The 72,089-nt window shown below is 35.1% G+C and overlaps 1 protein-coding gene across 5 annotated transcripts; it reads right to left on the minus strand.

Moving 5' to 3' along the window:
• Positions 1 to 7,354: 7,354 nt before the first annotated feature.
• Positions 7,355 to 59,307, minus strand: LOC110667111 (aspartic proteinase 36). 5 transcript variants are annotated; one of them, XR_009143383.1, is made up of 12 exons: positions 58,777 to 59,136; positions 58,286 to 58,415; positions 57,871 to 58,118; positions 49,147 to 49,374; positions 46,780 to 46,942; positions 46,628 to 46,701; positions 45,898 to 45,985; positions 26,517 to 26,626; positions 26,304 to 26,429; positions 25,797 to 26,120; positions 25,480 to 25,649; positions 24,702 to 25,343 (listed from the first exon to the last, which is right to left on the minus strand). XR_009143383.1 is itself a non-coding variant. In XM_021827839.2 (11 exons), the coding sequence occupies exons 2-11, from the start codon at positions 58,986 to 58,988 to the stop codon at positions 8,013 to 8,015; spliced, it is 1,440 nt and encodes a 479-aa protein (XP_021683531.1). In that variant the 5' UTR covers positions 58,989 to 59,032; positions 59,159 to 59,307; the 3' UTR covers positions 7,355 to 8,012. The 5 variants fall into 5 exon arrangements, 3 of the variants coding, with proteins under 3 accessions (XP_021683531.1, XP_021683532.1, XP_021683533.1); XM_021827839.2 differs by lacking the exons at positions 24,702 to 25,343; positions 25,480 to 25,649; positions 25,797 to 26,120; positions 26,304 to 26,429; positions 26,517 to 26,626 and adding exons at positions 7,355 to 8,161; positions 14,235 to 14,306; positions 24,073 to 24,148; positions 59,159 to 59,307 and having other exon boundaries at positions 58,777 to 59,032; XR_009143382.1 differs by having other exon boundaries at positions 25,797 to 26,429.
• Positions 59,308 to 72,089: the final 12,782 nt, after the last annotated feature.

Here is a 72,089-nt window from a genome sequence, read left to right on the forward strand (position 1 = left end):
AGTCAGAATTAATGAGCAGAACAGAAGGGATAGACAACAGAAGAGAGGTCCAGGTCAGACCAGTTCTTCCCCTACACCTGGTAAGAAGTTCAAAGGTTCTCAATCTCAGGGCCAGAGTCAAACACAAGTTCAAGGCCAGTCCCAGAGGCCCATATCTCAATTCACACCGAGGATAGGCCAATCCACACTATCAGTGGGTAGCTCGCTAGGAACAGTGTATAGAGGACCAGCCCCAGCAGTCTTTCGGCCTGTCCACACTGCCATAAGTGACACAAGGGTGAATGTTGGCGAGTGACTAGGGATTGTTTCCAGTGTGGGTCTACTGAGCACCAGATCAGATATTGCCCAAGAAAGACTGCTACAGCTACTCCAGTACAAGCAATGGGTAATGTTTGACCACAAAATGAAGTGAATTGTGGCATTTGATTGGGAATTGGTAGGCTGCCTTGTGGTTGTGAATCTGGACCCTTGGAGTCCAGTGTGTTTGGGCAGTCCTAATTGGAATTGTGTGACTTTAATTGGTGCAAGGCCAATTGGAGGTGAAACTAGACACATAATGACACATTTTTTATGGAGAGACCCTGCTCAGAAAATAAACTTAGAATGACTTAAAAATTGACCAAATTTGGGTAACCAATTATGGACTTGGTAAAAGTGACCAAATGAATTCATTTGGCCATAACATTGCGTAAAAATGTCCAATTGACTTGAATTTTATGTCAATTGAAAGCTTAGACAATTTAGAGCAACTTTCATGAAGAACATAAACCAAATTCTGACCATAACCTAATGATATTGTCCACCAAAGTCAGGACACCAAAACTGCCAAAACCAATTTCTGCCTAGAAATTCTGGGTAATGGCCAATCCGGCCAGCCATGGGAAAAATGGCATAACTTGAGCTACAAAACTCCAAATGGAGTTATTCAAAAAAGAAATTAAAGAAGACACAATAAGGAATAACTTTGATGAAGAGAGTATAGCCAAAGTTTTTACTGTAGACAGGCCTAATGGAACAGTGAACTTAGGTAAGCCAAAACTAAAAATTTAAGATAACGTCCATTAGGCTTGGAATTGAATTTGGCAACCAATGCCAACACATATAATATTCAAAATGTGGTATGTTGGTGTCATTAGAACTAACATACCCATTGATTATGAGAAATTCAATATTTTGGTTGACTAGCAAGATGGATAGTAACTCCTAAATATTAAGTGCAATGAATTACACAATTAACTTTGTAATATGCCCTAGTATGTCTAGTATGATTGGTTTGGATAGGTTGGCAAGCCAATAGGGTTCTGATATCAATGTTACATATGGTTTTATACCATTCTGTGATTTATGACATTTTATGTCATTCTGTGATATTATGGCCATTTTGCTATACTTGAAACGCTTTGCCTTGTGCCCAATGCTTATTACGGCTTATTAGTTGTTCTATTGCACACCTGGAGACAGCTTGAGGTACTTGGTACCCGATATCAGTTTACCCATTTATCCAGTCCAGTCGACTGATATAAGTTACTTAGGCAACCAAATTAAGTCTTTAACAAATTATTACCAAATAATGAACATAAAAGTACTAAATACATAAAAATGTTAATAATTACCAAAAATTTTAGTTTGCATGAAATAACAATATAATATCTGCATATTTATTTATTTAGTTTATTTTAATTTTATTTAGCACCACTAAGCTGTATTGCTTAGCGCGTCACTGTTTGCCACGCGTAGGTACTAGAGACTGTGACAGGGAGCCCAAAAGACCAAAGTTACCTCCATTACAGTGCATCCTTGGTAGGACCCTTAGGCATCTTTTGGATTTTGTATTTTGCATTTTGTAATAAATATTAGTTTTTATTCTGTATATTATAAACTCATATAATTATATGATGATGTAATTATCTGTAAATTTTATTACTTAATAAAACTTAAGTATTTCTCCATGAAATTGAGTTTAATTATGATATGAATGAACTTGTAAAATTGTGTTGAAATATTGAGATTTTTGAGAAATATTGAGATTTTGTTGATGGATATTGAAGTTGATGATATGAACAATATACTTGGAGTGTTTTTAACAGGTTCAGAAGAACTGTTTTTCTAATTTATAGCCGGCATTCTACCGGATTTTCTGTAAAATTTATGAAAATCCTTATTTAATCAAAATTTCAACGAATGACATAAATGTTAGAAATTCAACCTAAAAGCCTTTTAATCTATGATATAAGAATTGCAAATTATAATAAAATAAGATAAAATGCTACGGCACTCTATGTGACATGTCTTGCTCGGCTATACTGTAGACGGGTAAAGGGTGTCACAGGTTCGGTCACCTATCGCTGTGGCCTCGGCTAATTTAACTAATTATGCTTTGTTTTCTTTATTTCCATTTACCTTCATATAATTGCTATTAATTTTTATTCAGGGCTTTTCTGGTTGACACAGATATAGTTCTAGACATCCTGACTGTCTGGACAGACACTAGTCACTTGAACAGTAGAATGTATAGACTGCTTAGTATAGGGGTGTTACAAAGGTAGAACATCAAGTTCCATCACGTTTGTTATAGCCTATAAGCATACCTGAATGGAAATGGGATCGGGTCACCATGGACTTTGTAAGTGTTCTACTTCTCACACAGAAGAAGCATGATGCAGTATGGGTGATAGTAGATAGATTGATGAAATCAGCACATTTTCTGCCAGTCAGAACTGACTACTCACTGGAGAAACTAGCAGAATTGTATATCAGTGAGATAGTTAGACTGCATGGAATCCCACTTTCCATCATGTCTGACAGAGACACGAGGTTCACATCAAGGTTTTGGAAGAAGTTGCAAAGCATTGGGCACACAACTCTATTTTAGCACGGCTTTTCATCCTCAAATGAATGGACAGTCAGAATGAATAATTCAGTTAAAACTTAAAACTCATTAAATTATTGTAAAAATTAAATTGAAATGATAGTAACACCATGAAATATGTGATAGGTCCTTGAGGATATGCTGAGGAGTTATGTTATTGAGTTTGAGAAAAGTTGGGACAGATACCTCCTACTGGCAGAATTTGCCTATAACAATAGCTACCAAGCTAGCATTCAAATGGCTCCGTATGAAGCATTGTATGGGAGGAAATGCAGAACGCCATTGTGTTGGACTAAATTGGGTGAAGATAAGCTTGTGGGACCGGACCTGGTAAAACAGACTAAGGAGAAGGTTAAATTGATAAAAACCAATTTGAAGGTTGCCTCAGATAAACAAAAGTCTTATGTTGACTTGAGGAGAAAGGATATAGAATATGAAGTTGGCGACAAGGTGTTTCTCAAAGTCTCACAATGGAAGAAGGTATTGAGATTTGGAAGAAAGGGTAAGTTAAGCCCTAGGTTCATTGACCCATATGAAGTCATTGAACGTGCGGGTCCAGTGGCCTACAGGCTAGCTTTACCACCAGAGCTTAACAAGATCCATAATGTGTTTCATGTGTCTATGCTGAGAAGGTACAAATCAGACCCTTCACATGTCATCTCCATAGAAGATATAGAAATCCAACCAGATTTGACATATGAAGAGGAACTAATAAGAATTTTGGCTCGAGAAGTGAAAGAATTGAGAAACAAGCAGATTCCAGTGGTGAAAGTGCTTTGGAGGCACCACAACACCGAAGAGGCAACCTAGGAAAGCGAAGAGACGATGAGGCAACAGTTCCCTCAACTGTTTGCATCAGGTAAATTTCGAGGACAAAATTTTTGTTAAAGGAGAAGAGCTGTAACGCATTCACTTTAGCTAGTCCGTACATTCTACTATTCCGATGACTAATATCGATTCAAACAGCCAGAATGTCTGGAATTATATTTAAACTAGAGTGAAGAGTCATAAATAACCCAAATAATGATAAGAAAAATCAAGAAAAAATTTTAGAAATGAAATGCAATAAAGTTAAATGAGCCGGAACTACGGCGATGGGTGACCTAATGGAAAGTGACTGTAAAGAAAGTTAGCAACCCTAGACCTGTGGAAAACCCTATGAAATAATTTTTGGGACTCCAGTGAAGAATTATTGAGGCTTAGATGACAATAGATTACTAAGAAAATACAAAAAAAATTAAATCAATCGGTACAGACAATTTTAGCTCAATGAGCCAAATGAAGGGCATTTTGGTTATTTCACCTTCAAAGATGATTTTTGACCAACTTGTCCATTTAAGTAAGTGAGTTATATGATATAAAATGTGAACAAATATTGATAAAAATTTAATTAAAAATGAGCAAAAAATAGAGAAAAAGAAAATGAAATTTAATCCTAATTATTACATAAGCCTTATGTATGGGTGATGCACTAAAAATCTCTTAGCCAATCAAAATTCAACAAGCACACTTAAAACACATTAAAAAGAATAAAAGAAGTCAAAATTGGAAAAAGAAAATCTACTCTTCTTCTCCTTCCTTGGCCGAACCCATTCTCTCTCCTCCCTCCATTGTTTCTTCTTCATTTAACCTTGCTAATCCTTGATTTCTCACCCCAAAATCCATAAATTTCTTCACTAGAACTTGTCATAAAACCTTGCTAAGGTGTTTGGCTGCCAAGAAATTAAGAGAAAGTGAAGATTTGGACTTCTTAAGATTGAGCTACAAGAGGTTAGTGCCAATTCACTTCCTTCTCTCTCTATATTCTTTGTTAGGACACTAAATTGAATGAGAAATTTTGGAATTTAAACAAAGTATACATGTTTGAACCCCTTTGAATTTTCAGCAACCATGGTAGGGAGAAGAATTAGAGTGTGTAATTCCATTTAAACTTAAATTCTAGTTTGGTTATGAGCATATATATGAAGTATAATGTAAATTGCATTTATTATGTGTAATAGGGAAATTGTGGTTAGGGTTTTGAACCCAAAAATTAAGGTTTTGCTCAATTGATGGTGAATTGGTGTTCTAATAGTCAATTAGTGACCATTTGAGGTGAATTGACCTTAATTTGGGACCAATTGTGGCATAGAATAATGAATTGGTGTGCTGTAATTTTGTGCCAGAAATCCAAGACTTGAGTCCAGTGTATTTGGGCAGCAACAACTTGACTTATGTAGCTTCAATTGGTGCAAGGCTAATTATAGGTGAAACTAGGGACATAATGCCATATTTTTAATGAAGAGACCCTGCCCAGAAAACCAACTTAAGGTAACCTAAAATTAGCCTAAATCCGAGTAACTAAAATTTTAGACCTGAAAAATGACAAAATAAACAGTGTTTGTTCAATTGGCCATAACTTTGTGTAAAGAGGTCTAAATGACCTGATTTTTAAACCCATGGGAAGCTTAGACAATGTAGAACAACTTTCATGAAGAATAGAAACCCAAATTCTGACCATAATCAATTAAAATTGCTAGCCAAATTTAGGACACCAAAACTATCAGAACCAATTTTGCCCAGAAAATCTTGGAATGGACCAATCCGGCCAGTTATGGTAAAAATGTCATAACTTAAGCTACGAAACTCCAAATAGAGTGATTCAAAAAGGGAATTAAAGTAGACACATTAAGGAACAATTTTCATGAAGAAAGTTTAGTCAAATTCTCACCGTAGATTAATCTAATGGAACAGTAAACCTAAGTGACCAAATCTAAAAATTTGAAATAACTTCCAATGAGCTTTGAATTAAAATTGGCAACTAATGCCAACATATATAAAACCCAAAATGTGGTATTTTAGTGTAATTTGAATTTGCCTACATATTAATTATGAATAAGTAAATATTTTTACATGAATAGTAAAGTAAATAGTAACCACCAAACATCAAATGCAAATAACTAAACAATTAACTTTGTTAATATGCCCTAGTATGCCTAGTAAGATTAGTTTGGATAGGTTGGCATGCCAATAGGGTTTTCGATAGCAGTACTGCATATGGCTTCATGCCATGCCATTTTGTAATTTATGGCATATAGTGCCATTTTGATACTCTTGATATATTTGGCTTTGTGCCCAATGATTTTTATAGCTTATTAGCCGTTCTATTGCACACCTGGCAAACACTTTGTTACCGATGGTGTAACGACCCGAGGTACTTAATACCCAATGCCAGTTTACCCGTTTATCCAGTCCAGTCAACTGATATAGGTTACTTGGACAACCAAAATAAGTCTTAATAATTTATAACCAAATAATGACATAAAATGTATTAAATGAATAATATTAAGAATAATTACTAAAAATTTAGTCTGTATAAAATAATACCATGATTTCTGCATATTTAATTATTTTAGTTTATTTCTATTTTATATTGACACCACTAAGCTGTATTGCTTAGCGCGTTGCTTTTTACCACGCGTAAGTATTGGAGACACAGATAGAGAGTCCAGCAGACCTCAAACTGGATGAGAGTTCAGATTCTGCATTGAGTTCGGTGTCACCTCCACTACAGTGTATTTTGGATATGACCACTAGGCTTCATCAAAGATTTAATATTTTGTATTTTGTGTTAAATATTTATCTTATTATGTAAATTATTTGAAATATTGAAATAAGAATTGAGATTGAGAAAAGTTATTCATATTTGAAATTCTTGTTGAGACTTTTAACAAGTGAAAATCGTCAAAATTATGAATAAATTAGCAGAAACTCTGTCAATTTCTTCGGTCAATAAATTGATCCTAAATAAATTAAATAAAATGTAATTACTAAGAAATGAAATAAGATAAGTTAAAACACTACGACACACTGTGTAACATGCCTTGCTCGACTACACTGTAATCGGGCGAAGAGTGTCACATCATGAGTCTATATTCTCCTGAATTTTCTTCAATTTTTGACAGCTTTAACCAGCTTCCTACTTGATGCCCAAATTTTATTCTCAATTAGTTTTCCTGATTATTTCTAGTTTATTCCTCTCTAGTTTTCCCAAATTATTCCTAATTAGCATTATTTATTTCTTGCTAATTATTATTAATGTGAACTCTATTAGAGGACTTTCATTGTAATAGATATGAGAGTTGAGTTTAATAATATCACGAAGTATCTAACATATTCATGTTAATGGCGAATTGACTATCCAAAGAACTTATCACTCTTCAATCTCCCTTTTCTAAGAGTGGCATTCAAATCCGTGTTTGTTTTCTAGCGACTCTTCTTATAAAAAACAGGTGCAAGTTCCACCTTTACTATTTGTTTTGTGGCAATCTCATCTTATCCAAAAAAAAAGTGCAAAGTTCTTTTTTTTTCATTTTGTTTTTTATTAATTTTGAAATTATTGGTGTGAGTGCTTTTCAACGATCATAATTATTCAAAGTACCTTGCCCTTTCCATGTCCAATGGATTTAAAAATAATAATAATAAAATAAAATAAAAAACCTCAAATTTCCACAAGTGAAGAGGCCCAATCTTTTTTTTTTATCATACATAAACGAAACTTTTCAACATAAGGTATCACCTCAAATGTACAACACATAATTACAAGTTAAAGATAAAAAGGAGGCAGGGAATGGTGGGGGCACTTTCCAACTTTCTTCGCCAAGACTTTTAGATGAATGTCAGCACAGTTGTATGTATTTCTTATGAAAGCTTCGTATATGCTTCCTTGTGCCAGTCATGTTACCAAGATCTAAATGTTCTCAAAGTCGCATGTTAAACAGAAGAAGCATCATAAAGTTCTAAGATTCAGGCTACTGTGTAGGCTAAAGAGGACAGAAGACCAATGGGCATATGGTTCTGCCAGAGAACTCCTGTGCACTTATGCACTATACATGTCACAAAAAATTCCCATTAAATACACTGTTTTTATAGCACTTGCTAGAAAACTAAGCCATGTAATCAATTAAAGTCTATGTACAATCAAACCTGCTGTAGGCTCCTATAGGTTTCCAAAATTCACTGTGGGAAGAAATATTGACCCAAAGTGAATGTCAGGTAAAAAAATATATATAATCCACCATCAAATTTAGTGAATTTTCATTTTAATATCTGATTTTCTTTATCTGTGTTATGACCATTGCTATTTTCTGCTGGTTCTCGCGTTTCAGTAAACTAAAGTGTGCAGCAGCGTACTGAGCAACAATAAGATTATACACCACTGAGCATTTAAACTGCAAGCGGAGTAAATGGAGTGGGAACCTATTAAATGCAGTGTTCCAGTCTGTTCGTCCTGCACCTTGATGGTTGAAGAGCCTGAAATCAAACACAAAAAGGTCAACATAGATGAAACGAGACAAAAAAAAAAAAAAAAAACTATATGTAGACCATTGATGATCATTTCACAAGCCACATTCAGTCAAAATCAAGCCAGAAATAACAGCAATTCCCAAAATTTTTAGGATTTAAAACCAAGATGGGTAATGGGAGAAATATAATCTTTTTGAACTATTGACAGATGTTTAGCCAATACAGACAGCAGTTAATTAGTAAAAATTTCAAACCTAATACCAATTTAATGAAAGAACACTAATTGATTTCTACAGTCATACCATGTACCAAAAATAAAAATAAAAGACGTGCAATTTAAGAACCATTAATTAAAACAAGCGTTGTTGTGGACATATAGGTACTTTATGTTGCTCTGGACATCATCACACAACAGATTTTGAGGATCACCTATAATTTTTCTAAAATGATAAATAAATATATTAACTATAGCTACAACTAAGCCTTAATCCCAAATTAGCTAGGGACCACCATATAAATCTTTTTTCGTCATTCTATTCTATTTGAAACCAATTCCACATCAATATCCAAAAATTATAAATATTTTTATATTAATTTCCTCCACGTCATTTCAGGTCTATCCCTTTCCCTTCTCACTCCTTCCATCACTAACTTATCACACTTTTGTACTAGGACATTCGATGCTCTATATTAGACACAGTCAAACCATCTTAATCGACTCTTTCATTTTATCCCCAATGCATACTACAAACACTCTCTAATGAATGCGATCATTCCTAATCTTATTATTATCGTAATACATCCATCTTAACATCCATATTTTTGCCATATTCATTTTGTGAGTATGTTTTATCTTAAAGACTCAACATTCACTATCATACAATATAACAGGACTTACCTTTCACTTTATCATGGATCCTATGATCACATAATACACCCATTGCACTCCTCCATTTCATCTATCTTGTTTTGATCTTGTGAGTTACTCTTCTGGATGATAAAATATAAATACTTGAATTGCCTGCATTTTAGTACTAAAACTCCATCGAATCAAACCTCCCATTCATTTCTTATACGAGAGCTAAACTCGCAAAGTATATATTCCGTCTTACTTCTACTTAGCTTAAGACTCTTACTCTCAAGATTCATTCTTCACAACTCTAACGTCTGGTTAACTCCTACGATGCAATCAGTTGGTTCGATTTCAAACGGAACCAAAAAAATTAAAAATCAAATTTCATGAATTTCCAAAACGAAACTATACCACTTTTATTAAAGAAACTGAACCATACCAAATCGAAATATTTAATTTAGTTGTCAATTCAGTTATACAACTTAAAACTTGAACAAAGCAAAATTTCATCGCAAATTAGAAATTACAACCGAGATGCAAAAAAAGCAACAAAAAAATTTATTGTTTTTTCAATCAAAAACTAATATTTCTAATAGTGAAGGGAATTCAATTACACAAACAATAATCTTCTAAAACTTACATCAATTGAAAAATTACAGATTAATAAAATATACAAAACGACATTCAAACATTCCTAGCAAAAGATGGTGAACAACAAAACGAGGAACAAAAACCCACATATACAGTCTCACATTCAAACATTCCTAGCAGAATCACCATCATAACCATCCATTTCATCACCGTCATTATCATCACAATTCCCTCTGAGTCCGAGGTGTTGACATTAGGTGTGCTACTAGTTAGTTGAGGAGCATAGTAAAGATTCCTATCACTGGCACGATGGCTGGATGAGTATAATGGGGAGTGCGTAGGGATTTCTGTCACATTGTCATCAGCATCATGGGTAATGATGCTGGCGGGCTTAGTAGTTGAGGGGTGCTAAGATTTAAGAATTAGAAGAAGAAAAAGAAAAAGAAAGGAAGGAAAGAAGAGAAGAAAAGGGAAATAACCCAAAGGGCTATATCTTTTTCTCATTAATTCTATAAATAGAAGGTTATAAGGTTATACACACACACACACACACACACACAAATCTCAAATAATTACTCTACTTAATTAGGAATAAAACTCCTACCTATTAAGGAATCTAAATGAATACATCAAATCTACTAATTAAGAATCAAGCAATTAGGAATATAACTAAACATAAATATTGACTTTTCATAACACTCCCCCTTAAAATGGAGTATGGAATCTCATCAATTCCAACACTCTCCATTGATAAAATTCTTCTTAGAAGAATACAACAGGTCTATCGATCCTTCAGGTTCAAAAACAAAGTAACAGTATTGTACCAAATTCAAAAAAACCTATACAAATTTCCAAACTTCAACAAACCTTTAAGGAAGTTTCTAAATAGGGCAGCAGCTTACAAAGCTTGAATCTCCTCTTCAAGATGACCTAGAAGTTATCTAAGAGATACCAGCTAGTCTCGATAGCCAACAACCAAAAGAGCCCTTAAGAGAGCACTAATAAAATTCTAAAGCAAAACACAACCAGACGTGGGAATAAACCCTCAAAATTGCTCCACATACACATTAGAACCTTCAAAGGAGTACCAACAGTAGCTCACCCACACAAACAAGGACCAATAGTTTCCTCAGAAGCTGCAGCAACAGGAAACAGAATACCGACCTCAATCAATAAAGAAGCATCACCAAGATGGAGGCATTGAAACTAAAAACACATTTAAAACAGAGCTTCAAGCCAAGTTGTGCAAGAAATAGGACCCAATTGGACCCAAAAAGGTGAACCAGAGCACCTTATCAAGGTGAACCAACACTCATCACACAGCCAAAGTTGTCACCAAAGCCATCATATTTCAAAAATAATCACCCAAAGTTTAAAGATACTAAAAATACACAGAAGAATACATTTAATGACTGAATGTAACTAAAGGTACCCCTGAAGCAAAACACCCGAAAGTTCCAATATCCCAAAAACTCCCTCAAATCCTCACCAAACACAATAATCACAATACCAGAAGCAACAGACCCAGACTTGAATATGCCATGGCAGCAAAAGTAACAATATGCCTTTTAATGGACAAACTTGAATACCAAAGAATGGCACAAGCAGCATGTCATAGAAGTCAACTCTCAACCAAAGAACAGCTTCAAAAAATACCTCAAGCAAAGTTACGCAAACAACAAAGCAGTAAAATAGATTACCAAAGGGATACCTCAGTAATATCCCTAAATCTGTTTTCAATCACTCTTTCCATAAATTCATTGCGTGACTCATCATCTTAATACCCTAATGGATTGTACAACTTTGGATGTCTCCTTTATTAATGAAGATATGAATCAAAGTATTCTTCCTCCAGTCAGTTGGCATTTTTTCCATATTTTAATATGTCATCGAACAGCTTGGTTAGCTAAGCCATTCCAACCTCCCCAAGGCATTTCCATCATTCTATCAAGATACCATCTAGGCCTCAAGCTCTCCTATCTTCATATTATCCATGGCCTATTAACTTCAAGAAACATGATTCTACGTGTATTTAAGGTTCTTATCTGTCAAAGGAACAATAAGGCTTGTAAAGTCAACCACGTGACTCTTATTGAACAGATGATCAAAGTACATCTTCATCTCTCTTTGATAGAGTTCTCTCTCGATAAAACTTGTTTATCATCATTAATACACTTGACCTGATTTAGATCTCTACCCTCCTCCTTCAACCATGCTAACTTATACATCACTATTTCCCCCTCCCATATTCCCAACTTTTAGTACAAATTGGCTAGAGATTCGCCACAAGCCTCATTAACTGCTTCTTTTAGCTTCTCTCATTGCCAACTTGTATTTCTCAAAAGCCTCCCCATCTTTTGCCATTGATAACTTTTTATATAATTCTATTTCATCTTGAACCTCCTCAATCCACCACTATGACTCCTGGGCGTAGTCCTCTACCTTTGGATACGCTTAATAGATACATTCCTTTCTTAATGCAACTCGCCGTTATCCTCGAAGCGGTATCAACATTATCAACTAAATTCCATACACCTATCAATAACTTCTCCTTAATAGCTATTTGGTTCGTCCCTTCTAGGTTCCACCATCAAGTTTTACGTTGCATAAATCTTTTTTGGGGAAAGTACAATTTAGTACCCTATACTTTCGTCAAGGATTAAACTAAATTTCATTGCAAATCAAGGATTATACTATAGCACCTTTAGCAATTTGGGGATTCAATGGGTAACGCCATTAATCGTGGTAACATAGCGCAGCACCACATCAGACACAACATGCTAACGTCATCCCAATGTATGACATGGCATGCTGACATTAACGCCACGTCAGCACCACATAAGAAAATTCCTTACTTGCAAAAGGCTGAAAGTACCGAGTTCCTAAATTGCAAACAAAACAAAACCCTGAATGCTAAAAGCGCAAAAATTTCGAAAGTATATAAAAAAAAAATTAGGAAAGAGGGAGAGGAAAGAAATAGAAACAGTTAGGAAAGAGAGGGAGGCATGAAGGGAAGGGGGGGGACTCTCTCTCTCTATACATATCTCTCCCATGCCTCTCTTTATCTCTCTCTCTCTCTCTAATTTTTTCTCTCTTAATTAGTCAAAGTGAGAGAGAGGAAAGTTGGATAAAAATTAAGAGACAAAGGGAGAGAGTTAGAGAGACAGGCAAATAGGAAAAGAAAGAGAGAGAAAGATAGAGATAGAGATAGAGATAGAGGGAGCGAAATGTAGAGAGAGTGAGACAGAGAGACTCCTTTGCCTCTCCCTATATCTCTTTCTCCCTCTCTATCTCACTGTGTCTCCCTCACTCCATATCTTTCCCATTCTCTCTCCCCCACCAATGCCACTCTCTCTTTTCAAAATTTTCTCTCTCTCCCTCCCTCCCTCTCTTTCCTAATTCTTCATGTACTTCTGAAATTTTTACGTGTTCAACATTTAGAGCTAGAACTTTATTTTATTTACAATTTAAGGAATTATACTTTCAACCTTTTTGCAATTCAGGGATTTGATAAGATGGGCAATGACATGGCACGTGCCTCGATGACATAGCACTGACATCAGCATGCCACGTCAGACGCGGCTCTAATGTCAGCATGCCTCATCAACATCACACAGCGCAGTTAACGGTATTAGCTAACTTTTCCTCAATTTGCTAACAGCGCAATAGTATAATTCTCGATTTGCAACAAAATTTAGTTCAATCCTTGAATTGAAAATGTGCAAAAGTACAGAGTACTAAATTGTACTTTCTCCATATTTTTTCATTCTTCATCACTCTTAGCTTCACATCTAAAATGACTAGCCTATGTTGAGTAGTAAGAGCCTTACCAGGAACACAGTTCAATTCAATTTATTTTTTTTTATTTCTAAAACCAAATTGAATAGACCGAAAATTAAGAAAATGAAAGCCGAACTAATAAACTATAAAGTCAAATTATAAATAAAAAAAATAAAAAATAAAAAAAAAATTGACTGGTTTGATCAATTATCTCAGTTTGAAACTAACTCTACTCACCCCTAGTTATTTAAAACATGTATACTCAAAGTTAACATGTTAAGCCTATATTTGTTGGGACATTCTTTAAAACTTTAACTAATTCAAATCTCAATATTCAATTGGAACTTGATTGAAGTAGACCGAGCTATGGTCTGATTCAGAAAATCGGAACAATTCAATCCGATATCGAAACCAGCCAAAATCAGATTGACCAAAACCAATATTGTAATTGAACTAGACCTGAACCGGCCAGTTCGATGTAGTCCGATTCCAGGCCAAAACTGATTTTTTTTTATTTTTTTAAATTTTGGAAAAAAAAATCAACCGTTGAATTTGATCAAAACCAGAACCAGAAATGAGGGGGCCTAGTGGTCTGATTCCATTCCCCTTAAACCTTGAACTGGAACTGCCAATTTTGACTAGAAACCAACACAGTAACCACCCTCTTGGGAAGAAGGGTTCACTTCTTTGTTTCAATGTAACATGAAGATATGGCCCAAAATACCAAAAAAAAAAAAAAAAGCACTATAGTTCATCCAATTATTCATATGCTAGTACCAGTACACATTGCATCAAAAAGAGGTACAATTAAACAAGCAATGGCATTTAAAAGCCGAGGAAAATAACTTTACTCACAATTGTACTCGGTCCATCCAATGGCTTGATGTTCAAGATCATACAAAACTAGCTTATTTGAAAGTACTAAATCTGCACAGGAAAATATACTTCGAGTAGGGATTAAAAGAATTTCACACACCACATACAGGAAAAGATACTTGGAGCATGGATTAACAGAATTACACACAATGTAAATTTTTGGCCAACCAAACGTATAATCATTCATTAATTCGACAAAACCCAAGAAAAAAAAACTCCAGCAATTGTCCGCTAGCATTGATTTAACTCATTTGTCACATATCATGGTCATTAGCAACATATTTAGAAAGTGACATGGTAAATCCAATTTTCAAAATCTATATGCTCAGTTTTTCCTCTAGGATTTAACCCAAAATCGTTTAGAATGGAGAAAGAGAATCCATATAGCCAACCCCAAATTCTTAGGATAAAGGCTTAGTTGAGTTTAGTTGAGTTGAGTTGAGTTTTATATACTCAGTTTTTCCCCCCTCTTTCATTTAGATTTTACTTTGGGCTAGACCCTAACAATCACGTATCATAGAGATTAGATTAGTTGAAGAAAAACTATAAGCTTGGGTAAGAGATAGATTTCTTAAAATGGACGAGATTTTAGGCTGGACAAGTGCAATAACAGTCTAAAACCTAAATGAAAAACATGGAGACAATTTTATAGTTCTAAAGAAAAAACACATTACATGAGAAAAACATCAACACATCTTGCATGAGCATACATTGATATGTATAATGTAAATGGGTGCGGCATTTGAAATTTGAATAACAAAAGCTACAAGGTTTAAATTATAATATTTACAAAAATGTACTAAATGATATAATATGAAACCTAGACCAGAATATATATATATAGAATGGCTCATTTACCAATTCAAGCATACACCATGTTGCTATGAATCAAACCAAGGTATGATTTTCTTTGGTTTTTGAACTATTCGTTTGTAGTTTTTAACAAAAATAACCAATTTGTTTAGGACTCATATTTCTTTTATTCATTAGGGAAAAAGTTACTAATTAGCCCCTGAACTTTTGGCCAAGGCTCAATTGAGCACTTAAGTTGTTTTGGGGTATAAAATTGGGTCTGTTAAGATTATTGCAGGATTCTGTACAAGGCTGGGATAGTGTAAGAATTGTGTACCTGTAAATTAGGCTAACATTAAGAATTAATTTAGGGAAGTAATCTTAGGATTGATTTAGGTAATCTTTCCCTTTTCATTGTAAACTAACACTATATATTCCTCATTTGATTTAGAGAAGAATACACATCCTATTTTTCCAAACATCAATTCTCTTCTTCTTTTTTCACTCTCTTTTCTTCCTTTTACATGGTGTTAGAGCCTAAGATCTGATCATTCCTTTCTCTCTACTATACTTTTCCCATATTCCACTGTTTCTGAGAAACGAGGCTGCAATCTCTAGTTCATAGGTGCTTGGGGGTTGTTATGGAAAGTCAATCATTATATTATTTCTGTGTATATTCTGTATTCTGTATTCCTATTTAGGATTTCTTATTTAGGATTTCTTCCTAATTAGTATAACACAATTATAGGAATCAATTGTATATAAATACCCATGTACAGATTAATTGAAATCAATGAGAATCATCTCTTTCTACATCTCTTTCTACATGGTATCAGAGCAGGCCATCTAGGGTGACTATTTGTTCTCACCACCCAGCTCAGGAGAGACCTTGGCCGCCGACCGGCCGTTTCGATTCCGATCAACATTGCCAGCGTCGCCTCAATCCCCTCATTCCACCACTGTGTGCTGTTGCCTGATCCAGTACACCATTAAAGGACTTCTGAGGTTTGGCTCTCAGATCCTATTTCGGTATTTACTTGATTTGTGATTTTGGATTATTTTGTTGCTGTCAGCACTTTGGATTAGCGTTTTGGTTAGTTTCTTTGTCTCAACAAATGGCAGACAATAAGAATGTTATTTCTGATGTGATTCCGATGATGACTAAGATCACGGAACACAAACTTAATGGTTCAAATTACCTGGAGTGGAGTAAGACTGTTAGGGTCTATTTGCGTAGCATTGATAAGGATGATCACCTTACTAAAGATCCACCTACTGATGATACACAACAAACTTGGCTAAGGGAGGACGCTCGGTTGTTTTTGCAGCTTCGGAACTCGATTCACAGTGAGGTAATTAGTTTAATTAATCACTGTGAATTTGTTAAAGAATTGATGGATTACTTAGATTTTCTGTATTCTGGTAAAGGGAATATCTCCCGTATTTATGATGTTTGTAAGGCATTCTACCGTGCTGAGAAAGAGAATAAGTCTCTCACGGCTTATTTTATGGATTTTAAACGGGTATATGAGGAACTTAATGTATTGTTGCCTTTTAGTTACGATGTGAAAGTTCAGCGAGCCCAACGGAGCAATCGGTGTTATGAGTTTTCTTGCAGGCCTTCCTTCGAGTATGAGGCGCTAAATCTCGATTCTTTCGATTCGAGATTTCCTCTTTGCATGAAACATTCACACGGGTCCTTCGTGCAGAGTACCCAATCTTCACAACTGCCAAGAGTGCTCTTATTTGCCGTAATCCAAATGGACAACAGGGTAATAGAAGAGGAAGTAGAGGAGGAATTACAGAAATGTAATGTCAGCGTAATGGAGGCTAGTTCTAATCAGGACTCAAGAGGAGTCATTTGTTATTATTGTCATGAGCACGGCCATACAAAATATAATTGTCCATGACTTGGAGGAAAAATCAGCGATCACAGATGGCAAATATGGCGTGAGAGGATTCTACGGTATCTTCCTCGAGAAAAGCTTTGGTATCTGCAGAAGATTTTGCACGTTTTCCCGATGTCGTGCATCTCTAAAGCCTACCGGTTCCCTATCATCTGCGATCATTGAGTCGAGTAAATCCACTACATGCCTTGTGTCTTCCTCATCCAAATGGGTTATTGATTACGGTGCAACAGATCACATGACGAGTAATTCTAGTCTTCTATCCGCTTTTGGTCTAATCCCACTTCCTCTCATTACTTTAGCTGATGGTTCTACTTCTTGTGTCATGGGTTCTGGAACTGCGAATCCGACTTCGTCAATTTCTTTGTCATCTATTTTGTGTCTACCAAATTTCTCTTTTAATCTACTTTCTGTTAGTAAACTTACTCGTACCTTAAATTGTTCTATTTCCTTTTTTTCTGATCAGTGTTTGTTTCAGGATCTTACGATGAAGCAGATTATTGGTAGAGGACGTGAGTCAGGTGGTCTCTACATTCTGGAAAATCATGTACCGCGGTCGCTTGTTTGCTCCAGTACCGTAACACCTCTTGAAGCTCATTGTAGATTGGGTCATCCTTCTTTGTCTACCATGAAGAAGTTGTGTCCTCAGTTTAAGTCTTTATAAGTACTAGAATGTGAGTCGTGTCAGTTTGCAAAACATCATCGTTTGCCTTCTGTGTCTAGAGTCAATAAACGGGCTTCATCCCCTTTTGAGTTAGTTCATTCTGATGTTTGGGGTCCTTGTTCTGTTACTTCTAAAACTGGATTTCGTTATTTTGTTACTTTTGTTGATGATTACTCTCGTGTTACTTGGTTATATTTAATGAAGAATCGTTCTGAGTTGTTTTCTATCTTTTGTGCCTTTTGTAATGAAATCAAAACTCAATTTAATATTTCTGTGCGCATATTAAGAAGTGACAATGCTAAAGAATATTTTTCAGCACAATTTCAGTCTTACATGACACAAAATGGCATTCTTCATCAGTCTTCCTGTGTGGATACCCCATCCCAAAATGGCGTGGCCGAAAGAAAAAATCGGCATCTTCTTGAGGTAACTCGTGCTCTTCTTTTCGGATGATGAAAGTTCCTAAACACTTTTGGGCGGATGCGCTTTCTACGGCATGTTTTTGATCAATCGTATGCCGTCTTACATCCTTAATGGGGATATTCCTTATACCGCTTTGTTCCCTACAAAATCTTTGTTTCTGTTGAACCCGTATTTTTGGTTGTACTTGTTTTGTACGTGATGTTCGTCATGAGTTACTAAATTGGATCCAAAGTCTCTCAAATGTGTCTTCCTTGGGTACTCCGATTCAAAAAGGGTACATTGTTTCTCTCCTACTCTTAATCGTTATCTTGTTTCGCAGATGTCACATTTTTTGAGTCCACTCCATTTTTTCTCAATCATCCGTGTATGAGAGTCGGGGAGGAGGATGATATCTTAATATATCTTGCCCAATCAATGTCTAGTCCTCTCTCACACTGTTTCTTACGTCTCTAGACCTACTCGGCCTCCCGTTGTTCATGTTTATTTCAGAGATTGAGATTACCGACTCGGATCCTCCACTAGCTACTTCGTTGGGAGATCCTGCACCTCATCGATCATGATTCGATCTAGATTTACCCAATGCTCTTCGTAAAGGTAAAAGTTCATGTAATTACACTATATCTTCTGTATTTTCTTATAATAAATTCTGTTCTTGTTCTCGGTGTTTTGTTACTTCTTTAGACTCTGTTCCTATCCCTATCTTTGGTGAGGCCTTTGTCTCATCCCGGGTGTGTCGCTATGAAAGAAGAAATGGAGGCTTTAGATGCTAATGGTATATGGGAAGCTGTTGCCTTTGCCCACTTGGTAAGAAAGCTATTGGTTGCAAATGGGTATTCTGAAGAAGGTAAATCTGATGGTTACGTGGCTAGGTTAAAAGCACGCCTTGTAGCAAAAGGATATGCTCGGACATATGGAGTTGATTACTCGACACTTTTTCTCCTGTAACTAAACTTATACATTCGCTTGTTTATCTCTTTAGCAGCTATATATGATTGGCCCCTGCACCAATTGGATATTAAGAATGCTTTCCTTCATGATGATCTTCAGGAGGAGGTGTATATGGAGCAACCACCTGGGTTTGTTACTCAGGCGGAGTTAGGTAAAGTTTGTAGGCTTCGGAAATCTCTTTATGGCTTGAAACAAAGTCCTAGGGCCTAGTTTGGGAGATTCAAGAAACAAGACAGAATTTGGTATGCAAAAGAGTAAGTGTGATCACTCGGTATTTTATAAGCAACTGAGGTGGTCTAATTTTCCTGGTAGTTTATGTGGATGACATTGTCATCACTGAGAGTGACTCTGCAGGTATTTTATCTCTTAAAATCTTCCTCCAAACCAGTTTCAGACCAAAGATTTGGGATTATTAAAGTATTTCTTGGGTATTAAAGTTATGAGAAGTAAGAAGGTTATTTTCTTGTCTCAAAGAAAATATGTCATCGATCTATTGACAGAGACAGGAAAATTAGGTGATAAGCCTTGTAGTGCACCAATGACTCCAACTTTACAATCATAGCGAGGATAGTGAGTTGTTTGAAGATCCGAGAGATACAGGAGATTGGTAGGAAAATTGAACTACCTTCTTGTCACTCGTCGACATTGCTTATGCCGTTAGTGTGGTAAGTCGGTTTATGTCTTCCCAAGCTGTTGCTCATTGGGAAGCCTTGGGACAAATCTTGTGCTATCTGAAGGAGCTCGGGAAGAGGTTTGTTATATGGTAATCATGGGCATTTGAATGTTGAATGTTTTTCGGATGCCGATCATTTGGATCTAAGGTTGATAGGAGGTCAACTCTTTGGATATTGCGTTTTTGTTGGAGGAAATTTGGTGTCTTGGAAAAGCAAGAAGCGAGTGTAGTTTCTCGATCTAGTGCTGAATCCGAATCAGAGCCATGGCACAATCGGTATGTGAGGTAATGTGGATATTTCAATTACTAGATGAGACAGTTTTAAGACCCCCAACTCGCGAAATTGTGGTGTGATAATCAAGTCGCTCTCCATATTGCTTCTAATCCGGTATTTCATGAGCGGACCAAACATATTGAGATTGATTGTCACTACATATGTGAAAAGATTCAACAAAAGATCATCTCGACAGGACATATCAAGATTGGAAAATAATTAGGAGACATCTTCACAAAAGCTTGAATGGAGCTCGAGTTTACTATATTTATAACAAGTTAGGCATAATTAATATCTACACTCCAACTTGAGGGGAGTGTTATGATAAGTCAATCATTATATTATTTACGTATATTACGTGATTCGTATTCCTATTTAGGATTTCTTATTTAGGATTTCTTCCTAATTAGTATAACACAATTATAGGAATCAATTGTATATAAATACCCATGTACAGATTAATTGAAATCAATGAGAATCATCTCTTTCTACATCTCTTTCTACAGGGGTCAATTCTCTTCACCACCCTCACCACTAGGAGCTCCTCCCACTAATCGGCCAGCCACATAAATCTCATCACCAGAAAGAGTCCCACAGGCCGCCACGAATGTCCATGGTTTTAAATAATGGCCATTATTTAAAGGAAAATTAGCCTACCATTACCATTATAGCCAACAAATAACTGCTAATTGCATGTATAGTGGCCATTACAGCCATTGCATAAAGGTAAAGGTCGTTGCCAACAATTACTTACAGCCGTAATTCTTGCAAGGCAACATTTTTTTTTTTTTGGGCAAAAGGCAGTGTTGGCTTTATTCATTTAGCTTCTCTACACTTTCTAGGCATTTTGCCATTTTCTTTAAATTTTCTCCACAATCAAGTGAAATCCTTCATTTCTTTACAAATTTCTGAGCTCAAGAAATTAGATCATCAAATAGACAAGTGATTTTGAAGTGAATGAGAGCAAATCAACACTTCTCAAATCCAATTTTTTTATTAGAACAAAACACATAGAAGTGCACTGTCACTTTATTAGAAAATAGATCAAGTCAAGATGTATCGAAACTGGTTTTTTGAAATCAAATGATCAACTAGCGGACATCCTCACTAAATCCCTCAAAGGATCGCTGATTCTTTACGTTTGCCAGAAACTAGGAGCTTATAATATGTACTCTCCAGCTTGAGGGAGTGTTAAGATTATTGTAGGATTTTGTATAAGGCTAGCATTATGCACCTGTAAATTCTAACATTAATTAGTAATTTGGGGCTAATCATTCCATTCCAATTGTAAATTCAGTATATATTCATCTGCTTAAGAGAAGAATACACATCATATTTTTACAAACATCAATTCTCTTCTCCTTTTTCACTCTCTTTTCATCTTTTTACAGGATCAATCATGCTCCTGTATTTTAAATTTTTTTAAGCCTAAATTTTATCGGCATTAATTTGAAGTTGTTAATATATTAATAAAGTAACTAGAGTTGTCAAAAAAATTATAAAAAAAATAAAGCTAAAAGTGAAATTAAAAAAAAAAAGAATTTTGGAATTAAAAAAAACTCACAAAATCCACAAATAAAAATATGCAATTCTTTAGAGTTCACCAAAGTGGAGCATCTGCAGTATAGTCATGGAGGGAATAAGATGTTGAAACAACCCACTGAGAAAAAAAATTCAAACTACTAAAAGGCCTATCTAAGGACTTGTTCATGTTTTCTCTGCTAGGTGATGATGCCATGTTCATGTTTTTCCTATTGAATTTTGTTCTTTAATTCCAAGAAAATATTGCACATCTAACATGGAAAATTTTGAAAAAAAAAATAGATTGAAGAATGTGTCAAAGCACTGCTTTTTACAAATTTGTTCTTGCCTCTAGATTGTGGATGAACTATTTGAGGGTTTTCATTTTTTGCCTTTAGGATGTTTTAAGGCTGATGCATGATGTTTGCGGATGATATTGTTCTGATAGATGAGACGCGAAAAGGAGTCAATAGAAAGCTAGAGCTTTGGAGAAGCACTCTAGAGTCAAAGGGCTTTAAGTTAAGTAGAACGAAGACAGAATACATGCATTGCAAGTTCAGTGAAGGCCAAACTGGTGATAGGGAATGAGTTAGTTTAGATGGAGTGGTACTGTCCCAAAGTAATCACTTTAAATATCTCGGCTCAGTCCTTCAAGTAGATGGGGGATGTGAGGAGGATGTTAGTCATAGGATTAAAGCCGGATGGTTGAAGTGGAGACGTGCCACGGGAGTTTTATGTGATTGCAAGATTCCCAATAAGTTGAAAGGAAAATTTTACCGTACAGCCATACGACCGACTATGTTATATGGTAGTAAGTGTTGGGCATTGAAGGCGTCTAAAATAAGAGTTGCAGAGATAAGAATGTTAAGGTGAATGAGTGGCCATACTAGACTAGATAAAGTCCGTAATGAGAGTATTAGAGAAAAGGTAGGAGTGGTACCAATTGAGGATAAGTTAAGAGAAGGGAGATTGAGGTGGTTTGGTCATGTGAAGCGTAGACATACGGAGGCTCCAGTTAGACAAGTAGAGCAGATTAGGTTAGAGGATAGAAAGAAAAAAATGGGTAAACCTAAATTGACTTGGAAGAGAGTAGTATAACATGACCTAGAAGTATTACAAATTTCTGAGGATTTAACCCAAAATCGTTTAGAGTGGAGAAAGCGAATCCATATAGCCAACCCCAAATTTTTTGGATAAAGGCTTAGTTGAGTTAAGTTGAGTTGAGTTGAGGATGTTTTAAGGCTGTTATGTATCTATTTTAGTTTTAATTTTCTAGGTTTAGAGTCTTGAAGTCTATTGTTTATGGGTTTTTTATTTTTTAGATTATCTTAATTTTTCTAGTTGTAGATAGTATTTTATTTATTGTGTAGGTCCATAGTCAAATTTTCCCTGTTATTTAAAGGAAGTCATAATATGGGTTCAATTGAAGAAAAATTTTAATTCAAGGACCTAATTGGACCAAAAAAAATGCAGAAGCTCATTGAGCCTCAGCCAAAAAGTTTAAGGGCTAATTAGTACCTTTTCCCTATTCATTAATCATTAATATATTAACAATTTCTCCTCTCAAACCATTATTAAGATATACTAAAAGTGATTACACTAAAATATAAGCATGACTTAAAAACCAATCACTTGATACTCTGTTAATGCACATGTGCATGTTCATGTGCAGAGTACCATTATTAATGCATTACTCTAATGTTAAACCATTTTATTGTAAAATGACATGCATCAACCACTTCACTTGATGGAGGATATAAGTTGTCATGACCTGAGGAATCACAAAAAGAACGGAATATTAATTTAACACATGGTTCCTCAAAAAGGTTTGATATATTGCTATTTCAATGCCAATAATAGTGGACAACTATGGAAAATAATTTTGGTTGATGATAACGTTTGAACTACCACAATTAAAAATTAATAAACTAAAATAATATTTTATATCTTACAATTTTATATTCTCTTTATTAACATAATTTAGGAAACCAAAATGAAATTTGTGATGTTTAATGATATGATGAGAAGTTCAAAATCTTCTTTTTCTAAGAAAGAGAACTCACATCATTAATAATGATGTAGCAAAAAAGAATTCTACTAGATACACAAACATGCATGTGAAGTTAGAATTGTCACACAATTTACAATTGTTAATGAGAGTAGAATTAACATGCCCTAAGAAACATTATTTTGCAATTTCATGTCATTCTATGATGTCAAAGAGTATTTTCATAATATAATTTAACCCTATTTATTGATTTATTGTACAATATTTTTTAATCTCAAAAATGCAAATAAAAGACAAGAAAATCTAAAACCAAACTTCTTCGCATCATATGTAAACCTATGTCAATATAACAAGATATTCTAGCAAATGGAGTTTGATCCATGTTTGAGCACATATGCATCATGATATGCATGTAAATAAACTATCATATTGATTTTACCCACCTATGTATTCCGTCACATGTAAAAGCCCAACTTTATTAGAAATTTTTTTTTTTTACATTAGTTTATTGTTAATAACAATTAGAAAACTATAGTATTAACTACAACAGGATCACGTGCAAATAAAAAAAATTTTAAAAAAAATAAAACAAAAACAAGAATTGTACCTCCTAAAAGAGTCATGTTTCTTCTATCCCTTGATTGCATCCCGCTGTTCTGCCATCCAATACACCACAAACCTTCCTGCATGAGTCCACTACCAATGAGCTCATTCATGCAAATTGAGTTTTAAATACAAGTTATGAAATTGGTCGGCATTGAAATAAAATATGCATGCAGCATGAGAAATGCATGTAGATGAGAAGAACAAAAGCATCATTTATGAAACAAACATAGAACACCAAATTGTCAAATCAAACTTTAGTTACTCCTCAAACTTAGAACCATATCAATCAAATCTAGCCTAGTTCACTAATCCTAAATTTCTCAATCCCAAATTTCTAACCATAATCCTAATTTCAACCATGCAAGGATTCTCCAGCCCTCAATACTAAATCGAAGCCCCTTGCTACCGAACTGTGTAGATCACAACAATAGCTTTTTCATTCTTATCATAGCAAGTAAAGTAAGACAACTGTTTCAGAAGCTTATTCCCCCAACAAAGTCATATCAACATCATCATGGTCCTATCACCAGTCTTAAAAGTTAGATAAACAAAAAAGATCATTTTAACCTCTTTTATTAGACTTTCAAATATTAAGATCATACATTTACCCAAGAGTTTACACATTCCAGCTTGTAGAAAGAGATGATTCTCCTTAATTTCAATTAATCTGTACATGAATATATATATACAATTGATTCCTACAATTGTGTTCTACTAATTAGGAAGAAATCCTAAATAAGAAATCCTAAATAGGAATACAGCATATATAGAGAATAATATAGTAATTGACTTTCCATAACACTCCCCCTCAAGTTGAAGCATAGATGTTAATCATGCCCAACTTGTTACAAATGTAATCAATCCTAGCTCTATTCAAAGCTTTTGTGAAAATATCTCCCAACTGCTCACCAGTTTTGATGTGTCCTGTTGAGATGATCTGTTGTTGAATCTTTTCACGAACAAAGTGACAATCAATCTCAATATGTTTAATCCACTCATGAAACACCGAATTAGAAGCAATATGGAGAGCAGCTTGATTATCACACCACAATTTCGCAGGCAGTGAGGTCTTAAAACCTGTCTCATCTAGTAATTGAAGTATCCACATTATTTCAAATACTGATTGTACCATGGCTCTGCATTCCGATTCAGCACTAGATCAAGAAACTACACTCTGCTTCTTGTTTCTCCAAGACACCAAATTTCCTCCAACAAAAACGCAATATCCAGTAGTTGACCTCCTGTCAACCTTAGATTCAGCCCAGTCGGCATCTGAAAAACATTCAACATTCAAATGCCAATGATTATCATCTAACAAACCTCTTCCTGGAGTGCCCTTCAAATAACACAAAATTTATCCCAAGACTTCCCAATGAGCAACAGTTGGGGAAGACATAAACTGACTTACCACATTAACGGCATAAGCAATGTCAAGACGAGTGACTGTAAGGTAGTTCAATTTTCCTACCAATCTCTTGTATCTCTCTGGATCTTCAAACAACTCACTATCCCCTACTAACAGTTGTAAATTTGGAGTTATTGGTGCACTGCAAGGCTTAGCACCTAATTTTCCTGTATCTGTCAATAGATTGATGACATATTTTCTTTAAGACAAGAAAATACCCTTCTTACTTCTTCTAACTTCAATACCCAAGAAATACTTTAACAATCTCAAGTCTTTGGTCTGAAACTGGGTTTGGAGAAAGGTTTTAAGAGATGAAATACCTGCAGAGTCACTCCCAGTAATGACAATGTCATCCACATAGACTACCAGGAGAATTAGACCAACCTCAGATTGCCTATAAAATACTGAATGATCACACTTACTCTTTTGCATACCTAATTCCTGTGCTACTTCACTGAATCTCCCAAACCAAGCCTTAGGACTTTGTTTCAAGCCATAAAGAAACTTCCGAAGCGTACAAACTTTACCTAACTCCCCCTGAGCAACAAAACCAGGTGGTTGCTCCATATACACCTCCTCCTGAAGATCACCATGAATGAAAGCATTCTTGATATCCAATTGGTGCAGGGGCCAATCATATATAGCTGCTAAAGAGATAAACAAGCGAACAGAAGTAAGTTTAGCTACAGGAGAAAAAGTGTCAAAGTAATCAACCCCATATGTCTGAGCATATCCTCTTACCACAAGGCGTGCTTTTAAACTAGCCACAGAACCATCAGGGTTTACCTTTATTGTAAATACCCATTTGCAACCAATAGCTTTCTTACCAGTGGGCAAAGGCAACAGTTCCTATGTACCATTAGCATCTAAAGCCTCCATTTCCTCTTTCATAGCAGCACACCAACCAGGATGAGACAGTGCCTCACCAACAGTATGATGGATAGGAACAGAGTCTAAAGAAGTAACAAAACACCGAAAACAAAAAGACAATTGATTATAAGAAACAAAAGAAGAGATAAGGTAAGTGCATGAACGCTTACCTTTACGAAGAGCAATGGGTAAGTCTAAGTCAAAATCATGATCAGTATGAGGTACAGGATCTCCCAACGAAGTAGCTGGTGAAGGATATGAGTCAGGAATCTCCAATCTCCTAGAATAAACATGAACAACAGGAGGTTGAGTAGGTCTAAAGACAGAAGGAACAAGCTTTGGGAGAGGACTAGACATTGGTTGGACAGTATATATTAGGAGATCATCCTCCTCCCCCTGACTCTCATACACAGATGATTGAGGAAAGAATGGAGTGGACTCAAAAAATATGACATCTACATAAATAATATAACGATTAAGAGTAGAAAAGAAACAACGATACCCTTTTTGGAGCCGGGAGTACCCAAGGAAGACACATTTTAGAGACTTCGGATCCAATTTAATAACCTGTGAACGAATATCACGCACAAAACAAGTACAACCAGAAATACAAGGTTCAACAGGGAACAAAGATTTTGTAGGAAACAAAGCAGTATAAGGACTATCCCCATTAAGGACAGAAGACGACATACGATTGATCAAAAAACATGCCATAGAAACTGCATCCGCCCAAAAGTGTTTAGGAACTTTCATATAAAAAAGAAGAGCACAAGCTACCTCAACAAGATGCCAATTTTTTCTTTCGGCCACGCCATTTTGGGATGGGGTATCAACACAGGAAGACTAATGAAGAATGTCATTTTGTGTCAAATAAGAATGAAATTGTGCTGAAAAATATTCTTTGGCATTGTCACTTCTTAATATGCGCACAGAAATATTAAATTGAGCTTTGATTTCATTACAAAAGGCACAAAAGATAGAAAATAACTCAGAACGATTCTTCATTAAATATAACCATGTAACACGAGAGTAATCATCAACAAAAGTAACAAAATAACGAAATCCATTTTTAGAAGTAACAGAACAAGGACTCCAAGCATCAGAATGAACTAACTCAGAAGGAGATGAAGCTCGTTTATTGACTCTAGACACAGAAGGCAAACAATGATGTTTTGCAAACTGACACGACTCACATTCTAGTACTGATAAAGACTGAAACTGAGGACACAGCTTTTTCATGGTAGACAAAGAAGGATGGCCCAATCTACAATGAGCTTAAAGAGGTGTTAAAGTACTGGAGCAAACAAGCGACCGCGGTACATGATTTTCCAAAATATAGAGACCACCTGACTCACGTCCTCTACCAATAATCTGCTTCGTCGTAAGATCCTAAAATAAACACTGATCAGGAAAAAAGGGAACAGAACAATTTAAGGTACGATTAAGTTTACTAACAGAAAGTAGATTAAAAGAGAATTTTGATAGACACAAAACACATGACAAAGAAATTGACGAAGTCGGGTTCGCAGTTTCAGAACCCATGACACAAGAAGTAGAACCATTAGCTAAAGTAACAGTAGAGGAAGTGATATTAGACTAAAAAGCAGATAGAAGACTAGAATTACCTGTCATGTGATCTGTCGCACCAGAATCAATAACCCATTTGGATAATGAAGACACAAGGCATGTAGTGGATTTACCTGACTCAGCGATAACAGTGATAGGGGAACTGGTAAGCTTTAGAGATGCCTGATACTGGGAAAACTGTGCAAAATCCTCTGCAGATACCAAAACAGTTTTCTCAGAGGAAGATACTGTAAAATCCTCTGCTGCCATATTTGCCATCTGTGATCACTGGTTTTTCCTCTTAAGTTGCGAACAATTATTTTTTATATGGCCAGGCTCATGGTAATAATAATAAATGACTCCTCTTGAGTCCTGATTAGAACTAGCCTCCCCATTACACTGATTACCTCTGTTGCCTGTAATTCCTTCTCTACTTCCTCTTCTATTACCCTGTTGTCCATTTGGATTACGGCTAATAAGAGAACTACTGGCAGGCTGTGAAGATTGAGTACTATCTGTACAAAAAACCTATGTAAATATTTCATGCAAAGAGGAAATCTCAAAATTGGAAAGAATCTGAGATTTAGCAGTCTCATACTCTGAAAGAAGGCCTACAAGAAAACTCATAACAACCGGTTACTCCCATTGGGCCTGCTGAACTTTCACATCAGAACTAAAGGGCAACAATATATTAAGTTCCTCATATACCCGTTTAAAATCCATAAAATAAGCCATGAGACTCTTTCTCAGCATGGTAGAATGCCTTACCAACATCATAAAAACGGGAGATATTCCCTTTACCAGAATACAGAAAATCTAAATAATCCATCAATTCCTTAACAAATTCACAGTGATTAATTAAACTAATTACCTCACTATGAATCGAGTTCCGAAGCTACAAAAACAACCGAGCATCCTCCCTTAGTCAAGTTTGCCGTGTATCATCAGTAGGTGGGTCATTAGTAAAGTGATCATCCTTATCAATGCTACGCAAACAAACCCTAACAGTCTTACTCTACTCTAGGTAATTCGAACCATTAAGTTTATATTTCGTGATCTTAGTCATCACCGGAATCACATCAGAAATAACATTCTTATTGTCTGCCATTTGTTGAGACAAAGAAAACTAACCGAAACGCTAATCTAAAGTGCTTACAGCCGCAAAATAACCCAAATTCACAAATCAAGCAAATACTGAAATAGGATTTGAGAACCAAACCTCAGAAGTCCTTTAATGGTGTACTAGACCAGGCAACAGCGCACAGTGGTAGAATGAGGGGATTGAGGCGACGCCGGCGATGCTGATCAGAGTCGAAACGGCCGGCTGACGAGCCTCCACACGCCGGCGAGTGAAGAAACGACGAGAACCTGAGTTGGGCTCATGAGCCTCACGTGCTTGGATTCCCGCGACCGAATGAGAGGGGACGGCCAGTCGGCGGTCAAGGACTCTCCAGAGCTGGGTGGTGAGAACAAATAGTCACCCTAGATAGATGACCTAGGGTAACAGTGGGTTTTAGTCCAGAAACAGACGGGAAAGAAATTTCAGATTTAGATTCCTTAATGAACCTAGCTCTGATACCATGTAGAAAGAGATGATTCTCCTTAATTTCAATTAATCTGTACATGGGTATATATATACAATTGATTCCTATAATTGTGCTCTACTAATTAGGAAGAAATCCTAAATAAGAAATCCTAAATAGGAATACAGAATATACAGAGAAATAATATAGTGATTGACTTTTCATAACACAGCTATTATTCCTTTACCCATCTTAGTTAAAAAAAAAATAAAAAAAATAAAAAAATAAAAAAAATTCCTATCCATATTCCATAAACATGAACCTCTTTTATTAGACTTTCAAATATTAAGATCATATATTTACCCAAGAGTTTACACATTCCAGCTATTATTCCTTTCCCCATCCTAGTTAAAAAAAATTCCTATCCATATTCCATAAACATGCTATCTAGTCACTTCAAAGGAAAAGCCAACTTGAGAGTTCCTAACTTTCTGTTTTTCAATCACACGACTCATGAGAGTGAACAAAAATGTCTTTTTTGAAGATACTCAAGCCCCCTAAAATGGCTTCCCAAAAAAAAATCTCACAAGTTTTCATCTTTCCATTATACAAGAAGATTAAGTTGGAGGGTTTTCCTACATTTGTAAAGGCTAGCTCTTATGAAAGCATGTAAGCCATAACATATGGACCAAAATAAAGTAATTAGATAATCTTCTAATAATTATGTCGCATAAAAACACAAAGGGGAGCCTTGTTAAATGAACAACTAATTTTTATTCAAAATATTGAAAGCATCTATAACAAAGTTGTAACTTAATGAAGCATCCATCACACATAAAAATTTTGATATTGTAGCCAAATGCAAGCATTTGAGCTTGAATGACGCAGCATGAAGCTTAACAAGATAACACACACTCACACGAGTGAAAAATGTTGAGAATCCCTATTATATCTCCAAAATATCTTTCTATAGTTAGATTATTTCAAAAGCATGTATATCCTAATTTTTCTCCTGTAATTATTCTCCTGTATTTTCTCTATTCTGCTGTAATTTCTCCCCTATAATTTCTCTTTCTAGTTTTGTTTCTTTCTATTATTTTTCCTAATTCATAGGGATTTAGTTGACTTCTTTGTAACTATAAATGTACCAATTACCTATGTTGAAAATATGAAAGATTTCACTTTCACATGGTATCAGAGCCTAGTTATCCTGGGCAGTATTCTGTTCAGTGTTTATTGCTGACTTTATTGTTGGCCTTCATTGCCAAATTTCAGTCTTCGTCACTGTTATCCCTACTGGCCTTTGATCAGCCTTCATTGCCTATCAAAATTCTTTATCTTTTTTTTTTCTTGAATTTACCACTGTATTAGTTTCAGCCAATCTTAATTTTTCACAGAGATATCAGAAATCTCTGAGAATGTAGTCAACAATCAAACCACATCATCACTTGAGTCTTCCTCAAATGGAGAACCTCAAAGTATGAGCCTGACTTGTCGACTTGACGGAAAAAATTACCTTCAGTGGTCACAGATTGTGAAAACATTTCTCAAGGTGATGCTAGAATCCCAGCAATCCGAGGGATCAGCCATGGTCTCAAAGAAAATTGTAGATAGATGAAACAAGTTTAACAGTTTGGGACAAGGACTGGATGACAGAAGTGATCAAAAACAAAGCAAGCAATCTGCTAGTGATGATTTATGGTGTAATTACTGTAAGAAACCTCGCCATACCAAGGAGAATTGTTTTAAGCTGCATGGGAAGGCACAAGTTCTCAACAGGAATGGAGGATTTAAAGGGAATTAGCGGCGAATTTCACGAACCAAGAAGGACCCACACAGAATCTCAATGGTGATGAATTCAAAAAGTTCAACAAAGAAGAGATTGAGAAGATAAGGAATTTCATTGGAACACTCGATAAGTCATCTAATTCTTGCTCCCTAGCTCAATCTGGTAGGTGCTTCATCTCAAAAACTTTTAATGCCTCTAACTCAAATCCATCTAACTCCTGGATCATCGATTCAGGAGCCACAGATCACATGACACCTATCCCTATCAAATTTGAGTCTTATAAATCAAGTCCTGGAAATAAGAAAATAACTATTGCTGATGACTCTTCCATTATTATTGTTAAAGAAAGTCAATCCTATAATTATGTAGATAATATTCTTTATTAATTAGTTAGCATAATTATTGGGATCTCTTCCCAATTAGAATACTTAATTATAGGACTCTTTGTATATAAATACCTTGTATCTCATTCAAGAAAATACACATAAAATATTCTCTTCATAATATCAAAGCCTAGGTTTCCTAGCCTGAAATTTTTATTTGAAATATATATTTTTTTTCTCTGGTTCTTCTCCTCCGACAAGTGTTGTCTTCCAGGAGAACTCAATAGAGTTATCACAGTGTCTCACCACCCATCTCAGGAGAAGGCCCAGGTGCCGATCGGCCACCCTTGGAAGTCCGGTGACCGGACTTGAAGCGCGTAGCCTTCACGCGCCATTCTTAAGTTCTGACCCCTATTCCACGCGTCGGCGCGTGAATGCGCATTTGCCCTCCTCCGGTGACGTCCGACAGTCGCGCCTCTTGTCCCAGGGTCGCCTCAACTTTGTGATTCTAGTTCCGCGGTTCATTGTTCAGTTTGGGGCATTTCTTTTGGATCTCAAATATCTCTCCTTCAGGCAGTTCACTATTGAGCAATTTCAGGTTCTGTTTTCACAGAATTCTTTTGTTTCTAAGTTTTATTGAGTTTGTTTGAAGATTGGGACAGAGTTGGTTATTAATCTGTGTTAGAATTTTGTTAATTTCATCTAATGGCGGACAATAAGGCTATTATTTCTGATGTGATTCCAATGATGACTAAAATCACGGAACACAAACTTCATGGTTCAAATTACCTGGAGTGGAGTAAGACCGTCAGGGTCTATTTACGAAGTATTGACAAGAATGATCATCTGACTAAAAATCCACCCACTAATGATACAAAGCAAGCTTGGCTTAGGGAAGATGCTCAGTTATTTTTGCAACTTTAGAATTCGATTCATAGTAAGGTAATTAGTTTAATTAATCACTGTGAATTTGTTAAGGAATTAATGGATTACTTAGATTTCCTATATTCTGGTAAAGGAAATATTTCTCGTATTTATGATATATGCAAAGCATTCTATCGTGCTGAGAAGCAGGATAAGTCTCTCACGGTTTATTTTATGGAATTTAAGAGAGTATATGAAGAATTTAATGTCTTGTTGCCTTTTAACCCTGATGTGAAAGTCCAACAGGCTCAACGAGAGCAGATGGCTGTTATGAGTTTTCTTTCAGGTCTTCCTTCAGAATATGAGACTGTTAAATCTCAAATCCTATCTAGCTCTGAAATTTCCTCTCTACATGATACATTCACACGTGTCCTTCATATAAAAAGTACCCAACTTCCACAAACTACTAGTGGTTAGTCGAAATATGAATGGACAACAGAGAAATAAAGGAGGAAATTCAAGCAATAGAAGTAATCAGTGAAATGGGGAAACCAATTCTAATCTGGACTCAAAAGGAGTTATTTTTTATTATTGTCATAAATCTGGTCATACAAAATACAATTGTCTAAAACTTCAGAGGAAGAATCAGCGGTCTCAAATGGCAAACATGGCAATAGATGAGTCTATAGTTGCACCCTCATCTGCGAAAACTATCTTAATATCTGCAGAGAAATATGCACAATTTTTCCAATATCAGGCATCTCTAAAAGCCTCTAATTCTCCCGTCACTGCTATCGCTGAGTCAGGTAAATCCACTACATGCCTTGTATCTTCCTCATCCAAGTGAGTCATTGATTCTAGTGCTATAGATCATATGACAAGGAATTCTAGTCTTCTATTATCTTTTCAGTCTCATCCTACCTCCTCTACAGTTACTTTAGCTGATGGTTGTACTTCTTGTGTCATGGGTTCTGGTACTATAAACCCAACGTCATCTCTTTCTTTATCATCTGTTTTATGTCTACCTAAATTTTCATTTAATTTGCTTTCAATCAGTAAACTTACTCGTGCCTTACATTGTTCAGTTTCCTTTTTTCCTTATTATTGTTTGTTTCAGGATCTTACAGCGAAGCAGATTATTGGTAGAGGATCTGAGTCCGGTGGTCTCTACACCCTGAATAAATATGTGCCGTGATCTCTTACTTGCTCCAGCACCTTAACTCCGCTCGAAATTCATTGTCGTTTGGGTCATCCCTCCTTGGCTACCTTAAAGAAATTATGTCCTCAATTTTAGTCTTTGTTCGTCTTAGAGCGAGTCATGTCAGTTTGCTAAGCACCATCGTTTACCTTCTACACCTAGAGTCAATAAACGAGTTTCGTCCCCTTTTGAGTTAGTTCATTCTGATATTTGAGGTCACTCTAAAACTGGTTTCAAGTATTTTGTTACATTTGTTAATGATTATTACCGTGTTACTTTGTTGTTTTTAATGAAGAATCATTCAGAATTGTTTTCTATTTTTTGTGCCTTTTGTGTTGAGATTCAAACTCAATTTAATACTTTTGTGCGTATATTGAGAAGTGATAATTCTAAGGAATATATTTCTGGCAATTTGCAAGCCTATATGTCACAAAAGGGCATTCTTCATCAAACATCTTGTGTTGATACTCCATCCCAGAATGGGGTTGCTGAAAGAAAAAATAGACATCTTCTTGAGGTAGCACGGGCATTCCTTTTTCAAATAAAGGTCCCTAAACAATTTTGGGATGATGCAATTTCTACAGCTTGTTTCCTGATTAATCGTATGCCATCATCCGTGCTTAATGGTAACATTCCTTATACCATTTTGTTTCCTTCTAAATCTTTGTTTCCTATTGAACCTCGTATCTTTGGTAGTACTTATTTTATAAGAGATGTTCGTCCACAGGTTACTAAACTAGATCCCAAGTCTCTTAAGTGTCTCTTCTTTGGCTATTCTCGACTTCAAAAAGGGTACAAATGTTTTTCTCCAACCCTTAATCATTATATTGTGTCTGTTGATATTACCTTTTTTGAATCTACTCTATTCTTTCCTCCCTCTCCTAGTTATGAGAGTCGGGGAGGAAGATGATCTCTTAGTCTATTCTGTCCATCCAGTGTCAAGTCCTCAGCCAAGTCCTCAAAATCCTCTTGCACCAGCACCTGCTCGACCTCATCGCCCACCGGTTGTTCATGTTTATTCCAAGAGATTGGAGACTCTTGACTCAGATCCTCCATCAGCTTTTTCGTCAGAAGATCCAGTTTCATCCACTGCTCCTCAGTCTGACTTAAATCTTCCCATTGCTCTTCGCAAAGGTAAGCGTCAATGTACTTATCCTATCTCTTCCTTTGTATGTTATGATCAATTGTCTCCTTCATCTCATTGTTTTGTTAGTTCTCTAGACACTATTTCCATTCCTAAAACTGTTGCTGAGACATTATCCCATTCTGGCTGGCGTGCCGCAATGGAAGAGGAAATGGTGGCTTTAGATACTAATGGTACTTGGGAATTGATGCATCTGCCTCCAGATAAGAAAGATATTGGATGTAAATGGGTTTTTACAGTGAAAATGAACCCCGATGGTACTGTGGCTTGTGTTAAGGCTCGCCTGTAGCTAAAGAATATGCTCAAACTTATGGGACTGACTACTCTGACACTTTTTCACCTGTTGCTAAACTAGCTTCTGTTCGCTTATTTGTTTCCTTGGCAACTAGATATGATTGGCCTTTACATCAGTTGGATATCAAAAATGCTTTCCTTCATGGTGATCTCCAAGAGGAAGTTTATATGGAGCAACCACCAGGATTTGTTGCTCATGGGGAGTTAGGCAAAGTTTGTAGACTTCGAAAATCCCTTTATGGCTTGAAACAGAGTCCTCGAGCTTGGTTTGACAGGTTCAGTGAGGTAGTTCAGCAGTTTGGTATGCAAAAGAGCAAGTCTGATCATTCGGTTTTTTTAAACATTCTAAAATTGGACTAATCCTACTTATAGTATATGTTGATAATATTGTCATTGCTGAAAATGACTCTGCAGGCATTTCTTCACTCAAGTCATTCCTTCAGACTCAGTTTCAAACAAAAAATTTAGATTTATTAAAATATTTTTTAGGCATTGAAGTTTCAAGGTGTAAGAAAGGCATCTTCTTATCTCAAAGTATGTCCTTGATTTATTTGCGGAAACAGGTAAATTAGGTGCCAAACTATGTAGTGCACCAATGACTCCCAATCTTCAGCTCACAGCAGGAGATGGTGAATTATTTGAGGACCCTGAGATGTATAGAAGATTGGTTGGCAAACTTAATTATCTCACAGTAACTCATCCAGATATTGCATATTCAGTTAATACTTAAAGTCAATTTATGTCCTCTCCTACTGTTACCCATTGGAAAGCTTTGGGGCAAATTTTATGTTACTTGAAGGGTGCTCCAGGTCGTGGTCTCTTATATAACAATCATGGGCACTTAACTATTGAGTGCTTTTCAAATGCAGATTGGGTAGGTTCAAAAATTGATAGAAGAAACATTACAGGATATTATATCTTTGTTAGAGGAAACTTAGTATCTTGAAGAAGTAAGAAACAGACTATAGTTTCTCATTCGAGTGCTGAATCAGAATATCGAGCTATGGCCCAAGCTGCGTGTGAAGTTATGTGGACACATCAGTTATTGGAAGAAGTGGGTCTTGAGACCTCATCTCCTGCCAAACTATGGTGTGACAATCAAGCCGCTCTTCATATCGCCTCAAATCTAATGTTTCATGAGCGTACTAAGCATATTGAAATTGATTGTCATTTCCTTCGAGAAAAGATTCAACAGAAGATCATCTCAACAGGGCATGTCAAAACCGGGGAGCAATTAGGAGATATAGGGCTCGGGTTGACTACATTTGTAACAAGTTGGGCATGATTAATATTTATGCTCCAACTTTAGGGGGAGTGTTATAGAAAGTCAATCCTATAATTATGTACATAATATTCTTTATTAATTAGTTAGCATAATTATTGAGATCTCTTCCCAATTAGAATACTTAATTATAGGACTCTGTGTATATAAATACCTTGTATCTCATTTAAGAAAATACACAGAAAATATTCTCTTCAATTATTACTGGTCATGGCAATATCAACCTCACACCTTCCATTTCATTGCAAAATGTGTTGCATGTTCCAATGCTGTCCACAAATCTTATTTCCATTTACCAGCTCACAAAAATTTGAATTGCTGCATTACCTTTTTTGATACGCACTGTATTTTTCAGGACAAAGTTTTGGGGAAGATGATTGGATCTGCTAGGCAGCAGAATGGACTCTACTACCTTGAAGAAATGAGCAGCTCAGTGGACCAAGGACCTCGGTTAAGCTTCTCTTGCTTGTCCCAATGTGCTTCCCCAAACACTACTGAAATTTGGCTGCAGCATTTTTGTCTAGGGCATCCACCTTTCCGTCTACTTAGTAGCATGTTTCCTTCACTTTTTAAAACAGTGGAAGTTGATAAATTTCATTGTGACATTTGTGAGTTTGCTAAACACCACTGTGTCTCTTTTCCATTGAATAATACCAGATCTCTTCAACCATTTTCTTTAATACACACAGATGTTTGGGGTCCTTCTAGAACTCCCAACGTCACTGGAGCTAAATGGTTTGCCTCTTTTATTGATGACTGCACCAGGACTACTCGGTTATATCTTGTGAGAGAAAAATCAGAAGTAAGCCAAATTCTACCTATCTTCCAGAGAAAGATTAAAACTCAATTTGGGGTATCTATAAAAAGGATTAGATCAGATAATGCCAAGGATTATTTTAACCAAACCCTTGCTACTTTTTTCCAACAAGAAGGGATCATCCATGAATCTTCATGTGTTAATACACCCCAGCAAAATGGTGTAGCTGAGCGGAAAAATAGACACCTCTTAAATGTTACTCGCACACTTCTCTTTCAATCAAATGTTCCAAAATTTTTCTGAGGAGAAGCAACCTTAACTGCAATCTACCTCATTAACCGTATGCCTTCTAAGGTTCTTGGGGATAAGAGTCCAGTTCAAGCCTTAGCCGATTTTTTCCCTGAGTTAAATGTTTTCAATTGTTTATAACCTCGAGTATTTGGTTCTCTTATAGGATACTCCAATACGCAAAAAGATACAAGTGTTATCATCCCTCCTCTCGGAGAATTTTTGTCTCCATGGATGTCACTTTTCATGAAACAGAATTTTTCTTTCCAGTCCAACATTCCTATCTTCAGGAGGAGAGTGGTAGAGAAGATAAGGAAGAACTGAATTTTTCAGAGCTGCAGTCATCATTTCTGCCACCTATTTCAGGTCAATCTTCTCCTAATACTCCCCTAATTGAACCTGAAATGAGTCCACCTAATTCAAGTGAAATTCTCCCAAATCATCCCACTTTGAACCTGAAATGAGTCCACCTAATTCACCTAATTCAACTTGGTCCTCTCCCAATTCAACCAAATTTGTACCTAAACCAAGTTCTGTCCAGCCAGAATTAGTTAACACCATCCAGAATAGTGCACAGCCCCTACCAGGTACAAGTCCACTTGAACTGTTGCGTTATTCAAAGAAGAAGAGGTCAACCTCAGAACCAATGCAGGTACATGACTCTGAACTGAAATCAGGTACTGATTTTTCTCTTCCTTCTCCTTGTGATCAAACTAATTTTGAGGACCTAGATTTACCAATTGCTTTGTGAAAAGGGACTAGAAAATGCAAAAACAGCCTCTATATCCCATCTCCCAATTTGTATCTTTTCAGAAAATTTCTCCACAACATAAAAGCTTTCTTACCACTATTAATTCCATTCCTATTCCTAGAACAGTTCAAGAGGCATTAAAAAATGAGAAATGGGTGCAAGCTATGAAAGAAGAAATGAGTGCCCAACAAAAGAATGAAACATGGGAGGTAGAGAATAGGCCAAAAGAAAAAAAAAAAGCAATGGGGTGCAAATGGGCCTATACTTTGAAATATAGGGCCAATGGGTCATTGGAGAGGTATAAGGCTAGGTTAGTAGCCAAAGGATATACTCAAACTTATGGGGCAGATTACCTGGAAACTTTAGCACCAGCAGCCAAAATGAATACAGTTCGAGTACTTTTATCTCTTGCTGCTATGTTTGATTGGCTTTTGCAACAGTTTGATGTAAAAAAAAACTTTCTTGCATGGGGATTTAAAGGAAGAGTTTTTTATGGAACCACCTCCTGGGTTTAATGGCAGTATTGGAGCAGCTAAGGTGTGCAAATTAAAAAAGGCTCTTTATGGACTAAAACAGTCTCCTAGAGCATGGTTTGGAAGGTTTGCAACAGCTATGTTAAAGATGAAATATGAACAAAGTCAGGGTGATCATACATTGTTCATCAAACACTCAAAAGAAGGGAAAGTTACAACCCTTTTGGTATATGTTGATGACATCATCGTCACCGGGAATGATCCAATAGAGAGGGAGTATCTTAAAGAGCATTTGGCTGGGGAATTTGAGATAAAAGAGCTTAGGAAATTGAAATATTTTTTAGGCATTGAAGTTGCATATTCAAAGACAGGAATTTTCCTATCTCAAAGGAAATATGTCCTCGATCCTCTTAAAGAAACAGGGACACTTAGTTGTAGGGCAGGTAGCACTCCAATTGACTCGAATCATAGGATTGGAGGAAAAGGAGGAGGTAGTGTCATTGACAAAGGGAGATACCAGCGACTTGTTGGGAGATTAATTTATCTCTCTCATACAAGACCGAATATAGCATATGCTGTGAGTGTGGTCAGTCAATTTATGCATGACCCAAGAGAAGAGCATTTACAAGCTGTCCATAGAATCTTATTTTATTTGAAAGCTACTCCAGGTAGAGGAATTTTGTTTAAAAAGGGTAAAGAGATGACTTCAGAGGCCTATACGGATGCAGATTATGCACGGTCATTGGTTAATAGAAGATCAACATCATATTATTGCACATTCTTAGGAAGAAATTTAGTGAATGGAGAAGTAAAAAATAAAATGTAGTGGCTAGATCTAGCGCTGAAGCAGAATTTAGAGCAATGGCTCATGGGGTTTGTGAATTATTATGGCTAGATTATTCTTGATGATCTCAAGATTAAGAGAGAGGGGACTATGAAGCTTCATTGTGACAATCAATCAGCAATTAGCATTGCTCATAACCCAGTTCAGCATGATCAAACCAAACATGTGGAGATAGACAGACATTTCATAAAGGAGAAGCTCGATAATGGTTTCATTAGCACTCCTTATATGCCAACAGAGAAACAATTAGCTGATGTTTTAACAAAAGGGCTACCCACAGTAAAATTTCAGAATATGACAAGCAAGTTGGGAATGGAAGATATTTATTCACCAACTTGAGGGGGAGTGTTGAGAATCCCTATTATATCTCTAAATATCTTTCTATAGTTAGATTATTTCAAAAGCATGTATATCACTAATTTTTCTCCTATAATTATTCACCTGTATTTTCTCTGTTCTGCTGTAATTTCTCTCATATAATTTCTCTCTTTCTATTTGTTATAAAAGTCCTCTTAATGAGGAAGTTTACTCCAATTATGAGATTGACTCCTATAGGATAGGATTCCTAATCCTTGTAGAATTAGAGTTCTAATCCATTTAGAATAGAAGAATATATATATATATATATATATATATATATATATATATATATATATATATCTGTGTATTAACATCTAGAAAAATACCTAAATTACATGGTATCAGAGCCTCAGGTCCCTAGTTCCGAAGTTTTTTTCCAGTTGAAAATTTTCTCCCATTCCCTGTTCTAGGTCATTGGCTCACTGTAAACTAGGAGGACCTACTAGGACTATCAAAATACCTCACAACCAACCTCAGAAGGAGGCACAGTTACCGATCAGCCGTCCCTCAAAGTCTGATGACCGGACGTGAAGCGAGTGGCCTCCACGGGCCACTTTTGTGTTTCGGCCACTGTTCCAAGCGCCGGCCCATGTCCGCGCATGTGGTGTTTTCCGAAGAATCCTAACAGCCGGCGATTCTTCCCTAGCGTCGCCCCGACGAGTTGATCCCATCCCTGCAGCCCGTGTTTGGATTTGGCGCTGCATTCTTGGCAGTGTTTGAAGAATCGCTTCTCTCTAGTCACTGGATCTGCTGGTGTTCGATAGCTCGGGCTATTTGTGGACTTTAAGGTGCAATGGCTAAGGGTGAGACCAAGTCTATAATCACTGATGTAGTCCCTGTGATGACTAAAATCACTAAAAATAAACTTAATGGGTTAAACTACTTGGTGTGGAGCAAAATTGTTCGGATTTATTTACGGAGCATTGATAAAGATGATCATCTCACGAAAGATCCACCGAATGATGATACTAAGCAAACTTGGTTAAAAGAAGATGCTTGTTTATTTTTACAATTTCGGAATTCAATTCATAGTGAGATAATGGGCCTTATTAATCACTGTGAGTGTGTTAAAGAACTGATGGAGTACTTAGAATTTTTATACTCTGACAAAGGCAATATTTCTCGCATATATGATATTTGCAAAGCATTTTATAGACCTGAGAAATAAGACAAAACTCTTACAGCATATTTTATGGAACTTAAACGTGTTTATGAAGAACTTAATGTTTTGTTATCATTCAATCCTGATGTAAAGGTGCAACAAGCTCAACGTGAGCAAATGGCTGTTATGAGTTTTCTTGCTGGTTTACCCTCAGAATATGAAACTGTTAAATCACAAATTCTCTCTAGTTCTGAGATTTCCTCCCTTCATGATACGTTTACACGTGTCCTTCGTACAGAAAGTACTTATTCTCCACAACCTACTAACGGTGCTCTTATTAGCAGAAATATAAGTGGACAACAAGGATATAGAGGAGGGATTACTAACCATAGAAACAATCAACGTAATGTGGAGGCTAGTTCTAATCAGAACTCAGGAGGAGTTATTTATTGTTATTGCCATGAGCCTGGACACACAAAACGCAACTGCTTAAAACTTCAGAGGAAAAACCAGTGATCCCAGGTGGCAAATAAGGTAACAGAAAATTCTACAGTGTCTTCCTCTTCTGAGAAAACTATCTCAGTGTCTGCAAAAGAATTTGCATAGTTCTCCCAGTATCAGACATTTCTAAAGCCTACCAACTCCTCAATCACTGCTATCAGTGAGTCAGGTAAATCCACTATATGCCTTTTGTCCTCCTTATCCAAATGGGTCGTTGATTCTAGTGCTACAAATCATATGACAGGTAATTTTGCTCTTTTATCTGATTTTCAGTCTTTTACCACTCCTTCCACAGTCACGTTACCTGATAGATCTATTTCGAGTGTCATTGGTTCTGGAACTATGAATCCAACCACATCCATATCTTTGTCATCTGTTTTATGTCTACCTAACTTCTCTTTTAATTTACTATCTGTTAGTAAACTCACTCGAAACTCAAATTGTTCTATTTCATTTTTTCCTGATCGTTGTTTATTTCAAGATCTTACGACGAAGAAGATTATTGGTAAAGGGCATGAGTCAGGAGGTCTCTACATCCTTGATAAATGTGAACCGCAATCTATTGCTTGCTCCAGTACCTTAACTCCTCTTGAAGTTCATTGTAGATTGGGCCATCCTTCTTTATCCACCTTGAAGAAATAATGTCCTCAGTTTCAGTCTTTGTCAGTACTAGAATGTGAGTCATGTCAGTTTGCTAAGCATCATTGTTTACCTTCTGTGCCTAGAGTCAATAAACGGGCTTCGTCCCCCATTGAATTAGTTCATTCTGATATTTGGAGTCCATGTTCCATTACTTCTAAACTTGGATTTAGATATTTTGTTACTTTTGTGGATGATTACTCTCGTATTATATGGTTATATTTAATGAAGAATCGTTCTGAGTTATTTTCTATCTTTAATGCTTTTTGTGTTGAAATTAAAACTCAGTTTAATACGTCTGTACGTATGCTAAGAAGTGATAATGCTAAAGAATATTTTTCTGAGCACTTTCAGAACTATATGACTCATAATGGTATTCTTCACCAGTCCTCTTGTGTTGATACACCATCTCAAAATGGTGTTGATACACCATGTTGTCAAAAGAAAAAATCGACATCTTCTTGAGGTAACTAGGGCACTTCTTTTCCAAATGAAAGTACTTAAACATTTTTTTGCCGATGCAGTTTCTACAGCATGTTTTTTTATCAATTGCATGTCATCTTCTGTCCTTGATAGGGACATTCCTTATACTATTTTATTTCCATCTAAATCATTGTTTCCTATTGAACCCCGGATCTTCGGTTGTACTTGCTTTGTGTGGGATGTTCGTCCACAGGTTTCTAAATTGGATCCAAAGTCTCTTAAATGTGTTTTCCTTGAATACTCGCGGCTCCAAAAAGGATACAGGTGTTTTCTCCAACTCTTAATCGTTACATTGTTTTTGCTAATGTTACATTTTTTTAGTCTACTCCATTATTTCCTCAAACATCTATGTATGAGAATCAGGGGGAGGATGATGACCTTTTAGTCTACACTACTAAACAAACACAATCTCCTCTTCCTGCTCCTTCTGTCCCTGTCTCAGTCTAACCCCCTATTATTCATGTTTATTCAAGGAGATTGCAGACTCCAGACTTAGATCCTCCCACATCTTCGTCGTCGGAAGATCCAGTTACTACCACTGATCATGATCCTACTTTAGGTCTTCCCATTGCTCTCCGCAAAGGTAAACGTACATGTACTTACCCTATTTCTTCTTTTGTTTCTTATAATCATTTGTCTTCTCCTTCTCAATGTTTTGTTACCTCTTTAGATTCTATAAAAAGAAGAAACAAGGTGTCCAGGTTGAGTTAGGACCGCTGGACACTGAATTTTCCCCAAAATAATGTGGCTGCATTTTCTTTACAAAGGACTACATGCCCTAAGGGCGTGTACTGGGCTATTGCATGCCCTGGGGGCATGTACTATTCTGCCAAGGCACATTTCTCTTGTTTTGGACCCCAACAGCACAGCGTCATTGAACATTTGCAAAGTTTAGAAAATTTTTAATTCTTTTGCAAGATAAGCCCATTTTAGAACACTGAACGGCCAAACATAACATCTCCATATTGAGATTCTGGTTCATATTTAGAGAAAGTACTACACACTGAAAGCTCTGGTTTTATTACAAAATGCCCATGAATATTCTTGGCATGGCTCAATAGTATATGTTTGGTTAGCTTAGGATAGTTCTAATTATGGCAGTTACTCTAGCAATTTCAGGTTTCTCTTGTCACTCACTAATATAAAGAGGTAGACCCTACTATATATGAAAAGGCACTTGTAACCTTCTCCTTTACTGTTGAAAATCATGGATTTCTCCAAGCCCACGAACATAGGTACATTGTTGAACTACATGAAATTCCTCATCTTATTTTTCTCTTTATGCATTTGTTATTCTATTGTGTGCTGTGTGGGTTATTTTTTCAATGCTCCAAAACTGTATTGAATTTGAGATTCTCATTCTAGCTACATACGAAAAACACTCCCTTGGACATTTTCACCGGAAGCAGCCAAATTGTACCCTGGGGCTCCAAAAGCAGGCTGGTTTTTTGGCCAAGGTATTCAAAAGGGAATATTTTTGCCAAAGTGTACCTAAAGATAAGAGCCAAATATGGGCCTGCTCTCTCTCTCTCTCTCTCTCTCTCTCTGTACAATATCAATATATATATATATATATATATATATATATATATATATATAATGTGTGTGTGTGTGTGTGTGTGTGTGTGTATTTTACGAAAGAAAAACATATTTTCTTACAACATGGATCTGCCTTTAATTCCAAGTTCTAATCCCATATCCATCATACATATTTATCTTCATATTGAAGTTTAGTGGTGCAAATCAAATAAAAACAGTAGAGAGCCGTATGGGAATCTCTTCCAGAAAGAAATATAATTGCTCAATAAGAATTGTTAAGATTTAAGAATAAGAAGAAGAAAAAGAAAGAAATGAAAGAAAGGAAGAGAAGGGAAAGAACCACAAAAGTAAGGGTGGTCACAATTCAGGAACCGCCAGTTACAGTTCTTAAACCGCCGGTTTAGGTTCAATAATATCATGAACCTGAACCAAACCGCCTTGAGACGGTTTGGAAGACGGTTTCTCAACAGCCAATTTCGATTCGAGCCCCAATTTAAAAGAGTTTGAAGGCGGTTCGAAAAAGGACGGTTCAAGACGGTTTAAGAGCAGTTTAAGGGCACTTTAAAGGCAATTTAGATAAAAAAAAATTAGAAAAAAATTTTATTAATTTAGAATTAAGTAATATTTGTAAAAAAAATTTAATTTTTCTTAAAAATCTTTCAATCAAAATAAAATTAAAAAAAAAGAGAATAAAATTAATTTATCTTTAAGAAAATTTTAATAAGAAAAGACTCGAACTTATTAAAAAAATAGATATAAAATTAATTTTTTTAAAAGAAATTAAAAAAATACTTATGAACTTAATTTTGCCTATGTATCCTCTTGAAATTTACAGGAATCAAAGTTTGTAGTTCTATTGCTTGCCTTTTTCTAAAAATTGTATAACAATTTGATAATTTAAAAAAAAAGTACAAAAGAGGAAAAAAATAAAATAGAGTATTGAAAATTTTATTGAGAATAAAAAATAATAATAAAATAATTGAGATAGTATTGAAAATTTCAGTGAGTATATAAAATAAAAAACTAGAAAAATTGAGAGAGTATTGAGATTAAAAACAGCATATAAAATAACTGTTTAAAGAATTTGAGAGAAATTGAGAGTACTGACAATTAAAAAGAATGTAGAAAATAACTGTGTAGAGAATTTAAGATTTACATAAATGAATTAAGAGTGGAGTGAGGTATTTATTGAGCTATTTTGTATTTAAACTGCCGGTTTGGTCCGGTTCGAAATCATCAGTTAATTTAGATTCGGAACTGCCAGTTCACGGTTCCTGAAAAATATGAATCTACGCGGTTTCGGTCCAATTCAAAGCCGGTTTCGGTTTTGACTGATTTCAGTCCGATTTTGATCGAACTAGTTCTAGTTCGAAACCGAATCGTGGTCACCCCAACACAAAAGGCTACAGTTTTATTCTCACTATTTCTATAAAATAAAAGATTACATATTTATATACAAATATCCTATAATTACTCAATTAGGAATATCAATCCCACCTATTTAGGAATATAAATCCTACCCATTTAGGAATATATTAAACCTACTAAATAGGAATCTAACAATAAGGAATATTGACTTTCCATAACAAGAGTCAACTTAACCACCAAGAAAATCAAATCCAAGATTTTTCTATGACAACTTCGTAAAAGTTAAAAATCAAATTGTTAATATCATATCGAGGTAGAGAAAAATTGTTGATAATATAACTCTCTCAAGATGATTGAGATTAAGTTAGAATATGGATATGCACAGCAATATCAACGGAATAGAACAGCAAAAGAAAATACAAAAACAAATCTTTCATGGAATTTTACAACTCAGTATACTTACAAAGGGGAATAGATACTCTTGTGGATAAACCTTCAAGAAAACTGAATTTTCAAAATAAAAAGTAACATTTGGAAATCCATCATCCACACTGCAATCAAAACAAAGATGTATAGATAAGCAGATGCACCTTGAGCCTAACGCCTGAAACAAATTCCGGGATATGTAAGGACCATGAAGCATCAGACAAGCAATGTGTTCAACTTAATAAGCATATATTATAGTCTAAAAGGCTGCATATTTGTTCAGAAAAAATTATTCCTATTCAAAATTATAAAATCGAAAAATTTTCAGCATTTAGACTGGCATAAAATTATCAACATGGGACAATTTTCTAAATTTACAGCAATAATACATGCTTGAGTAGTCATTAGGTTTGCTCTCTATTTTCCTTCAACCAAATTGATCAAACAAGATGATAAATTGGCCGCAAAGTTGAACCGAGTAGTAGTTTGCAGGATGGACAAAAAATAACTAACGTGAAAACACAAATGAACTGCCAAAACTTAAATCAATACTTGTTTAAAGGCTGACAAATATATTGCACAAAATAACAATTACAAAATGCCTTTATTACATTTGATGAGCACGAAATAGAAAATGTGTTCAAGATTAAAAACACGATATTTATATCTTGGCATGTATAATGTGCGTGTGTGTTTCTTTTTTTTTTTTTTTAAATAGGCATGCATAATGTCTTAAGTGCTAAAAATGAAAATTCTAGAGTCCATACCTCCCAGAATACTGAAAACATGTATATTCATCACGCACAGTATGAACTTTCAAATCAGGTTGCTGAGATATTATCTAAAAAAATATATAGAATATATAAGTACCAATTTATATTCAAAATATTCAAAGGTAAAAATTCGTTTATACATGTACCTTGCTCACTAGTGGTTCATAAACCATTTCTGGGAGATAGGCCAAGGTTGTACCGCTATCAATTATTGCTCCCTTCCGATCTCCAGCCTCAAACACTTCAATTGGAAGATCTAGGAGATCATGACCAACTTGAACTGCCGTCATATTGACATTGTAATGGGGCCTAAAATTTTAAGTATCATGATAAACCTTCATGTATTAAAAACCACAAAACGAGATCTAGCATGAGGCAGATAATACTGAATTGTTTAGGTATAAAAAAATTAATAAATGCAGATACATGGTGATAGGGAAGGAGTGAGTTTGAATGGAGTGATACTACCCCAAAGTAATCACTTTAAATATCTAGGCTCAGTCCTTCAAGTAGATGGGGGATGTGAGGAGGATGTTAATCATAGGATTAAAGCCGGATGGTTGAAGTGGAGACGTACCACGGAAGTTTAATGTGATCGTAAGATTCCCAATAAATTGAAAGGAAAATTTTACCGTACAGTCATACGACCGGTTATGTTATATGGTAGTGAGTGTTGGGCATTGAAAGAGTCGTATGCATCTAAGATAAGAGTTGCAGAGATGAGAATGTTAAGGTGGATGAGTGGTCATACTAGACTAGATAAAGTCCGTAATGAGAGTATTAGAGAAAAGGTAGGAGTGGTGCCAATTGAAGATAAGTTGAGAGAATGGAGATTGAGGTGGTTTGGTCATGTGAAGCGTAGACATACGGAGGCTCCAGTTAGACAAGTAGAGCACATTAGGTTAGAGGATAGAAAGAAAAAAAGGGGTAGACCTAAATTGACTTGGAGGAGGTAGTATAACATGACCTAGAAGCATTACACATTTCTAAGGATTTAATCCAAAATCGTTCAGAGTGGAGAAAGCGAATCCATATAGCCGACCCCAAATTTTTTGGGATAAAGGCTTAGTTGAGTTGAATTGAGTTGAGATACAAAGTCATCACTACAAAATTCAAGATGATGAAAACAGGCATAACCCTCTTTGATTACAACAAGTAATTAATTTGGCACTATATTGACATTTGGAAAATAAAATAAGTCAGATGGCCTTGGGCGGGAGAATACAGTATGAGTACATGCTTGGATTGCAAGCTCACCCACTCTTCAAAATTTCACAGATTTGGGTGTCAACTGTCAAGCTCACGTACTTCTCAAAATTTCACAAATTTTTGACTAATTTGAAGTGTTGAAGTGTCATACCCATGTTCAGGTATCCTTATCTGTCCCAGGTACTGTAGGGTAAAGTGAAAAGTCAAAATAACAAGATATAATATCGATTCTCAACACCCATTTCTACAAGTTTAAATTCTTAGGATATGTTTCTTTTTTTTCAATATGACAACAAAGCTTCATTGACCAAAATAGGCAGCTATCTACTTTTTCATGCTTCAAGCCAGGTTTAATGGGCTTAAATGTGAGAAGACATGTTATAAAACATACTTTTGAATCCTAATCTACAAACCTAAACTTTTACATTAAATGGCTCACTAGCTGCAAAGGTTGTTACTGTGAATACTTGATTTACAATGCAAAATCAGGGACCAACACATTAAAAACATTGATGTACAAAAAGCAAATGGAGCTCCAATTATTTGCATTGGCATTAGCAGCAAAAATTTCCCTAAGGAAAAGGTAAAAAATTCAGTGTATCCAAAAGTGGGTCAAAGGCATAAGACACACTAAGGCCAAAGGGGTCTTTGAGCCCAGGAACAAAGTGCAAGTGCATGCCTTTAAGCCATTAGGAGAAAAAGAAATAAAATTTAGCTGGAAATTTCAAAATTAACATCATAATCATACATTCATGAAACAACTACTTTATAAGACAGCAAATCAATATTCCCTACTTTGGATTTAACAAGCTGGTGGTCCATGTATGATCTTTTAGCATTATCAGAACCCACATTCAAAAGCTAGGCGAAGGGCTAAAAATAAAGGAATAAAAATAAATAGAATCCCTAAGAGAAAAAAAGGAGAAGAAAAGAACAAGAGAGATGGAGAATAGATGAGGAAGGGGGGAAAGAGAGAGAGGATAGGGCCAAAGGAATTTAATAAGGAGAAGCCCACACTAACAAAGAGAAAGATTGGAAAAGGAGAAAGCAAAAAAAAAAAAAAAGGAGGAATTAAGGACCAGGGGAGAATGAAGAGATTGACTGTGAAAACCCCATTTGGAACATGTCTTCTCTTCTTTTTTCCTTTTCTTTTTTCTTTTTTTTTTTCCCTTTGGTATTGTTCTCAGTTGAAAAAATCACAACACCTAGATAGTCCTTGCTAGAAATTTAGCTACAAAAAATTATTTATGTGCAATATAAGTAAGAAACCATGGGTAAGAGCAACTTCAAATTCAATAACATACTGGTTTGGAATCAGAGGTGTCATGTTAACTTTTGGTTGCACAACATGCCCAATAGCAAAGATACCACCTCCATTTACACCATCTAAGCAATGAGCAAATATCTTTTTCACTTTTCCAGTCGCAGCCAATTGCGAAATCATTGATGAATTTGCTTTTCCAAAACCAAGTATACCATCAAGAGCTTCTTCATTAGATGAGCCTAGATCCCCTGATTGTCTAGCCCCACACCTATGAGAAAACATTGCATAGACCTCATCAACATAAATAGACACCAAAAATTCACACATGAATGTATAGACACCAAAAACTTAGACAAATAAACACAGAAAAAACACATGAATCTCCATATTTATGTTTATACAATACACAAACAATCATACACATGGACACATACACACATATACATATATAATTGACATGTAGATATAGACAAGCATAGATAGACACGCATGCACATACTTATGCACACATAAACATACACCGCAATGTATTTTATAATAAAAAGGCCAAATGACCAAAAAAAAAAAGTCGCCAATTATTTTAATTTTATCAATTTTATCCCATACCTTTATGATTGGTTTCAATTTTAGTAATTCAATTCAAATGATACTAAATGACCAAAAAGGCCATAAGAAATTCACAAATTATTAATTTTAGCCAATCCTTTTAATTTACAAATACATCTAGGTAATGTAAACATTATTTTTGCCATGAAAACTTGAGGGAATTTCGTAAATCAATAATTGTTGTCCAAGAATTTATTGCTTCCACAATAGCTTTTGGAGAGGTTGCTTTATTTTTTTTTTTCAAATAATTGTTATAAAACCTAAAAATTAGAAGAGCAATAGCCAATTTTGTGTAGCTCTTTGTCACTTGGCTTGAATGCTTGACTCTTTAAATTGGTGCATATATTCAACTGCTTACGTCATCCACTTTTCAAACTTATACACCCTTTGGTACATCTTTTCAAGATGATATAGTGGCAAATACCTCTTGACATAGTTATTAAAGGCTTAAGGCGCACTAAGGCGCCAAGGAGGCCTTGAGCCTAGGCGCAAGGCGTAAGGCGAAGGCACACACCTGAGCGAGATGAGGTGCAAAAAAAAAATAAATAAAATAAATATGAATATTCCATCAAACTTCAAATAACATAAAACTAAAGATAATAATAAAAAATAAGTATTCAAGTACTAAATTATTAAAACTTTAATAGTCTTTTAATCTTTCATAACTAAAGTTAACAAATTATAAAGTAACTATATCTTCTTCATCTTTTTCTACACCTTCATCCTCTTAATATTCATCTTTAAAATCAATATCTTCATCATTTCCCTCACCTTTAAGAACTAAAGGAGTATTAACTTTTTTTTTTAAAAAAAGAGATAATGAGTGGTAGTGTTGAAAATGAAAATATGAGAAGTTTGTAATCCTGAGTATGTTAGTTTGATGAGATTTTTGTGACTAGTTATTATCAACGATACTAATTTTAAAAACTTCTAAATCAACAAATTTCTAGTTAGGTGGTAGTGCTTTTTGTCAATGGAAATACTCGCCGAATGTAGAAATAAAAAAGGCACGCCTTTCTAACCTTGCGCCTAGAACAAGGTGCACGCCTAGGCGCATAAGGCGAGGGCCTGGTGAATGTTGCCCGCCTTTCTTCTTTAAAGGCGCTATGACTGAAGCCTGGTGAGTCTAGAGCTTGAGGCGCGCCTTTAATAACTATGCCTCTTGAAGCTTGGTTTTCTTTTTTCTTCACATATTTTGACTGGCATTTGACCCAATTTTTTCATATCATATTCCACACAATTCCACCATGTTTTGCTCATCCGAAATGTTTCATCTTAGCAAACCTCAATCTATGATCTTCCGCCACGCTGTACAAATCAAATTTAGATTCAGTTGAATCAAGCCTATCACAAAAAAATGTAGGATCAGCCATTCTCTCAAACGATAAATAGAAATTCTAAGTTGATACTGTTAGAATCTCTACAATCTTTTATATTTATTTTTATTCCTTATTTGAGGAAGATTTGACTTAGGAATTTATTAGCCATATAATCAATCAACTATATAATCCTTGATTTAGTTCCTATTTCCTAATTTATTGTAATCCCTGATTAGTTGTATTTTTCCTTCTTCAGTTAGGTCTTCTTGGTGTGTAAATTCTTCTTGTACCTATAACTTTAAAAATAAGAAAATGGAGTATAGTTTTTTTCATTGTATCAGAGCTTGGTTCCAATGCTTATATAGGTATCACTGTTAGAAAGTAAACATAGTTTTACACATTTTTGTTTTTCAGCCTTCATTGCTGATAAGCAAGAAACCTAACCACCCTTCACCATTGATAAATCTACCTCAACTACCGACTGAATCCCAGTTCTTTCTGCCAGACCTTCATTGTTAGCATCTCCAAAATCTGCTTTCATCACCAGCAACATCTGATTCTTAATTCTAGGCCTTCATTGCCAACACAAGCTCTCTTTGTTGTTGCCATCAGCGTTAACTTAGTTTGTCCAGATTTTATAAGCTCTTATTGATCTTGAGTCATCTCTTTTGTTATCAATGAAATTACCTACTGCCATTTTTTGTTTTGCTGAAAAATGTCAGAATTATCTGAACCAGAGGTCACTAATCCTACTCGACCAACAGGATCCATTACTGGATCAATCTTTGGTAATACTTCAACTAGAATGGAGAACTTCAAGGTATGAATCCTTCCTACCGATTGGATGGTAAAAATTATCTCCAGTGGTCACAAATTGTCATAACCTTCCTCAAGGTAGGGGTGAGCATTATTCAGTTTAAACTGAATAAACCGAACCGAATTGTCTTAATTCGGTAATTTGGTTCGGTTTTTAATATAATTAAGTTCGGTTCGATTTTATATTATAAAAATTTCGGTTATTTCGGTTCAATTCGGTTTTGAAAAGAAAAAAAATAGATTAAACCGAATCAAACCGAATAGGTTTATTAATTTTTGAATTGATTTATTTTTATGAGAAATTTATGAATTATATGTAATTTTATATATAGATAAATTGTTTAATTTCATTGATTAATAGTTATTAGATTCAAAACAAGGTCAAAATTAGACCAAATAACTTGAAAATCAAATCTAAATTAAAAAATAATAAAAAATAAAAACCGATCAATTTGAACCGAACCGAACCGAAATAGAGTGGTTCGGTTCGATTCGGTTTTTCATCCATTTCAGCTCAGTTTGATTTCTAAAATATGTAATTTGATTTTCATGATTGGATTCGATTCGATTCGGTTCGATTTGGACTGAATGCTCACCCCTACCTCAAGGGGCATGGAAAAATTGATCACTTGACTAAAAGTATGAAACAGGACATAGTGTTACTGATCCGAAATTTTCAGCCTAGGATGAAGCTCACAGCATGATTATGTCATAGCTTTGGAACTGTATGCATCCAGAAATCAGTAAGAATTTGATGTTCTTGCCTACTGCTAACGACATATGGAATACTGTTCGACAAAGTAAGATGCAAAATGCGGCAGTTATCTGTGAAATTCAGACAAAAATGTCTATTACCAAGCAAGATAATCTCTCTGTCAGAGAATACTTCAATATCATGAATGGATTCTGGCTTGAGTTGGATCATTACCAAGAAATTAAGATGCATTGCAGCGAAGATGCCATGGCTCTTGCATTCTTGGTAGAAAGAGATCGTATTTTTCACTTCTTGCAAGGTTGAATGTAGAATTTGATCCAGTACATGTGCAAATTCTTGGCAAGGACAAATTGCCAAATCTAAATGAAGTCTTCTCCTTAATTCATGCCGAGGAAAGTGGACAATTCGTGATGTTAGAAGTTCAGCCTAATGATGGTTCAGCATTGATTTCAGCAAAAATCTCAGATGGAAGGAACAAGGCAAGCTCTCTTGGTCAAGGACAAGACAACAAACATGATAACTCGAAACAGTCTAATCGGGATGGGATCTGGTGCACCTACTGCAAAAAGCCACATCATACCAAGGAAAATCGTTTCAAACTTCATGCAAAGCTCAGGTTCTTAGTCATAATGGAGGATTTAAAGGTCAGCAAAAGGATCAAGCCAATTTCACAATTAACAAGGAATCATATCTAATGATTCATTCACGGAGAAAGCTGCCATCACTGAGAGGTTTAATCAGTACTATGTCTTCTCCTTCAAGTTCGTGTTCATTTGCTCATTCTGGTAAGTGTCTCAAATCTGAAACCTTTAAGGTCAATCTTGCAAACCAACATGACTCTTGGATCATTGATTCAGGAGCCATTGATCATATGACTAACAGTTCAAACAAATTTGAAACTTATAAGCCAAGTCCAGGCAATAAGAAAATCACTATTGCTGTTGGAACTCCAATAACTATTGCTGGACCATATCATTAACACCAACTCTTCCTTTACAAAATGTTCTTCATATTCTTAAGCTTTCCTCTAATCGTATTTCAATTTATCAACTTACCAAGGAATTAAACTGCTAAGTGACATTTTTTTCCAACTCATTGTCTTATTCAGGACAGGATTTAGGGAGGATGATTGGATTTGCTAAGCAACAGAACGGTCTCTATTTTCTTGATGATTTTAGTGGTCCTATGAGAAAAGGGACTCGGCTAGTTCTCCCATGTGATTCCAATAACGTGTCTTCTCATTCCATCTTACCCAAAAAAACTTAGATTCGGCTGCATCATTTTCATTTAGGACATCCATCATTTCAAGTTCTCAAAATAATGCTTTCCTTCACATTTTAATAAAATTTCTATTGATAGTCTTCATTGTGATATTTGCTCAGTGGAAAAACATAATCGCGTTCCTTTTCCTTTGAGTAATACAAAGTCTTTTCATCCTTTTTCTTTGATTCATACTGATGTTTGGGGACCATCTAAAATTCCTAATATCACTGGTGCCTGATGGTTCGTTTCATTCATTGATGACTATACTAAGACCACATGGCTATTCCTCATGAAAACAAAATCTGAAGTAGGTAATATTTTTCCTTCTTTCCATAAAACGATCAAAACACAGTTTGGAGTTCAAATTAAAAGGATTCAGTCAGATAATGCCAGTGATTTTTTTAATAATACACTTTCCACTTTCTTACAAAAAGCACGCATTATCCATGAATGTTCTTGTGTTGAAACACCCCAACAAAATGGGGTTGCTGAACAGAGAAATAGACACTTGCTTAAGTCACTAGAGCTCTCTTGTCTCAGTCCAATGCTCCAAAATGTTTCTGGGGAGAAGCTGTCCTAACAGCAGCCTATCTAATCAACCGCCTGCCTTCTCAAGTCCTAATAAAAGTCCACTTCAGCTTTTATCCGAGTCCTATCCAGATTTTCATTATTCAAACACTACCACTTAAAGTGTTTGGTTGTGTTTCATTTGTCCACATTCATTCACAAAATAGAGGTAAACTTGATCCTAGATCTGTGAAATGTATGTTTATAGGCTAATCCAACACAAAAAAAGGGGTATAAATATTATCTTCCTTCTACAGGAACATGAATCCTTTAAATCATCTCATTCCTCCCTTAATGGAGAAATATCTAACTCAGGTTCGGAATGGGATACACCCCCTTTAATACCTCTATAGGAACAATCAACCCAAGTTGAAGAACCATCAACCCAAGCTGAAGAAACAACAAGGCATCAACCCAAAACCGGTTGCAATCAAGCTCGAACTACCTGTAGAACTACTAAAATATTCAAGAAGGCAAAAGTCCAATCCACAATTGACACAAATTCATGCATCTAAGCTGAATTCATATCCAGGTAATGACATTTCTCCTTCAACCTCTACTGTAGAGCCTGATCCTACACTTTCAGATTTAGACTTGCCTATTGCTTTGAGAAAAGGAACTCGATCTTGTACTCAATATCCCATCTCACACTTTTTTCTTTCCATAAATTGCCTCCTCAACATAAAAGTTTTTTGGCCAGTATAGATTCAATTGCCATTCCCAAAACAGTGCAAGAAGCATTAGAAAATCAGAATTGGGTACAAGCCATGAAAGAGAAGATGAATGCACTAGATAAAAATAAGACTTGGGAGATTATTACTCTACCTAAAGGGAAACAACCAATAGGGTGTAAATGGGTGCATAAATTGAAATATAAGGCTGATAAGTCTCTTGAACGGAATAAAGCTAGACTAGTTGCAAAGGTTTACACTCAAACCTATAGGGCAGATTATCAAGAAACCTTTGCACCTGTAGCAAAAATGAATACTGTTGAATTTTATTCTCTCTTACTGCTATATTTGGTTGGTGTTTACAGCAATTCAAAGTCAAAAATGCCTTTTTATATGGAGATCTACAAGGGGAAGTCTTTATGGAGCCTCCACCAGGATTTGATTGTAGTTTTGGAACAAATCAGGTATGTCATTTGAAAAAGGCCCTATATGGTTTGAAAATTATCACCTAGAGCCTGGTTTGGGAGATTTACAAAGGCTATGTTGAAAATGGGTTATAGACAAAGTCAAGGGGACCTTACATTGTTTATCAAACACTCAATTTGAGGTGACCTCACTGCCCTTTTAGTCTATGTAGATGATACAATTATAATGGGGAATGATGAAGCTGAAAAGGAGTCTCTCAGGAAACATTTAGCCAAGATTTTGAAATAAAAGATCTTGGAGAGCTCAAGCATTTCTTCGGTATAGAAGTGGCATACTCAAAGAAGGGCATTTTCATTTCTCAAGAGGAAATATGTGCTTGATCTACTCAAAGAAATTGGGAATCTTGGAAGCAAGGCATCAAATACTCCTATTGATCCAAATCACAAGATAGGAAGAAATGGAAGAGGTGATGCAGTAGATAAAGGAAGATACCAAAGACTTGTTGGAAGACTCATCTTTCTAACACAAGGCCAGAAATTGCATATTCTATAGGTGTGGTAAGTCAGTTCATGCATGATACAAAAGAGGAACACTTGCAAGCAGTCAATAGAATTCTCAAGTACCCCAAAGCAACACCCTGAAAGGGAATTTTGTTCAAAAAGGGAAATAATTTGAGTCTTGATGCCTACATAGATGCTAAATATGCAGGGTCTCAAATTAATAGAAGATCAACATCTGGCTATTGCACCTTCTTAAGGGAAATTTGGTGACATGGAAAAGCAAGAAACAAAATGTAGTTGCAAGTTCTAGCGCTGAAGCTGAGTTTCGAGCTATGGCCCAAGGAGTATGTCAACTTTTATGGTTGAAGATAATTCTTGATGATCTTAAAATTAAAAGAGGAGCTATGAATTTGTACTGCTATAACAAATCAGCCGTAAATATTGCCCATAATCCAGTTCAACATAATAGAACCAAACATGTGTAGATAGATCGACATTTCATAAAGGAGAAGTTGGATAGTGGTTTAACACTCCTTATATTCCATCAAATTGTCACTAGCTGACATTTTGACTAAAGGATTACCTGCAGCTAGATTCCATGAACTTACAAGCAAGCTGGGAATGGAAGATATTTAGTCATCAGCTTGAAGGGGATTGTTAGAATCTCTAAAATCTTTCCTATTTATTTTTATTCCTTATCTGAGGAAGAGTTGACTTAGGAATCCATTAGCTATTTAGCTGTATAATCAACCAGCTCTATAATCCTTGATTTTGTTCCTAATTTATTGTAATCCCTGATTAGTTATATTTTTTCTTGTTTAGTTAGGTCTTCTTGGTGTATAAATTCTTGTTGTACCCGTAACTTTAAAAATACGAAAATATAGTTTTGTTCAGATACCACTCACCATAACTTGCGGTTGAAATTGTGCTCTATCAAAACTTGAATTTACTTTAGCGTTTGTCATTATTGTTGATGAAGATCATACAATGAACCTCAAGGATCTTAAACCTCTAATGAAAATTTAATGTGGTAAAATTTTAATATCGGGCACTATGAATGTGAAAAGTGCCTATGAACAATAAAAGTAAAAAATTTGGACGTCAAACCTAAATTTCCTTAGGCATCACACCTATAATTGAATTTCAGTACAAAATCAAGAACAACAATTGCAGTAAATTTTTATTAATTGAAAATTAAATAATAAGCACTACAAACATAGATATTTATGGACTCAAAATAAATCCTAAACCTTAAAGACATCGGATCGTCAAAATTAATCTTAACATTCTTAGCATCTGGACTCAAAGTATTAATGCTCTCCTAAACTGATAAGTACCCAATCTAAGATTTCAAAATAATTATAAAAACTAGTAAGTAGATGCAGACAGCATTTCAAGCACAAGTTAAATTACAAAATTTCCCCTGGTTTCTGAAAAGATAAAACTCTGCAATTTCCTGCTTAAAGAATATAAAAAATAAGACTAACAAGACCTCATTGAGTTCACAGTTATGCTTGTCATCATTAGTGATATGCCAAATAAGTCTATGTGGCATTTAGACCACAACTTTTAAGTTTCTTGAGTTTTTAAGAATATGAATTTTCTTGAGTTACTTGTCTGCATCAAATGACAAACCACATGCTAAAACTCTAGATAAGTCCCCAGCAGGATTTTTCTACATAGAAAGTAGTTTCACAATATCAAAATAAACCATAACACCGCCAAAAATCACTGCAAGAACTTTGGATTAAGGATACATTTACACCTAAAAATTAATATGAAATCTAACCCATAACAAAAATTGAGCACTTAATGGTGCTTTTATCTTACAAGACTGAAATTAAATGAGGCACATAACTTTATGAAACATAACAAACTCACCCAAATATAACACTTCCATTTGCTGATGTAGTTTTAAGATCACCCGATACTCTATCATATTGCACGATGTCCTTCACAAAATAACCTGCAGTAGAGCTCCCATCTCCATATATCTCAAGATAAGGACAAGACATATTTGCTGTACAACCAGATAGTGGACCTCCATTTACCTCATAGCAAAACTCCTGATCACAAGGAACCAACTTCCCCGTGACCGAGTCCTGAATATTATATAGTGTAAGATCCATCTGCTAGAACGAAAACATTTACATTATAAAAAGAAAAAGAAAATAATTAAGAAAGGTTATTTCATTGTGAAAATGTATAAATAAATAAACTTGCAGTCTAAATGCATATCCACTCTAAACAAAAAAAACAAGAAACAGGCAAAAACAAAAATAAAGTAGAGGCCTACACCAAGAGAGCTTGTTCTGGGGCATTCCCTACATTGAATGCAATTGACCCACATAATGTCACTTCCAGTATCCACCTGAACATAGTAGTCCTTTGAAGGCGTTCCAATTCCAATCTTAGCATAATAAAGCCTACAAAACGTCATAATTATCCACGCAAATCAAACACACGATTAAAACAGCTGTATTGAAGCAGAGTGCATTCTAGTTGTAAACGAAGTGATCACTCAAAAGAATTAGAAATTCCCTGCTTAGAATCAGTTTAGGGGGGGAGGGGGTGGGAACTTAGAAGATTAGACACAACCAAATGAAGGAGATACAATTACGTTATCGTAAACAACAAACTAGCATGTAAAGAAACAAGAAGATAACAGAAATTATGGAATTCAATTTCAATCTAGAGTACAGAAGAGAAGTTCAGCAGAAACCACAATCAAACTGAATACAAGTAAAATAACAATAGAAACAATCGAAATTAAGAAGACAGGCATACCCGACACCATCAGGACGACCGCTGCCGCCGAGAGGAAGATCGACGCCGGCAAGAATACGGAGCTGACGGCGATCGTCATGAGCCTTTAGGTCACTAAGAGAGCGCTCACGGCCTGCATATCTGTACTTGACGCTGAAGACGCCGTTGGAGGCAGAGACACCGGCAATAAATATGATTAGTAATAAAGTGGAACAATTTCTGATCTCATCCATCAATCTCGACTTTAATTTGCTTCTGCTGGGGAATTTCAAGTTTCCTTTTTCAGTGGATAGAGGAGGATTGGAAAGAGAAGCCAAAGAAAAAGAATTAAACCAGTGAACGACTTGGAGTGCAAAGACTTTCAAGTGCAGGGGTGCAGGGACCCACAAAGCAACGTACTTACATTTTCATTCGTCTCGTCGCAGTGATCTCACAAGTGACGGCGAGTGCAATGGATAAAATTGGCTGGACGTCTAATGGTTGGATCGCCAAAATTCTAATTAATCTAATAATTTCACAATTTAAATTTATTTTTTGTTTTTTTAATTTAAAAAAAAAAAACACTATTTTGCCCCATTTAATCCTTAAAACCACTCAAATTACCTAACCCGAATTGAATAAATTTTCTGTAACCGAGTCACCACTTACATTAACTCTATTGTTTCCATTAGGATGTCTTTTTTTTTTCCAAGGCCTATAGTTCATTTTTTTGTAATTAAGGATAAAAATTTTAGCTTCATTAACATCATAAGAATAAAGTATGTAACCGCGTTAATTTGTTGTTTGTAAATATTGGTGTAGCATGTATTTAATATTTTTAAATATCAAGGTGGCATAGTAAGCCCCATTAAAAAATATAAAATAAATTTATTAAAATCTCAAAATTTATTGTTATAATAAGTACATAAATCTAAGATACACACACAAATTATACAATTATAAAGTATAGAAAAGAGAAGAAGAATAACACAGGATTTAACGTGGTTTAACTGTAAGGTCTACGCTCACGGGTAAGACAAGAGAAAAAAGTTTCATGATGAAAAAGAGTAAGATACAATCAGTCAGAACGCTCAAACCCTAATCTCAGTATGTTCCTAAATGTCTCACAACTCTATCACAAATGATAGAATATTACAATATTTATACTGATTCATGCCTTCCGCTACTACCACAGATTTCACTTTTTATCCCAATTGAGTCGCAATACCAAACTTTCGAGTTGGATCATAATTCAGGTCTATGAAAACTTATCCAAATTTCAAGCCACAAAAATAACATTTATACTCGATTATTTGCCCTAAACCAAAACATTTTAGTGCTTTCATCTCTAATTGCTCCTCCTAAAATCAAAGTCTTCAGCTCAACAATCTTCAATAATGATGAGTTCATTAATAACCTTGCATGCATCGTTTCTCAGACACTAAAGGACGATGCCAAATGTTTATGCAATCTTTGAAGTCTAATAAGGACCTTATGAATAAATGACAACATGGATATGAGATGCCATGATTTGTGGGAGATATCCATGTAAAGATAGATGTAATCTCTTTTAAGTGGGTTGATAGTAAAGAAAATACAAGGGGGCGAGAGGTGATTTTAAATCTAGTGAAACAAACATACAATTCTAAGAATGAAATAGCAATTTGTATTGTGAAAGAAGCATAGCTGGAAATGGAATTCGTTCAAGCTAAAGAGAATGTAAGGCGTTTAGAGTCCTCTGTGATTTGCTACCAAGAACAGATGATAAAGGTGCATATGAAAATGAAACAAGTTGAAAAGTACAAAAGAAAGCTGTTGTACAATAATGTTTGCATATTTCTTCTTATAATACTAGTTGTTTTTTATTGTTAATTAGTTATGAAGAAAGGAATGTAAATGGCAAGAGGTGTTTGCCATGAGGTTTAGTGTTTAGGAATGAATATTCTAGTTGTAACGGGGGTAGTGCTTTTTGGACATATAAGGTGTTTGTGAAAATGTCTAAATGATAATTGTGGTTTGCAAAAATTCTAAATGAATTAGATAGCTTGGTTTGTCATGTCTATTATTTAATGTCTGTGTTTGTGGATGTATATAAAGGATTTTGGCAATTTTTTTTGACATACATATAAACCAAAATTGGACAATAGAGAAAAAAAATTGTACAATTGACAAATTCCACATCATAAACAAAACTTTAAGAGAGTTTAAAATGTAACAAAATAACTCAACTTGAACATATGAATTTATACTACTATAAATAGGGGTAAATTTCAATAACTATTCCTGAACTTATATGATTGTAATACTATAGTCCTTAAACTTTAAAACGTAATATAAAACCCTCTAAACTTTCAAATTTTGTACAGTAAAATCCCTCTAACTTTCAATTACTGATTTTTCAGTTGAAAACTGATGTGAACATCTCCCGCATGGCTCTTAGTCAATATTTCTCTCTCCTCTCTTATTCAAATTGTAAAATTATTTTCTCTACACCTGAAAAATCATTCTGTTTACAGTGAGAAAAATGATTCAATTTACACATAACTTGAGAGAGAAAAAAGAAATATTGATTAAGCTCTACGCTAGAACTGTTCAGGTCAGCGTTTAACTGAAAAACTAACAATTAGAGATTAGAGAGATTTTATTGTGCAAAATTTAAAAGTTGAACGAGTTTTATGTTACATTTTTAAGTTGAAGGACTATAATGTTATACTAGATAAGTTCAATGACGGTTGTCAAAATTTATCCCTCTAAATAGCATCAGGCCTTTAGTTATTTGAAATGTGAAGACCATTTTTAAATTACAGATGTGTATCCAAAATCTCATTCACACAAAGAATCACATGTATTGTTAACCTTATTATCTAAAAATAAAAAACATAATTACATGTTTATATTCAAAGCTAACATCTATTTAACCAAAAACTCTGTAAAAACACAAAATGTCTTCCAATAAGCACAACTATATTAACAGTAAAACAACTATAGTTGTTTTATCATAGTCAAACAATTATAAAAACAACTAAAATTCACTTTGATTATTCATTGTTTTAGAGCCTTTTCATTTTCCTTAAAGGTTTCTTATTGGGGCCATGTATTCAGCAAGTTGAATTGCTTTCTTTGCATTTTTTAGGCTTGCCGTTGGAATTGATAAGGTTGATGAATTATTGTAGTTAACTTTCATTTTTTTGGTTTCCATGGGTTACTTTCATTTTTGTGATGATTGCCTGACAGTGTTGTTAAGAGTTGGTCTAAACGACTTATAAAGGCCTTTTTCATGTTATTTAATTCATGAAATGTAAGTTAAATTTTGTATGATGTAATGTGTGCAAATGAATATTTTGAAACATTAGATCAATGTCAATCACCTAAAATAAATGTGATTCTTCTTTTAGCTAAAATGAAGAAATCCGTATGTTGATATCATGTATTTGATTGATTATTGCAGGAATGGGTTGTGATACTGAAAAATCTCTTGGTCTGTCTCCTATGAGTAATTGGCATTAAATAGTCTTAAATGTTAAATTCATTACTATTGAAAAAGTTGTACTAAAATTTTTCGTAACACAATACTATGGACCCCTAATTTTTGTTCCCTAAAGAATATATAAATCTATGACAGTGATGAGCCTAATGATGAAAGCTTAAAAGGTCCTAGGGCTAAAAATGCATGAAGAAATAAAATAAAATGTTCTACATGATTAAAATAAAAATATAAAAATTAAATAGTTTTATAAAAAAAATAGAAAATAATAAAATAGATTAGAGAGAGTTGTAAGGCCTGTAAGCAAAGGCATAAACCTCTTATACTTCAATTAGACCCAATCCAATGCTGCACTGAACTAGAGTTAGCCCAAAAAGTGTCAATTGAAACAAGGCCATTAAGTCCTCACTCCAAGAGAGAGAGGGTGTGTGTGTGTGTACATCTAGTCTTCCTTTTATACTTAAGGGAAAATTAGGCCAAAATAAGAAGCAGATAAGATAGAATATTTAAAAAAATAAAATAAAAAAAAGGCAACAGTATCTCCCTTGGCTAACAATCAAAGAGAAAATGGGAAGGTATTTGCTTTTTTTAGCTAAATAAGAAAGTGATATGCTGTCTTTAACTAAATAGGAAGAAATCTGTAGCAAAATCAATAATCTTCCTAAATAAACCTAGGTCAAATCTTTCTATATAGTAACATGCTTATAAATACACCTTTGATTCTCCTAAAACGGCATCATTAATTCATATCCATACATAACTAAAAGGCACACACTAGCGACCTACAGGAGCCACCACACGCTTAACTCTCTCCCTTACTCTCTCATCACATGCTTCATTCTCTCTCAATTCTCTTTTCTTTCTTTAGTTTTAGCTTTGCTCTAAAGGTAAAACATGGAAAAAATATAAACTAGTCATATAGAATATTAATATATCCCTTAGGCAAATCCCACATCGGCAAAGCACGGAGATGGTCTTGGGTTCAAAAAGTAATGATATATAAGATGGGGGAACTAATCACTAGAGGTGCCTTTTAGTGGAATGGCCTGGAGAGTTGGAAGAATTTCAGGGTTAAGCGTGCTCGCTTGAGAGAAATCCTAGGATGGGTGACCTCCTAGGAAGTTCTCCATTCCCCCCTATGGGACAAAACCGTGAGGCTTACGGTCAAAGCAGACAATTCCTCTAGTGGTTGGAGCCCGATCGTTACAATTGGTATCAGAGCCGCTCACATGTCCTCTTGGGAGATGGTGGGGCAAACCTTAGCGAAGACGCTGAGTCCCGAAAGGGGGGGAGAAAGGTCCCTTAGGTAAATCCCACATCGGCAAAGCACGGAGATGGTCTTGGGTTCAAAAAGTAATGATATATAAGATGGGGGAACTAATCTGTCACATCTTACCCCTCTGTAAGGCATAACATGATCCCGTAGAATACCTAATGAACTACCGAACTTCACCTACCGATAACTCATTAAGTACCCTACAAGGGACTTTAAAACAATTTTCTTACCTTTTTGAAGTGGTGAGCATTTTCTAATAGATATTAAAACATTTAATTAAAGTTGATTAACTAACTAAAATTTTTATCCCTTTTTATTTTTCTGCAACTTTTAGAAAAATTTTGGCAGAGTACCATCTGTATTTTGATAAAACAGTTCTTCAAATACCTGTAAAAAGCACTTCCAATGATTTATCTCATCAACTTCATCAAATCAACCTCCATCACAACTAATTTCAACATCATTTCTCAAATTCTAAAAATTCAAATTAGTAATTTCCAATTCAAGTAACATTCAAAATAATACTAAGTAATTTTATTCAAATTAAAACAAAATACTTTCATTCATACTTCATTAAAATTAAAACAAATTACATTCATCCAAAATTTACATTAGAAAAATCCAAACTAATATTATTACAAACTTTATACAACTGCTCATGACCAGTTTACATATACATACATATACATACATCAAAATAATTATTACAATCAGGGTATAAAATATACCCGATGGAACTTCAAGGAAGGTGGCTCCACAATCCTTAACAGCTCACGCTGCTGCTCCTCTAATCTCTATATCTGCGATAGCAATAACAGCCATCACTGAGTACTATGACTCAGTAGTGCACAACATACTAAAATAATATTTATGCAGAATTTAAATCATATTTATTCAAAAATTAAATTGAACATAAGATATAAATTCAAAACATGACTTATAAAATTTTAATCCAAACAATTTCATTTCGAAAGTCTCAAAATAAATTTCATAAAAATACAATGTTATATCATGCCATTCGAAACATATTAATCTCAATAGCCAGAGGCTTATGAGAAGTCACATTACAAGGCTAGCTAGCTCAAATATATGGGAAACCATTCTTTTGCTTCTTCTATTGGCACACACCTCAACACTTCAGCCAGAGAAGGAATCAAAATTTGAAACTAATTTCCCCCACTAGTCATGCTAGTGAGGTATTCAAATACTGCGATTTCAAAACTATCTTAATAATTTACTAAACATTTATTGCTATTTCAAACACAAACAAGTAACCTTTCAACAATTTAAATCAAAAGCATAATAAACATTTCAATCCAATTGTGTCACAATTTAATATATCAATTCATTCAAAAATAATTTACAGAAGAAAATTTACAGAAATTCTATGTTGTGCACAAACCTTATACGAGTCGCCTCTTGGCCTTGACTCGATCTCTCGGGTTCTTTCCTGGTATTCTTTTCCACTGAAACACACAATTTCACAGTGTTTCAGTATCATAACTTATCACAAATCCAAAAAAAATTTCAAATTTACTTTTACCTAGCTTTAATACACTAAACTTGGTATTCTTTAAAATTTATGTTTCGGGGTTACAATTCACTATACTATTCAAGTCAATTTGTTGACTTTCTAATGCTTAATAGGTATGGGAATTCCAATTTCACCCACATACCATATTTTGATTACTAAATTTATTGGTTTTGATTGTTTACTCAAATTTTAAGTCTTTTAGGCAAATTTACAAATTTTTAGTTTTGGTGTCCTATGTTGTATTGTTCCATTGGTCATGTTGCTATTAGAATTTGGCTAAGTTTTCTTCATAGAAATTGTTTCTTATTGTCATAGATTTATTCTCCTTTTTGAATCACTCCAATTGGAGTTTGGTAGCTCAAGTTATAACCATTTGAACATAGCTGGCCGGATTGGCCTAACCCAGATTTTCTAGGCACTAACTTGGTTCTTATAGTTTTAGGTAACTAATTTTTGGGTGGCTAAATGACTTGGTTAATGGCATAATTTGGAGTTGTATTCTTCATGAAAGTTGTAGGGCTATATTTCAACTTTCTACTGGTAATATTTCAGGTCATTTGGATCTCTCTAGCCCAAGTTATAGCCAAATGAACAAACACTGTTCATTTAGTCATTTTTATACAGGTCAGATTGCCTAATCCGGATTTGGCCAATTTGTTCACTATGCTATGGTCACTTTCTAGGCATGATTCCAGAATGAAAAATGTGCCATTTTGTGTCTAGTTTCATTCCCAAATAGCCTCACACTAATTGGGCTGGTAAATTTTCAGTTTGGTCCCTGAAAGGGACCTTGGTCATGCTGCCTGCAGAATGTCCATAACCAATCCGAATTTCCATTTGGTTCCAACACTTTCAACAAACCACAATTGGTTATACATGACCATTTTTCAGTTCAAACAAGGTCAAACACACCATTTGATCAATTCTCAAAATTTTATCTCTCAAACCCTAGGTCCAAAACCCTAACTCACAAATTATTACATTTTACTAAATCAAAGCATATAAACATAATCACTCAACTCATACAAGCTCATGTACACCTTTAATTCAATCAAACTCATGCAAATCATACCCCCACATAGGATGGCCGAATTTCCTTCTAGTCCTCCAAAGATGTTTTCTTTTGATTTTTAAGTTAAGTTCTAAGTTAGTTAAACTAAACACTACTAATAAACTAAATTTCTCAAACTAGATTGCTTACCTCTACTTGGATTTGAATTCTCCAATTTCTTCAATTCTCTTCTTTTTTTTTTCCTTTCCTTTGCTTCTTCAATCTTCTTTTCAAAGCTCAAACACAAGGTTTAAATAAGGAGCTTACAATTTCTATAGCTGAAATTAGGTTTTCTTTAAGCTCAAAATGAGTTTTAATGGAGGTGAAGTGAGGGAGAAAGAGAGAGCCAGCTTGGTGAGGGATAAAGAAGACTTTAGTTTTTTTTTTTTCCTTTCTTTTATGTGTTTTTAATTTTTAGTAAGACAAAAATTATCCAAAAATTTTAAATTTTAAATTATTAAGTTTATTGCATCATGCATGATGTCATGCATGATGTAATAAACTTTTTTTCACTTTTTCACTTTTTTTCTTTTTCCTTTTTTATTTATTTTTCTTTAGTTCTTTAATTTAATTATTGATCCTAAAATTTTCTTTTCTCTGATTTTATTGGACAGTTAGGTCAGGGGTCAGCTCTAGGGGTGAATTGACCAAATTGCCCCTCGCCGGTTTGACCCAGTTTGCAAATAATTCAATATTTCTTTCGAATCCCTGATCTAATTATTTGACCTACTTAACAATTCCTTTTTGTGATTTTCTCTTTTTCACTGTGTTCGCAATAGTCCTAAGGACCGTGGTGTTACATTTTACGATTCGAAATTTGAGTTTAAATCGACCTCACAGTCCTTCCTGAGAAGGTCACCCATCGCTGTGACTCTCGGCTCATTTAACTTCTTATGTTATGTTTTTCTTATTTATACTTAACTATTTGGCAATTACTAATTATTTGCATTCAGGGCTTAACTAGGTGTCTTAGACATGGTTCTAATCCCCTTAATTACCCGGACTGACACCGATCACCGGAATAGTGAAATATACCAGGCTATGCAAATAGGGGTGTTACATAATCACTAGAGGCGCCTTTTGGTGGAATGGCCTGAAGAGTTGGAAGAACTCCAGGGTTAAGTGTGCTCGCTTGAGAGAAATCCTAGGATGGGTGACCTCTTGGGAAGTTCTACATTCCACTTATGGGACAAAACCGTGAGGCTTACGGCTAAAGTGAACAATTTCTCTAGTGGTTGGAGCCCGATTGTTACAATTAGTGTTGACCTTTGATGCACTCTAAGTGTGTAGCACCCTCCCTGTAGCAATTCCGTACATTCTACTATTCCGGTGATCGGTGTCGGTCCGGACAGCTAGAACGTCTGGAAAAATATTTAAGTTAAAGTGAGGAACTATAATTAACTCAAATATTAATAAGAAAAATTTAGAAAAAATTTTAGAAATAAAATACAACCAAGTTAAATGAGCCGGTACCCTAGCGATGGGTAACCTAGTGGGAAGTTGCGGTTCTCGCAACTAGGAGCCCTAGACCCTAGAGAAAATTCAAAAAAATAATTTTTGGGACTCCAGAGAAGAGTCATTGAGGATTCTATGGTATTAGAATGCCAAGAAAATGCTTAGAAAAATTTTTCAATCGGTACAGACAATTTTAGTCTGTTAAGCCAAACGGAGGGCATTTTGGTCATTTCGCTTTCAGAGGTGAATTTTGGCCGACTTGTCCAATTAATTAAATAATTATTATGACATAAAATGTGAATAAATATTACTAAAAATTAAATAAAAAATGAGTAAAAAAGAAAGAAAAAGAAAAATGAAAGTAAATGCTTAAATATGCCATCATGCTTAAGTAAGCATAATGCAATTAAATTTTCCCACAAATTGGAATTTGACAAGCACACATTAAAACAATTAAAAAGGGAAAAAAATTGACAAAAATTCAGTTTCTTCCTCATTTGTTTCAGCTGGCCGAACCCTTCCATTGAAGCACTCTCCCATTTTTCTTCATCTACCTCAATTCTCTCACTCTACTCACCATATTTCCTCTATATTCCAATATTAAAAATTACCCTAGACTCTAGCTAAAGTGAAAAAAATTCAGTTTCTTCCTCATTTTTTCAGCTGGCCGAACCCTTCCATTGAAGCACTCTCCCATTTTTCTTCATCTACCTCAATTCTCTCACTCTACTCACCATATTTCCTCTATATTCCAATATTAAAAATTACCCTAGACTCTAGCTAAAGTGTTTGGCAGCCAAGAAAACTAAAGAAAGTGAAGGAAAAATCTAAGTTGGGTCAAGAGAAAATTCTGCCACTAAAGTTAGTGTTATATCTCTCCATTTTTCTCTTTAAATTTGAAGTTAGGTATATGGATTTAGTTAGAAATTCATGAAATTAAAAGAACATATCCATGTATGGACCAATTAAAATTTTTTGGCAGCCTTAGTGATGGAAGTGTTGATGAGTTTTGAATGAATTTAAGTTGTATGTGGGTGGTCTTGAACATGAGTATGAGACATAAACATCATTAAGTATGTTGAATTGATGTATATGCATTAATGGATATTTGAAAATTAGGGTTTTAAGCTATATTAGGGTTTGGCCATATTGATAGTAAATGGAAGTTCTAATGATCAATTAGTGACCATTTGGCTGAGTATAATGAGGAATTGAAGTGATTTAAGATAATGGAATTGAGGTTAGGCAAGCTGCCCTTGGTGACCTGCAGGGCTAGGCATGAGTCCAACAGGTTTGGGCAGCCATAACTTGAACTGTAGAGGTTCAATTGGTGCAAGGCCAATTGAACATGAAACTAGACACATAATGGCACAACTTTGGTGAAGAAACCATGCCCATAAAACCAAACCAAGTGGACCAAAAGCTTGCCCCAATCCGGGTGACTTGCAGTCTATTTCTGCAGAATGACGTGATTTTTTATTTGGCCATAACTCAGTGTAGAATGGTCCAATTGACCTAAAATTTTACCAGCAATAAGTTGAGATATAGACCAACAACTTTCATGAAGAAACCTAACCCAAATTATGACCAGAACCTATCCAACAAGTGAGTTGCAGTCACTGTTCACTGCACTGTAGATATGGTCAGTCCAGAAAAATTCTAATCCGGCCAGTTGTGGTTTTTGGACCATAACTTGAGTTACAAAACTCTAAATGGAGTAATTCAAAAAAGGAAATTCAACTAGACAACATAAGGAACAACTTTTATGTCGATCATTTTGACAAATTCCAACTGCAAAAGTGACTAATAGAACAGTAAAGATAAGGTATGAAAACTGAAAATTCTGCTCAACTAACATTAAGCTTAGAAATGGTATTGGCAACCAATAACAACAAATTTTGAATGCAAAATGTGGTATGTTGATGATATTAAAACCAATGTACCTATTGCCTATGCAAAAGTCACATTTTTATTGACCAATGAACGGAATAGTAACACTAAAACTTAAATTCTAAAAATTGTGAAACTTAAAAGTGTGAAATACCCTAGTATACCTAACAAGATTGGTTTGGATAGCTTGGCATGCCAATAAGATTCAGTTAGCAGAACTGCACATGGCATTATGCCATTCTGTGATTTCATGGCTTTTAGCCATTCTGACATTGTGTTGAGACTTGGCCTTGTGCCTAAAGTTATTACAGCTTATTAGCTGTTCTGTTGCACACCGGGAGATACATATGTGACCGATGGTGCGACGGCCCGAGGTACTTGATACCCAGTGCCAGTTTACTTGTTTATCCAGTACAGTCATCCAGTATAGGTTACTTGGGCACCCAAAAATGAAAGTGAACAAATTTAATGAAATAATGAATAGAACAAGTACATAATAAATAAGATTACCAATAATGATAAAAAAAAATTTGTCTGCATAAGACATCAAAACATGCACTGCATATTTACTTCATGTTATTTCTTTTTATTTTATTATTGGCACCACTAAGCATTATTGCTTAGTGCGTTGCTTTTGCCACGCGTAGGTTCTGGAGATACTGACCAAGAGCCCAGTAGACCACAGACTGGGTGAGACCTCCTGCAGCTCTGCATAGTATCCGTGTCACCTCACCATCTTCAGTGCATTGGTAGGACACTAAGTTTCATTTTAGTATTTTGTAACTAACTTTTATTTTCTTTTGTGTAATTGAGACTTATGTAATGTATTTTGATGTTAATGTAAATAGTGAAAATTGTGTTTATGAATGGAAAATTGAGTATTTATTTATTGCTTATATATGAATACCATGAGAAATGGAAATGTTGTTGAAAAATATTGAGATTTTGATGATTATTGGAGTTTGAGAATGATTAGAAATGATTATTGGAAGTGTTTTTCACAGGATCCGAAGAACTGTTTTCTCCATTTTTAGCCGGTACTCTGTCGGATTTTCTATAAAATTTTCGGAACCTCAAATAAATTATAATTTCAATAAATGACTTAAATGAATTATATTTCACATATTATATTCAAAACTATGATAAAAAATAAATTAAGAAAGAATAAAAATGATTGAGATAAAAAAGAGTGTTCCTATACACTGTGTGACATATCTTACTCGGATATACTGTAGACGGGTAAGGGGTGTCACAAAGTGAGTCAATTTTAATGTTTCCAATTTATCACATTTTATAGTCTCTAAGTGTTAGTAGACGTTACCAATTTCATTTTAAAGCTTATTGCCATTTTCCAGATTTTATATGCTAGATTGCTCTAGCTAAATGTTTTGTTTTCCTTAGTTTTTAGATGCTGGTCAAAAGAGCAAAATTATAGATTTATGTCTTAGTGACATTTTGGTACTAATTTCATGTAATTTGGAGTTTTCTGGACCAAGTTATGATTATTTACTATTGCTGATCAAATTGCCTTTTTATTGTAAACTTAAGTCATTTTTAGGTCACTTCTAATTCTGGCAGGTTTTACACTCGAACTTGTGCAAGCCTTTTGACATGCTTATGGTCATTTTTGGGTTTGGTGGTCTTAACCAAAATTGTAGCCCTATATCTAAGCTTTCCAACGGTATAAATTTTAGGTCATTTGGACCAGTTTTGAGTTAGTTATGGCCAAAAGACTGACTATTGTTTTAATGGTCAATTTCTAGATTACCAAGTTTGCAATTCCGGATTAGGTCAGTTTTAGTGTCACTTTTCGGACAAAATTTTGATAGGCTTTCAACATGAAAGTTGGCACATTTTGTGTCTAGTTTCACTTCCAATTGCCCTCATACTAATTGGAGTCACATATTTAGGGTTATAGGCTGAAATGCATACTGCCCTTAACACTTTCCTCAAACACCAATCACATATACATTCAACTTGCTAACTTTAAACTTCTCATACCTAATTCTGATTTGTATGGTACCAAATCCATTCCTCACTTCACATTATAACTAATTTGGGCAGATTACAATTACATTTAGTACATCAATTATAATCCCAATTTGCAAAATTCAAAACTAACAACATATACACATAAACATTCCCAAAAATTACATATAACTTCAAAGCCTAAATTACATACACATTCATCAATTCTTAATGTCACAATTCATCAAGCAAATCCATAAAATTTTGCACTCTTCATGGAACCAAAAGGCTGCCGAAATGTTCCCAATTTGCCAAAGCCTTCACAATTTCATTCAAGCCTAAAATCAAATGCTCAATAACACATATATGGGGATTAATTTACTAACAATTCAAATTGACTTATTCAACACTAATTTCCATCAATTCCCATTAATTTAATGTAAGAAAACTCAAGCAATATAAGCTCTCATGGCTGCCAAAAATGGACAGTCCCATAATCCAACAATTCTTTCAAATTTTATCACCAATTAACTCCCCTTAACCTAAACATCAAAATTACTAAAGAAAGGTAGGAAGATTGGACACTTACCTCTTGTAAGCTTTCCCCAAATCTCACCAAATCTTCCTTTTCTTGCTCTCAAAAGCTTCTCCAAGCTGAGTATGCAAAAATTAATGAAGGAAACTAGTAGAAAGGAGG

This window comes from Hevea brasiliensis, chromosome 2 (assembly GCF_030052815.1).
Source record: "Hevea brasiliensis isolate MT/VB/25A 57/8 chromosome 2, ASM3005281v1, whole genome shotgun sequence".
In the NCBI taxonomy this organism is placed as follows: domain Eukaryota; kingdom Viridiplantae; phylum Streptophyta; class Magnoliopsida; order Malpighiales; family Euphorbiaceae; genus Hevea; species Hevea brasiliensis.

Coding starts and splice junctions, on each gene's coding strand:
- LOC110667111 (XM_021827839.2), bottom strand. CDS start 58,988: ATGGATGAGATCAGAAATTGTTCCACTTTATTACTAATCATATTTATT. Junction 58,119..58,285: donor CCAGAACAAGCTCTCTTGGT/GTAGGCCTCTAC, acceptor TCGTTCTAGCAG/ATGGATCTTACACTATATAA. Junction 46,943..49,146: donor ACACCTCTGATTCCAAACCA/GTATGTTATTGA, acceptor TTAAAATTTTAG/GCCCCATTACAATGTCAATA.